General features: G+C 42.3%; 2 protein-coding genes across 2 annotated transcripts; one reads left to right on the top strand and one right to left on the bottom strand.

Annotated features, from left to right (window-relative positions):
- Positions 1 to 24,579: 24,579 nt before the first annotated feature.
- Positions 24,580 to 30,198, bottom strand: PRSS37 (serine protease 37). Its single transcript, XM_002721837.6, has 5 exons — positions 30,165 to 30,198; positions 28,479 to 28,620; positions 27,015 to 27,268; positions 25,635 to 25,771; positions 24,580 to 24,726 (listed from the first exon to the last, which is right to left on the bottom strand). Exons 1-5 carry the CDS (start codon positions 30,196 to 30,198, stop codon positions 24,580 to 24,582), a joined length of 714 nt encoding a protein of 237 aa, XP_002721883.1.
- A 4,363-nt stretch (positions 30,199 to 34,561) lies between these two features.
- LOC103345235 (serine protease 58) lies at positions 34,562 to 71,020 on the top strand. Its single transcript, XM_008248863.5, has 5 exons — positions 34,562 to 34,601; positions 50,286 to 50,427; positions 68,394 to 68,644; positions 69,369 to 69,505; positions 69,912 to 71,020. Exons 1-5 carry the CDS (start codon positions 34,562 to 34,564, stop codon positions 70,059 to 70,061), a joined length of 720 nt encoding a protein of 239 aa, XP_008247085.2. The 3' UTR covers positions 70,062 to 71,020.
- The last annotated feature ends 720 nt before the right edge of the window (positions 71,021 to 71,740 follow it).

Genomic DNA, 71,740 nt, shown 5'->3' with positions numbered 1-71,740 from the left:
AGGCTGGATGAGTGGTGACAAAGTCTTTCAATTTCTGTTGGTTATGGAAGGTCTTTATTTCACCTTCATTCATAAATGAGAGCTTTGCAAGTTACAGAATTCTGGTTTGGCAGTTTTTTTTTCTCTTAAGACTTGGAATATATCTCTCCATTCTCTCCTAGCCTGTAGAGTTTCTGATGAGAAGTCAGCTGTGCATCTAGTTGGAGATCCTCTGCAAGTAATCTGGTGTTTCTCTCGTGCATATTTTAGAATCTTCTCTTTATGTTTACTGTGGAGAATTTGACTACAGTGTCTCATGTTGAAGATCTTTTCTGGTCATGTCTATTAGGAGTTCTGTGTGCTTCCTGTACTTGGATGTCCCTTCCTTTCTCCAAATTAGGCAAGTTTTCTGTAATTAGTAATCAGTACAAAGGCCTTTTAATCCATTCTTTTAATCCATTTTAGTATTCTAATTTCTTCTTCTTCTTCTTCTTCTTCTTCTTCTTCTTCTTCTTCTTCTTCTTCTTCTTCTTCCTCCTCCTCCTCCTCCTCCTCCTCCTCATCCTCCTCCTCCTCCTCCTCCTCCTCCTCCTCCTCTTCTCCTTCTCCTCCTTCTCCTCCTTCTCCTCCTTCTCCTCCTTCTCCTCCTTCTCCTTCTTCTCCTGCTGCTGCTGCTGCTGTCTGGCTATAAAATTTCCAGAGATTTGTCTTCTAAGTCAGATATTCTTTCTTCTGCCTCATCGAGTCTGTTGTTAAGGCTTTCCACTGCTTTTTGAAAAACTTGTTCTATTGAATTCTTCTCTTCTAATATTTTATTTGATTTCTCCTTAAAAATCTCAATTTCATTGGAGAATTTTGCATTCATATCTTGTATGTATTCCTTTTTTTTTTTTTTTGACAGGCAGAGTGGATAGTGAGAGAGAGAGAGACAGAGAGAAAGGTCTTCCTTTTTGCCGTTGGTTCACCCTCCAATGGCCGCCACGGCTGGCGCGCTGCGGCTGCTGCACCACGCTGATCCAAAGGCAGGAGCCAGGTGCTTCTCCTGGTCTCCCATGGGTGCAGGGCCCAAGCACTTGGGTCATCCTCCACTGCCTTCCTGGGCCACAGCAGAGAGCTGGCCTGGAAGAGGGGCAACCGGGACAGAATCTGGCACCCCGACCAGGACTAGAACCCGGTGTGCCAGCGCCGCTAGGTGGAGGATTAGCCTATTGAGCTGCGGTGCTGGCCAATATGTATTTCTTTAATTCATTTCTTCTGGTTACTTTTAAGTAATCCTATGATCAATTTTTTGAATTCTATTTGTGGCATTTCTCCAATCTCTTCATTTTCACAATCTATTATTGAAGTGTTGTGTTCCTCTGGAGGCATCATGTTGTCTTCCTTATTCTTGTTTCTTGAATTGCTGCATTTATTTTTAGGCATTTGTGGAAATACTATCCCCCCCGCCCACCATGATGAATTTTATCATTGGACTCTGCCTCTATGGGTTAGTGGAGTCTGCTATTTCAGTGAATACCCTGAGAAATGTGCTGGGTGTGTCCAGGGAGCTCTGTTCATTGCTCTAGGGCGAGGGGAGGTCCAAGGTGACATTGGGCGTGGTAAATCTACTTTTTTTTTTTTAAGAGGGGAGATTTAATCTGCTCTGTTGGCGTGGTCTCATGCTCACTTTCTCTCCTACAAGGAGATCAATGCCTAATTACCATTCCTAGTGGGTGCAGTATTTATCTGCACTGCCACAAGAACCACACAAAGAATCCATGCAGTCTTTGGTGTGAGCATGAATCCTGCAGCAATGACCTCACCAGGGAATCAAATCCCTGAGTGTGTGGAGCTGCTCACAGGGACTGCCCAAAGACCCAGCCACACCCTGCACCCTCACACACAGCCACAGTGTTTTCACAGTCCCAACACACAGGGCTCCCATGATCACAAGACCAGACCCCTGTCAGTCATCCCCGTCAGAGTCAGACTCTGGTGTCTCTTGGCTCTTTGCTGGGTGTATAGACGCAAGATGGCGCAGCTATTGCATATGTCTAAAATGGCTCCCTCTCTCTCACTAGCTAGAGGATGCCACTGCTGGGTGGTCAGGGACAGAGAAATATGTCCCCCTTTTTCTTTCCTCTAGGTTGGCAGGTACAGTGTCCCCCACAGGGCTCCATGCTGGATGCATGCCAGACTCTTCCAGCCTCTTTATCGCCAGTGGCTTGGGCTGCTGCAGTCTGGTCTCACCTCTCTCCAAAGCTGGTGCTGAGGCCCTCAGCTGCTGGGGTCCTGAGAAATGTGCGTCTACAACCTCAGTGCAGCTCCACGGTGTCCCTCTAATTTGCATGGCGTTTCCTCTGCTATTTCCTCTCGAATCCTTCCCTGAGGTTTCACTTTCTCCACCTTTTTTTTTTAACTATCTACCCCTAGACTAGAGCGGTAAGCGCCCTCCTATTCCACCATCTTTGTCTCTCCTAGATTTTGCATTTTATCAGATCTTCTTATATATAGTCCTTTATCTCATTTGACTTTAATGGCAACTCTATGCAGCTATTAATTATATCCACATTTTATAGGAGACAAAACTCAAGCCGGAACAATGATTTATTTGCTCATGGTCTTCAGCTGGTAAGTGGATGCAGATGGAACAGTCCTGGATATTTTGAATACAAGTCTTGTGTTCTTTCCAGTAAACTGTGTACCACATTTTTCATACTTGTAAGATTTCATACTGTTGAATATACAAGTTGAATATACATACTGTTGAATATACAAATTCAAGTGTGTTTTAACACAGGTGAAATAAACAACAAATCTTTCAAATTTGATATTGTTACCGGAGAAATTGCAGGGTTCTTGTCCTTGCACAAGAAAGAATTCAGGCATGAGACAGAGTAGTGGGAGGTAAAATAGCAAGGTTTATTAGGGAAGGGACATGGTTGAGTGCAGAGAGTACACCTGGCCAGACCAGGTGGACGGCTCAGCAGAGAGGCAGAGGACTGAGCACACAGTCTTTAAGGAGATGGGTCTTGCTTCCCCACCTCTGCTCCTCTTGGAACAAAGGGCTTTTTGGATGTAAATAGGAAAACTTCTGAGTTTTCCCTTGAAGGTCTGAAACAAAGGACTTTATGGATGCAAATGTTATCAGACAGGAGGAAGGGTGGGCAGGACCCCTAGAGAATTGGGATCCTGAACAGGGTGTTTGAAATGCAGATACTGGGCTGCACCTGGGAGATTGTGGAAGATTTGTCAGGCAGAAGGGGTGGGGACCGCCCACCTGGCAGGTTATCAGGTAGAAGGGGGCAGGGCAGGATGTGAAGGCCGGGCTGCCCCTGAAACATGGTCAGGATGACTCTGAGATGCAGATGCATATGCTGGACATAGATGTCTTCTCTTTAGGCCTTTATGTCACACACACATAAGCTCATAACTGACTTCCTACCTAACAGTATTAGTGGAATACCTGGTGCTAAGATCCAAAATCACAACAGATAGACATTTTTAGGATTTGCTTTTATTAGACAAGAAAACAATAGTAAAGGTATGTAGTCAGTCTAAGTGGACATCAATGGATGAATGAGTAAAGAAAATGTTATGTGTGTGTGTGTACACGCACACACACAAACATACACAGTGGAATATTGTTCAATTTTGAAAAAGAAGGAGGCATAGGCATTGTGATACAGCTGGTTTAGCTACAGCTTGGGTTGTCTGCATCCCATATTGGAGTGCCTGGAGTTGGGTCTTACCTCCACTTCCAATCCATCTTTCTGCTAAAATGCACACCATGGGAGGCTGTGGGTGAAGGCTCAAAGACTTGGGTTTCTGTCACCCATGCTGGAACCCAGATGGAATTCCTGGCTCCTGGCTTTTTAGCCTTGACTTGCTTTTCAAATATAAATAAATAAATAAATTTTAAAAAGGGAAAACAACCCTGACATTTGGGAAAACATGAACAAACCTGTAGGATGTTATGCTAAGTGAAATAAACTGGGTACAGAAAGACAATAATATATGATCTCACTGATGTGTGCAGTTTCAAGAAGTCAGATTCACAGAAGCAAAGAGTGAAATGGCAATTTCCAGGTGCTGGAAAAATGGGAAAAATGGGAAGATGTTTAGCAAAATGTACAAAGGTTTGCACAGGTCAACATAATAAGTGAATAATATACAGCATACTGACTCTAGTTAATAATATTTATTACATGCTTGAAATTTGCTAAGAGAGTAGGCCTTAAAATGCTCAAAAATGAATAACTATGTGAGATGATAGATGTATTAACTAACTTGATTATGGTAATCATTTTATAATGTATGGATATATCAAAACACAGTATTTGTATACTGCAAATTTATGCAATTTTCATTTATCAGTTATGTCATGAGAAAGGTGGAAAATAGTCTTGTATTTTCCCATTCACTTTTTGGGTCTACTTCTTTCTTTTTCTTTACACGATTGAGCTTACGATAGATGTGAGACTGCTTTTTTTAAAAGCTTTTATTTAATGAATGCATTTTTCATAGGTACAACTTTAGGAATATAGTGGTTCTTTCCCCCATACCCACTCTCCTACCCTGACTCCCATCCCACATCCTACTCCCTCTCCAATTCCCTTCTTCATTATGATTTATTTCTAGTTTAATTTTATATGCAGAGGACCAACTCTATGTTAAATACAGATTTCAACAGTTTGTACCCCCCCAACACCATATCGAGTGCAGTTTGAGAATAAGTTATGCAGTTAATTCTCATGGTACAACTCATTAAGGATGGGGGTCCTACATGGAGAGTAAGTGCACAGTGACTTCTGTTGTTAATTTAGCAATTAACACTCTTATTTATGATTTCAGTGATCACTGAGGCTCTTGCCAGAGGCTGCCAAGGCTATGGCAGCCTTTTGTGACCATAGACTCCATCAGTACTTGGACACGGCCATAAGCAGAGTGGAAGTTTTCTCTTCCCTTCAGAGAAAAGCATATCCTTCTTTGAGGTCTCACAGAGATCCTTCATGTAGGACATTTTTTCACCACAGAGTCTTGGCTTTGCATGAGGCTGCTTTGTGTTTTAGCCAAGAACACAAATCTGGAGGCAAATATGTGCTCTTGAATGCATTCCTATGTAAACAAATCTTTTATAATTTGCATTCTTAGCAATGCAGTTTGATTCACATGCATGTTTGTGTGTGTATGTGTGTGTGTGTAATTTAATTTTTCATGAGAACAGAGATAGTGATATCACAAGGTGAGGGACTCATGAAAATGCTCATAATGTAGAGAAAGAAGGATGCTTTGTCTCTTACATGCTATGACTAAGTGAAGCAACATTGCAACATTTATAATTATCTAGGAAGTGATACGATGCCCACATAATTTTATGCTTGATACCAACTTCACAAGTAAGTGAATACATATGATGTTTGTCTTTTTAAGACTGAATTATTTTATTTAGATTCATGATCTACAGTTGTATCCATTTAGTGATAGATGTCAGGATTTCATTTTTTTATGCCTGAACGATACTCCATTTCTTTATCCAATCATCAGCTGATGGATATCTAGTTTGAGATTCACCCTAGATGTCTATAATGTATCTTTTTAAAAAGATTTACTTATTTATTTGAAAGGCAGACTTACACACAGAGAGAAGTCTTCCATCTGCTGGTTCACTCTCCAGATGGCCACACAGCTGGAGATGCACTAATCTGAAGCCAGGAGCCAGGAGCTTTTTCCTGGTCTCCCAAGTAGGTGCAGGGGCCCAAGGACTTGGCCATCTTTTACTGCTTTCCTAGGCCATAGCAGAGAGCTGGATCAGAAGTGGAGCAGCCGAGACTCGTATTGGCATCCATATGGGATGCCGGCACTGCAGGCGGTGGCTTTACCTGCTATGCCACAGGGTCAACCCCTATAATATATCTTTTTAAATATTTTAAATGTTTATTAATATAAAGATAACAGATCTCATGTATCTCATAGGTACAGTTCTAAGAAGATAAACATAGTTTCCTCTCTCCTCCTGTCCCTCCCCAAGTCCCTTCCTTCCCTCACTTTTATTCTTTTCATTAATTTTTGTAAAGAATAATTTCAATCCACTCTATAATAACAGACTTAATGAACTACTAATAATCATAATATTCAACAACTAAAAAGTAGGATGACCACAATCCCACAGGACTATAAATAAGAGCCAAAAGACAGTCATATCATAAGATGTCTGTTTCATTCCTAATTTTTTTGTATTCTATATTAATGGTCACATATTAGAGAAAACATGATATTTGTCTTTTGGAGAATGGCTTATTTCACTAAATATAATGATTCCTGTTGCATCTTTTTTGTTGCAAGTGACAGGATCTCATTCTTTTTTATGGTTGAATAGTATGCCATAGTGTATATATAGCACAGGCAGAATGCTCCCATATCTCCAGGTTTCATTCCACTGCATTCCTCACAGAGCTGTGGTGACATTTCCCGCTGACCTGTGGCACTTCTTTGTCTTTTTTAACAGTTTTTGTGTTACAGTCTATTTTGTCTGACATTAGGATGGCTACACCAGCTCTTTTTTGGTTTCTATTAGCATGGGATATCTTTTTCCATCCTTTCTCTTTTAGTCTACATCCATCTTTGTTGGTGAGGTATTTTTATTGTAGGCAGCAAATAGATGGGTTCTGTTTTTTATTCTATTCATCCAATCTGTGTCTTTTAACTGGAGAGTTGAGGCCATTTACATTCAAGGTGACTATTGATAAGTAACGGCTTTGCCCTGCCAATTTTCCATAAATATTCATGTTTGCCTTGGATTTCCTTTGTACTTTTACTAGATTTTCTGTCTTCATATTTTTCCATAATGATGGCTGTCTTTCTCTGTTTCTGTGTGTAGCACATTCTTAAGTATCATTAGTAAGCCTAAATCAGTGTTGACAAATTCTTTCAATTTCTGTTTGTTTTGGAAGGTCTTTATTTCATCTTCACTCACAAATGAGAACTTTTTTGGGTATAATATTCTGGGTTGACAGTTCTTTTCTTTTAGGACTTGGACTATATCTATCCATTCTCTCCTATCCTTTAGGGCTTCTGATGAGAAATCAGTTGTTTGTTTCATTGAAAGTAATCTGGTGTTTCCCTTGTGTATGTTTTAGAATCTTTTCTTTATGTTTTACTATTGAAAATTTGACTCTATTGTGTTTTCTTGATGATCTTTTGTGATCATTTCTATCAGGAGTCCTATGTGCTTCCTGTGCTTGGATGTCTCTTTCTCCATATCAGGGAAGCTTTTCTGCAGTCATTTCATTGAACAGGCCTTCTAATCTACTCTCTTTCTGCACCTTCAGGAACTCTTAAAACACATATGTTTAGTGGTTTTGTAATATCCCATAAATCTTGAACACTATTTTTAGTTTTTCTAATTTTTTCTTCTTTTTTGTCTGGCTGAGATATTTCCAAAGATTTGTCTTCTCTCTTGGATATTCTTTCTTCAGCCTCACCAAGTCTGCTGTTAAGGCCTTTCATTGTATTTTCTATTTGACATGTTGAATTCTTCATTTCTTACGTTTCAGCTTAATATCTCTATCTTCCAGAAAAGTTTTTCATCCGTGTCATGTACGCATTTCTTTATCTCATGTATTTGCTTCTCTGTGGTTTTGAATAATCTTATCATTCCTTTTCAGGCATTTCACCATTCTCTTCGTCTTCAGATTCTAATATTGAAGTGTTGTGTTTCTTTTGGAGAGTCATTGTTCACGTTTCTTCTAATTCTGCATTTTTTAAGGCATTTTTGGAAACGCTTGTGGGGTTTCTCCTCTGATGACTTTTATCTTTGAAATATACCTCTGGCTTTGTGGAGTGTCTGCTCCTTCATTGGATACCCAGAGCTGTGTGCTGGGTGGGGTCAGGGTGCTCTGAGTGTTCAAGGTGGGATGAGAATCCAGGGTGACCCTCAGGTTGGGCATGGTAGATCTCTTCTATTGTCAGCTGGCGTGATCATAGCCTCAGTTCCTCTCTGCCAATGTGATCAGTGAATGCAAACCCCACCCACATAGGTGCATGAACCACACTGTGGTCTTCAGAGCACAGATTCCTATGCAAGGACCCTCCCAGGCACTCAGGGAACTTTGCTCCTCTTAAGTCAGACACAGTGACTGCCCAGAGACCCAGTTATACCCCACTGCCTATCATGCAGTCACAGCATAGTGTGCAAAACACCCACAGTCACAGGGAGCAAGGGATCTGCTCTCAGCCCCTCCAAGCTTGCCCTGTCTACAGAGTGCAGAGGTGTTCCCAGATCCAGCCTTGGTACCTGTGATAGAATGGGGGGAGGGATGCACCTTGCAGTCCTAAGTGGACACTCTGCCCCCTGCATCCCTCTAAGCCAGATGCAGTCAGTGGGGATATTGGGTTTCTCTCTCTGATAAAATCTCCTAGTCACCAACATATGCATGAGCTACCACAGCCTCTACTTGCCTTATTAAGATGGTGCTTCCTCCCCGCTAGTTGCTGGGTACCTTTGTTGGGAGATGGGGAGAAAGAAATGTGCTCTCCCTTCCCTGGGTTAAGTGGACACGCTGCCCACCTCTAACACAGTCAGTGTGGTCCACAAGGTTCTCCCTCAGTGCGTTATTACCAGTGACATGGCTGCCATAGTCTCCCCTCGCCTTGCTCCAAGAAGATGCTGTCTGCTGAAGGCCCCAGAAGTGGTGTTGCTGCTTTCTGCTGTGTGCTTGGACTGTCCATGCTGCCACACAGCATCTCTCTTTCTGTGGAATCTCCACTGCAAACTTCTCTCCCGCTCTCCCCTGGGAAAGCTGTTACTCCGCTTTGCTTCCGTTATCTTCCCGTGGTCAGAATCAGTACATCTTTTCCCTATCCGCTATCTTGGATTCCCCAGTAACATTCTTTTCAGTTTTGAGTTCTGTGAAGGTGTAGCCTATAGGAGATCCGAAACATTAAAAATAATTCAAACAGTACAGACATGTAGATGACAAGCAGCAATATTTTCTTGTTCTTTTAATCCCACTGCTCAGATACAATCTTATTTTATCATTGGTTCTAGTTCTAGTGGTTATTTCCACAACTCTAATCATGTTTTGTCTCTCTTACAAGCTCATCAGTTTTGAATTGTAGATTCATTCATTGGCAGTTATCTCATTTGACCCCAAATTCATTCCGTTCTCCTTAATTAGATTAGCTTTATTTTGTTTTATTCTTCCAATCATTAATTTTATAACTTTAAGCAATATGTTTTCTTTTTTTTTTTATTTTATTTATTTATTTTTTTATTTTTTTTGACAGGCAGAGTGGACAGTGAGAGAGAGAGACAGAGAGAAAGGTCTTCCTTTGCCGTTGGTTCACCCTCCAATGGCCGCCGCGGCCAGCGCGCTGCGGCCGGCGCACCGCGCTGATCCGATGGCAGGAACCAGGAGCCAGGTGCTTTTCCTGGTCTCCCATGGGGTGCAGGGCCCAAGCACCTGGGCCATCCTCCACTGCACTCCCTGGCCACAGCAGAGGGCTGGCCTGGAAGAGGGGCAACCGGGACAGAATCCGGCGCCCCGACCGGGACTAGAACCCGGTGTGCCGGCGCCGCTAGGCGGAGGATTAGCCTAGTGAGCCGCGGCGCCGGCCAAGCAATATGTTTTCAACTCTATTTTTGTGACTGGTAACTTTTACAGTATCTACAGATGTTCTAACAATGTAGAAGGAATACATTTGCAATTTGCTTATGTGGTTGTTGTTGGGGTGCCTTTCAGGACCCTTATTGATAAAGCAATAAATGAGGATTCAGTAGCTGTGAAAATACCCATCTTCTGTTTTGAAATGGTATAGTACTACGTAAATATATATTCTGGTTTGTATCTTTAATTGATATGAAATTGATCTTTAAAAAAAAATTAATGCCCTCTAAGATATTTGATTTGAAAGGAACACAGCATCAGGTTGAAAGCTGTGAATGAATGATTCTGGGTACAAATGCTAGATATATAGATATATATCTTTCTAAAATTTTTGTTAGGATTTTTTCATTTCAGTTGTGTTTTGTTTACAAAGTTGTATAGGCTTCGAATAGTCTTCAATTAGTTTATTTTCCCTATAAATATTTTTTGAACATGATTTTGCAGAATTTTACATAATAACATCTATTGGATTATGCAGGAAGGCCTGTGAATACCACATAGGTTTGTCATGAGATGAAGTGAATTAATACATGCAAAAGTCTTAGAAGGGTGCCTGATATATAGTACTAGCTATAAATATTTAATGTTGTCATGCTATGCTTTTTGAAAAATTATTTTTTGACAAATTTAATTGTATATAATTGAGATGATGTTTACACCACATGTATACAAGTGTGAAATTATTGAATCAAGCTCCCATTTGGGGATTGAACCAGCAGATGGAAGACCTCTCTCTCTCTGCCTGTTCCTCTTTTTATGTAACTCTACCTTTCAAAGAAATAAAAATAAATGTTTAAAAAAGTAAGAAAAAATAAAATATCAAGCTGGGTATTTCTCATTTGCCAATTAAACCACCCCCCCTTTTTGGGAGGAGCTACAGGATAGCTCTCTATCCTGAAACTGTCTCTACAGACTTCATATGTTGGCTTCCGTTTCCCCATGGCTTCTGTTAGGATTCGGTCAAAAGGAACAGTGGAATGCTGTCAGATGAAATGGAGAGAAAGACGCTGGGGTGTTTAACCCTCTGTCTGTCCTGCAGGACTGGTTTGGAAGTGTGACTGCTTGCCTTCCCTAAAGCTTGTGGCTCTTGTCAGCGGTAGCTCTCACTGTGTTATTAACTGTACTTTGTCTAAACCTTCCAGGCTTCCCAAGTATCTGGGCTCTTTACTTTCCCTTGCTAGTTCCTCGCTGCTCAAATCTTTATAAATAATTTATTTATTTTTTGAATTTGATTTAAGTTATACAAGTTTCATGTATTTTATATATACAGCTTTAAGAACATGGTGATACTTCCCCCAACCCTCCCTCCTGCTCATGTTCCAACCCTTCTTCCTCCTCCCTCTCACATTCCCAATCTTAAATTTTACAAATATCTAGTTTCAGTTTACTCAATGATTATATAGTTAACCCTACACTAAGTAAAACAGTTCATCAAATAATATGAAGCAGAAAAAAAAAGCACTGTTCCTCAACGGAAGAGACAAGGGCTATAAACAATCATTGGATCTCAAAATGTCCATTTCACTCCAATACATTACCTTTCAGGTATTCTATTAGTTACCTCAGATTAGGGAAAACATATGATATTTGTCTTTTTGTGACTGGCTTATTTCACTGGTTACAGTGGTTTCCAGTTGCAACCATCTTGTTGCAAAAGACAGGATTTCATTTTTTTAATAGCTGAGTAGTACTCCATAGTTTATATATATATATATATCATAATTTCTTTATCCAGTCAACAGTTGTTGGACATCTGGGTTGATCCCATGTCTTAGCTATTGTGACTTGTGCTGTAATGAACATGAGGGTACAGGTAACTCTTTCAGATGCTGATTTCTTTTGGTGTGGGTAAATTCCCAGGAGTGGGATGGCTGGGTCATGTATATGATAGGTCTACAGTCGGATTTCTGATGTATCGCCATATTGTCTTCCTCAGTGACTGCGCCAGTTTACATTCCCACCAATAGTGGAACAGGGTGCCTTTTTTGACACATCCTTGCCAGCATTAATTATTCACTGATTTCTATATGAAAGTCATTCTAACTGGAATGAGGTGAAACCTCATTGTGGTTTTGACTTGCATCTCTGTGATGGCTTGTGATCCTGAGCATTTTTTTTCCAGTGTCTGCTGGCATTTGAATTTATACTCTTGAAAAATGCCTGTTCAAATCCTTTGCCCTTTTCTTAATTGGATTGTTTGTTTTGTTGTTATTGAATTTCTTGAACTCTTTATAGATTCTGGATGTTAACCCTTTATCAGTTGCATGGGAAGTAGGGGCGGCAGCCATCTGCCTGTGTCAGAAACAAAAGCAAAAACAAAAACAAAAAAACCAACCAAACAAAATGGCTTCTCCTGGCTGGCTGCAAGTCTCTGCTGTAGAAGGGTTGGAGGGAGGGGTGAGGGAAGGGAGAGAGCTACACCACCTCCTCCCTCCCTTCCTCTCTCTCTCTTCCTCCCTCCCTCCTTCCCTCCCTCTCTCTCTCTCTCTCTTTCCTCCCTTTCCCTCCCCCTCCCCCTCCCCTCCTCTGCCCTCCCTTCCCCCTCCATTTTCCCTCCCTTCATTCTTTCCTTCCCTTCCTTACTCTTTCTTCTTTCCCCATCCCGATTCTGCTGTCCCAAGGTGGGGTTGCAGGAACTTAAAAAGCAGTTCACCAAGTTCTGCCCCCTGCTGCTGTCCACAGCTCTGGGAGCCTGAGGAATCCCATCTCACCTGGTCTGCCAGGGCCAGTGTGCTCCTCTCCAGGTCCAATCTCTGCTGTTTTTCTTGTTTTTTTTTTGTTTTTTTTGTTTTTTTTCTTTTGATTCTTATTTGCTCTTTTGGCAGGACCTGCACTGTCTCTGTTATTCTCGCTGGGTTTCCCACTGTGAATATCCCACAGCTTTATTTTAGTCATGTGGTTTCTTCCCTTTTTAAATATTAATTTTGCACCGTGTGATTTGAACCACCCTGTCACTATTCTGCTGTATTGGAACCCCCTATTTTTGCTTTTATTGTGTGTGCTTTTGGCTGTCTTATCAAAAAAAAATTGCTGCCTATGATAATGTCTTAGAGTGTTTATGCTATGTAGGGGTCTTTTTTCAAACTTCTTCATGTGGAACTCCAATTTTTCTAACAACGTCAGTTGCAGAGACTGTCCTTTCTTCAAGGAGCAGATTTAGCATCTTTGTCAAGGATGAGCTGGTCTTTGCCATGTGGATTTATTTCTGGAGTTTCTGTTCTGTTCCATTGGTCTGTGTGTCTATTTTTATGCTTAAACTAGAGTTTTTTCAGGAGATGGCACACATTTATTGTGAGACAGACACATGTTCTGTGGTCACTTGGAGGGGTATGCTTATGAAATTCTGTCTCAGGTCCTCAAATCTAGTTAACTAAAGTGGAGTTTTTTTTTTTTTTTTTTTTCCAAAGAAACCTTTCATTTAATGAGTACAAGTTTCACAAGTGCAACTTTAGGAATATAGTGATTCTTCCCACCATACTGGCCCTACCACCCCCCTCCCACCCCACTTCGTCCTCTCTCTCCTATTCCCAGTGCCATTCTCCATTAAGATTCATTTTCAATTAACTTTATACACAGAAGCCCAACTCTATACTAAGTAAAATTTCAACAATTCACACACACACATATACACACACATACACACAAACTGTTTAAAAACAAGTTTTACAGTTAATTCTCATAATACAACTCATTGAGAACAGAGGTCCTGCATGGGAATAGTGCACAGTGACTCCTGTTGTTATTTAATTAATGCTCTTATGTATGACATCAGTGATCACCTGAGGCTCTTGACGTGAGCTGCCATGGCTATGGAAGCCTTTTGAATCTACAATCTCCATCAGTATTTAGATAAGGCCATAAGCAAAGCAGAAGTTCCCTCCTCCCTTCAGAGAAAAGTACTTCCTTCTTTGATGGCCACTTCTTTCCACTGGGGTCTCACTCACAGAGATCCTTCACGTAGGACATTTTTTTGCCACAGTGTCTTGGCTTTCCATGCCTGAAATGCTCTCATGGGCTTTTTAGCCAGACCAGAATGCCGTAAGGACATTCTTAGGACAGAGTGCTGTTTAGAGCAAATGTCATTTTATGAATCTGCTGTGTGGGCTGCTTCCCATGTTGGAACATTCTTTAATTCTATCTATTATTATTACCAGACCCTTGATCTTTTTTATATGATCCCTTAATTCTATCTATATGATCATTTTAACACTTAAGATGTCATTTTTACCACCCAGCTTAATAGGATTTGGGGTCCCATGGCAAAAGCACTTTTAAGAGAAGGGGTCAGAAAAATATCTGGAAGTGGCGATGAGGAACAATATGACTGACCTATCTTATTGGCTTATTGAATGATTTGTACTTTCTTCACTATACACTTTGTTCCATTGACTTATGAAGCAAATTCTCATACAATATAACATTGGTGCAATTATTGAACTATGATGTATTTTTCTATCAGTACTCTACTACTTTTTAATCACTAATGTTTTTGGCTATTTTTATTTTTTTAAAAGAGATTTACTTATTTATTTATTTGAGAGAGAGAGAGGGAGGGAGAGAGAAATTTTCCATCTGCTGGTTCATTCCCTAAATGGCTGCAACAGCCAGGTCTGAGCCACACTGAAGCCAGGAGACTGGAATGCCATCCTGGTCTGTGATGTGGGTATCAGTGGCCCACGTACTTGGGTCATCTTCTGCTGCCTTCCAAGGCAAATTAGGAGGAAGCTGGATCAGAAGCAGAGCAGTCGGGACTCGAACCTGAACTCCAGTATGGGATTCCGGTGTCACAGGTGGCAGCTTAAACTGTGACACTATGCCACAGTGATAGTCCCCGGGTATTCTCATCAATTTGTTTTCTAAAATTACTTTGCTGAAGAAAACTCATTGTGATTCTGCTTAGAATATCATCATATTGCTAATTTAGTCATTTGGAGATTGGTAATGTTGTGATATTCAGTTTAATCCTCTAGGAACATGGCATTTACTTATAATGGGTGATAAAGGGAAATGATTTAAGCCTTCTTATACATCTCTCAAGAAAATTTTGTGTTTTTCTTCAGGGAGGTAGCATACAATTCCTATATATTTCTGGTTTTCGTTAGTGATGTCACTAAAATGTCTTCCTTCATATTTTAAAATAGTTATTGGGGTATATCATGACATATTCATTATAAAAATATTAAATTATCAAAATTTGTTGGAATTTCTCATCAAAAGACTTGGCAATCCTGTCCTATGCACAATAATGATTGTTGTATTTCATGCTTACTTCCACCTTCATTTTTTCTTGTATTAATATTTTCTTGCTATTGTACAGCACAGAATTTTCAGGACGTGTTATTTTATAAAGGCATCTAACATTTCACAGTTGGGATGAACACCATTAGAAAGCAGTGCAGTGAAGATTTAAGCCCTGTATGAGTTGAAAGCTGGTGTTCTTTTCCTTATACAGTAACTTGCTGCTATGGAACAAAGATAATAGAAATATTTAATTAAAAAATCAAGTTCTAATCCTTTTAGATACCAATAAAACTTTACCTTTTAATTCTAGATTTTTATTTTCTTTTTGTTAATTACATAGTGAATAATTAATGGCAAATAAATTTTATGTGTAGTGTTGTGGCTCTAAGGTAAACATTACTGATTTTTCTGTTTGCAGCTTCTTTTTACTGTCGTCACTGTCCCTCTGATAATCTCCTATTTCCTCCCTATTCCGATGCTCTATATTCACTACACAGTTAGCAACCTAGAACAACATTAATCTTGCATGTTTATGTAGGCTACGTCCAGCTGCATAGCTTTTGCTTGGAGACTATTGTGCAAGTGCAGTTAGATATTGGCTCCAGTGGACCAGTGGGCTCCCCCACATATCTGGCTGTTGGCACTTACCAGGAGAGTCTACACTGGCCTCTTTATGTGGCTTGGGTTTCTCATAGTATAGCAACCACGTTAAGAAGCAGCATCTTAGGGCCGGCGCCGTGGCTCACTTGGTTAAGCCTCTGCCTGCGGCACTGGCATCCCATATGGGCCCCAGGTTCTAGTCCCGGTTGCTCCTCTTCCAGTCCAGCTCTCTGCTATGGCCTGGGAGGGCAGTGGAGGATGGGCCAAGTGTTTGGGCCCCTGCATCCGCAAGGGAGACCAGGAAGAAACACCAGGCTCCTGGCTTCTGATTGGCCCAGTTCTGGCCATTGTGGCCATTTGGGGAGTGAACCAGTGGATGGAAGACCCCTCTCTCTTTCTCTCTGCCTCTATAAAAAGAAGCTTAAACAAAGGCAATTTTACTGCCAATATTTGATGATCATAACTTACGGAGGAGAATGTGCCACTGCCGTCTAGTGGCAGAGGCCGAGTACAGCCCCTCACAGCAGTCTTCTTGTCGACAGTGCTAACTGTGCCAAGGCTGAGAGAAATTCCCCTTCCTGTTGGGGGAGTGGCAGGATCAGATTGCGTAAGGGCTCATGGGGTGGACAATATTACTGTGCTTGCGGTTGGAAAATGTATCTGTTACACTGCTCTTTCTGCATTGTATGTTTTCCGGCCTCTTCATGTTTTATTTTTACACCTTGGTTCCCCGAGTGCTGATTTGAGGTTATAGGTTCCACAAGGGGCCTTGCTGATGATGTCTGCAGATACTAGGAAATGCTTAATTGGTCGAGAAGACTAAAAATTCAAATAACATGGAATGTAATAGCCACCCGTGTCTCACTTGTTTGGTGCAGAGGTCTCCTCTTCATCCCACAGCCCTAGGCTGATGTGGATACTTTAGCCTTGTGGTTTGGGATCCCAGGCGGCCATATCTAGAGGAATATATGCCTAGCATACTTAATTGGTTGGCCTTTCCAGTTCATTGCTTGGCTTGCACCAGCTATCTCTGTGCTCTCTTGTGAGCTAAGAACGTGTCCTGGGGTTGTTTTGGCCTGGTTGTTATGCTGGTAAAGAGGCCCGTGTCCCATGTCAGAGTGCCCGTGTTCAAGTCCTGACTCTGGCTCTTGTCTCCAGCCTCCCGCCAAAGCAGACACTGGGACACAGCAGGTGGTGGTTTAAGTTGTTTGGCCTCTGCCACCCGTGTGGGAGACCTGGATTGATATCCTGGCTCTTGGCTTCTGCTCCCAGGCTGTTGTAGGCATTCGGGGAATGAAGCAGTGGATGGGCTTTCTCTCTTTCTCTCTCTCTCAAATTAACAGAAATAAATAGCTTTTAAACATGTATTCTGGTTCTGTATTATTCCTTGAGAACTCTTATCTTTCTCTGAGTCTTGCTGTGCGTGTAGCAGTGTTCCTGGAGATGAGACTCTCCCTCTGGACCTCTCCTGACCTCCGACTCCATGAATCGATCTTTATCCTTTGCCGCCATATACAAACACACCTCTGCTGGATAGGGCTCCCAGCCTTTCCACCAGGCTGTCTTGCTGTGCCTTTCCCTTTGTGTCATGGAAAGTCCTTTCCTTTCGCCGCCTACTGCTGTGTTCTGTTTACCTGAACCTCCACTGGTGTCCCGCTTCTGGAACTTTTCAGAACGGCCTGTCCTATCCCATGGATCTGCCTGGTTTCCAGGCTCATGCTCTAGTTCTTTATGCCACTCTCTGACTCTCTGGATTAATATCAGAGGGGATTTTTGTCGACCTACTACCTCCCAATATTTCTTGTTAACTTACATCTTAAGTTTAAATGCCATACTTTGAAAATTCCTGCTTTCCAGACATTCATGATGATATTTGTCTTACTCAAGAACATTTTCTTCTCTCACTGGGCTCTCACCAGTTAACACATATCTATTGTCTAATACCCGGATTCTAGACTTCCTCCCCTTAGCTCTTTTGCCTGCTTTTTTCAAAATAGAAGACACCAATGGAGATGTTCTTGCCTCTTTTTTTCTTTAATATTTATTTGAAATGCAGAGTGAAGGAGATAGGGAGAGGCAGAGAAGAAATTCTTCTACCCTGTGGTTCACTCCCCAGAGAGCTGTAAGGCCAGGACTGGGCCAGGCTGAAGCCAGGAGCCAGAATCTCCATCCTAGTCCCCACGTGGGTGGCCGGGGCCCAGGCACCTGGGCCATTGTCCTCTGCCTTCCTAGGCGCATTGGTAGGAAACTGAATCGGAAGCAGAACAACCAGCTCTGATACGGGACCCAGTGTCACAGGCAACCGCTGAGTCCACTGAGCCACACATGGCCCTGGTCTGGCCTCTTGGCTGTAATCTGCTCATTGAGAGTGAGATGTGCATGGACATTAGATTCCATACTCTCTTGGTTTGTTCCTTTCTAAGCATGATTACTTCTCCCTTCTGTTGTTTAGACATCATTTGAGTCTGTTGGATCTGAATATTTTTGTCAGTCTTAACTATGAACGCTACTTTAACACCACATAAGTTGTTTATCAAACATAACCAGAAACAAACTACACAAAATGTTTTATTGTAAATTGTTCTTTCCTGAGCATTAACCAACAATACTGTATTTTAAGCACTAAATACTGTTATCTTCTACAAAATAAACACACAAAAAAACCAAAAGCAGATGCAATTTTTTCTTTTCTGATTTTTTTCTGGGTTGTTAGTGTTCTTGAATTCGCTCCACTACAAGAGAAGCAAACAGAGAGTAACTAGATGGCTGTGGGTCCAGTCAGAGCTGCATGATTTCAGTTTTCTGAAAAAGGAGGCCTCTCCCCCCTTCCGCTTTATCTGTACTTACTTCGTTTTATTTTTGAAAGAAATCATTAGTTTTGTTCTTAGTTTTAATTGGTCACTTAACTCAGCCACATGTGTTTACATGATATTTTATGTTCTAAGCATCACATGTTGGTTATGTAAATATAAATTGTTTTAGAATTTGTGCTGATCTGCTAAATCACACACTCTTCCTGACCCTGTTTAAGTATTTTAAATGTAAAAAGTTACTAAAATAGCTCCTCACACACTTGACCACTCAGTCTTTTTCAGTAGGTGTGTACCTTAGACTAGGACCTGCTGTCACACTGCTCAGGGCAGGTCTAAGTCTGAAGAGATTGGTTCACAGTTTTAGATTTAATGTCTACATGCTCTAAAATATCATAATAAGGAGGTGTATTATAGATAGTCATTTTGAAGCACATATAATCATTTGATCATTTTAATTTCTAGATTTAGAATATTTTTTGAATACTTATATATTTGAAAGTCTGAGTTAGAGAGAAGGACAGAGGATTGATCTTCCATCCACTGGTTCACTCCCCAAGTGACTGCAACAGCCAGGGCTGGGCCAGGCTGAAGATAGGAGCCAGGAGCTTCTTTCAGTTCTTCCATGTAGGAGCAGGGGCCCAAGCACTTGGGACATCATCCACTACTTTTCCCAGGTGCATTAGCAGGAAGCTGGATCAGCTGGGATTTGAACCAGTGCCTATATGGTTTGCTGGCATTGTAGATGGCAGCTTAACCCACTGACTGTGTCACATTGTCCCCCCCCCCCCCAGAGTAAACTTTTAAAACCAAAATATGACTATGCCATATTTGTTTTATTTAATGTTATTTATTTATTTGAGAGATAGAGTTACAGACAATGAGAAGGAGAGACAGAGTGAAAGGTCTTCCTTCTGCTGGTTCACTCCCCAAATGCCTGCAATGGCCAGAGCTGAGCCGATCTGAAGCCAGGAGCCAGGAGCTTCTTCCTAGTCTCCCGTGCGGGTGCTGGGGCCCAAGGACTTGGACCATCTTCTACTTCTTTCCCAGGCCACAGCAGAGAGCCACAGGCAGAGGATTAACCTACTGTGCCTTTGGTTCTTCAATCAAGAATGTTTACCCAAATACATAACTGGAAAGATCTCGGCAATCCCCAGTGGCTATCATGATGCAGTGATTCTAGTCGTGTTTCCATTGAGCGGAAGTCTGTGACTTTCTGGGATACAGGACTAGAACACCAAGGAGTGGTTTCCAGGGAAACTTTAAATAGGAGTCCCGAAGACTCACTGTATACAGATCTCAAATACTTTTCACTAAGCTACAATCAAAAAGCATGTGAGAGACCATGAAAGTTATGCTTTCTAAGTAGGGACTTTTCACACCCCTGAGGAAAGACACAGTGGGAGTATTCAGGAGGATCTGTGTACTTAGAAATGTAGTTATGGGGGCCGCCGCTGTGGCGTAGTGGGTAAAGCCACCACCTGCAGCGCCAGCATCCCATATGGGTGCCGGTTCGAGTCCCAGCTGCCCCTCTTCCAATCCCACTCTCTGCTATGGCCTGAGAAAACAGTAGAAGATGGCCCAAGCCCTTTGGCCCCTGCACCCATGTGGGAGACCCCGAAAAAGCTCCTGGCTCCCGGCTTTGGATTGGCACAGCTCTGGCCGTTGCAGCCAAATGGATGTGAACCAGCAGATGAAAGACCACCCCCTCTCTCTTTCTCTCTCTCTCTCCCTCTCTCTCCCTCTGCCTCTGCCTCTCCTTCTCTCTGTGTGTAACTCTGACTTTCAAGGTTTGTATCCGTGTTCTGCCATTTACTAATTGTATGGCCTTGAACAAATCACTAAATATCCTTTTCTTTTGAGAAATTTTAAGAAAATCAGTACTATAACTCCCCTCTGAATAGTATGACATATGTCAGAAATGTCTCTATCAGAGTGCCTGTATATAGTAGATATTCAAAAAATGGTAGCTTACCTTCCTCTGTTTTTTCAGTTTATGCAAATGAACAAGGTAGAGTTCGTCACAGAACTCTCTGGCTGCTATGTAGCTTTCCAGGCTGCAGATGAAAGTCTGACCCTGTGGCTCTCCAGAATGAGACGAGGAGACCTTCTAGATGATGATGATGACGATGATAGACATAGATGACCCACCTGCACCCCATCTGAAGTGCATGTTTTTCTATTTTGGAGTAAACTTGCCAAGGCAATAAGCTGTCTACGGCATAATGTAATCTCCAACAGATCTTTGGAGAAGGTGAAGATTGAGACCAATACAGTCAACTGACATCTGCTGCCGGGAGAGAGCAAGGGTAGCCCCAGGTGTAGGAGCCCGGAGCAGAGCTAGTGCACCCTCACTGGGGCAGAGCAGTCTTGGTGAATTAGCCCCTGAGTCCATGCTGTGCCGGCAGGGCAGCACGCGAATGGGGCTGCAGATATGGAGGGAGAAAGCCAAGAGGGGTCCTTGGATAGCGATTAGTGTGCTTTGTCCTTGTGTACCACATAGGTGACTGGGAGAAGAGGAAAACTCTCCAGTCCCTGTAGCATTGCTGCCTGCACATTTAATGCTTGAAAATTTGACTCCAGCTCATGCAAATGTTTCTGTTTTTCTTCAAAGGATGTAATTTTGTTACGTTTGACCATGTTTCCAACTTACAGGAAGGGAGGGCTTTGGACTGTTTACGTTTTCATCTGACATTCTTTTGTCCTAAGGTTTTCATTTGACTTAGTCAGGAAGCAATGCCATGTGACGAAGGGTGAGCAGGGAGTGTCAGGAAGTCTGGATGCCAGTCTAATAATTATAATTTATTCCCAGGGCAACTGGGAGCCTCTGCGTGTCTTTTTTTTTTTTTTTTTTTTTTTTTTTTGACAGGCAGAGTTAGACAGTGAGAGAGAGAGACAGAGAGAAAGGCCTTCCTTCTGTTGGTTCACCCCACAAATGGCTGCTATGGCCGACGCACTGTGCCGATCCGAAGCCAGGAACCAGGTGCTTCCTCCTGGTCTCCCATGTGTGTGCAGGGCCCAAGCACTTGGGCCATCCTCCCATTATAAGAAGTTGTTCTTTTTAGATATGTGGATTTATGAGTTTTCTATGGTTGCTGTAACAGATTATCACAGGCAGCTTAATATGATAAACCTTAATATCTTATGGGACTGCAGGTCCGAAGTACAAGGTCTAGATTGCAGGTCAAGATTTCACTGGGCTAAAGTCAAGGTGTCAGCAGAATTGTGCTCTCTTCTGTGGAGAGCCCATTTCCTTGTCATTCAGGTTTTTGGCAGAATTCAGTGGAATTCTGTAAATTCAGTTCAGAATTCAGTAAAGTCTCCATCTCTCTGCCAGCCCTCGGCTGAAGGCCTCCTCCAGCCCCTGGAGACTGCTCACTGCTCACATTCTTCTTCTTTTTGCCCCTTACTTCATTTGCAAAGCCTGCCGTGCAGGTCAAGTCCTTTCCATGCTGTGCCTATATCCTGCCTCTTCTTCTGTTGTTGCAACTCTAACCAAACCTTTACCTTTCCTTGTCTGCATCTAAGGGTGCTGTGATTACACCGGTCACTTAGGATAATCCAGGATAATTTCTGCAAATCAAGGTCCATAGCCATGATTACATCTGATTATATTATTTTCACAGGATTAGAATGGACACCTTTGCAGGGCCACTGTTCTGACCAGTGCAAGACTCATTACAGTGTAGATTGCACTATAAACCAAGAGAATAGAAAATACTCCCTTCCCTCTATCAAAAAAAGAAATAATAGAAATAAAGGATTACCAAGGATGGTGTATGATGCTGTGTCTCGGCTCTTCACCTGCTGGGAGGTTACTATGCCAATGCTTGTCCTGCATGTCCTAGTCTCTTGGGTATAGAGAGTCCCTCTGTCACCACTACGCTTGAGACATCTAGAGAGGTGCTTGTCTCAGGCTGTTTGAGCTGCTTTAACAGTGTAGAGTGGTTTCTTATGGGCAGTTGTGGTTCTGGGAGCTGGACAATTCAAGATGAAGCCACCATCAGATGCAGTGTCTGATGAGAGCCTGCTTCCTGGTTCATAGACTGCTCTGTCCACGTCATACACACACAGGGTAGAAGGCAGCTCTCTGGGGCCTCTGTAGGCACTGATTCCATTCACCTCTCAAAGTCCACAGCTCTAAATACCTTCATCTTAAAAAAAAAAGGTTTATTTATTTGAAAGGAAGAGTTATAGAGGGGGGAGGAGGGAGAGAGTGAGGGAGAAGTATCTTCCATTTGGTTCACTCCCCAGATGGCTGCCATGGCCAGGGCTGGGCCAGGCTGAAGCCAGGAGCCTGGAGCTCCATCCAGGTCTCCCAATGGGTGGCAGGGGCCCAGGCACTTTGACCATCTTCCACTGCTTTTCCAGGGACATCAGCAGAGAGCTGGATTGGAAGTGGAACGGATACTCTAAAAGGCACTTGGGATAAGAGATGGCAGCATTACAGGTGGTGGCTTAACCTGCTGTGCCACAACCCCAGACACCAGGACTCTGGGGATTCGGATTCAGCATACAGATCTCCAGTGTACACAGCATGCGGTCTATAGCCATGCTCTACCAGCTGCTCAAGCAGGGAGCTGGCGCCTGCCTTTGTGCCTGTATTCAGTCGTGATCCGTGCCTAACCCAGCTGTGCCCTCTACCTCTTCCCCAGCCATCTCTGTGTCAGGCTGGCTGCTAACCCAGCTGTGCCCTCTACCTCTTCCCCAGCCATCTCTGTGTCAGGCTGGCTGCTAACCCAGCTGTGCCCTCTACCTCATCCCCAGCCATCTCTGTGTCAGGCTGGCTGCTAACCCAGCTGTGCCCTCTACCTCATCCCCAGCCATCTCTGTGTCAGGCTGGCTGCTAACCCAGCTGTGCCCCCTGCCTCATCCCCAGCCATCTCTGTGTCAGGCTGGCTGCTAACCCAGCTGTGCCCTCTACCTCTTCCCCAGCCATCTCTGTGTCAGGCTGGCTGCTAACCCAGCTGTGCCCCCTGCCTCATCCCCAGCCATCTCTGTGTCAGGCTGGCTGCTAACCCAGCTGTGCCATCTACCTCATCCCCAGCCATCTCTGTGTCAGGCTGGCTGCTAACCCAGCTGTGCCCTCTACCTCATCCCCAGCCATCTCTGTGTCAGGCTGGCTGCTAACCCAGCTGTGCCCCCTGCCTCATCCCCAGCCATCTCTGTGTCAGGCTGGCTGCTAACCCAGCTGTGCCCTCTACCTCTTCCCCAGCCATCTCTGTGTCAGGCTGGCTGCTAACCCAGCTGTGCCCCCTGCCTCATCCCCAGCCATCTCTGTGTCAGGCTGGCTGCTAACCCAGCTGTGCCCTCTACCTCATCCCCAGCCATCTCTGTGTCAGGCTGGCTGCTAACCCAGCTGTGCCCTCTACCTCTTCCCCAGCCATCTCTGTGTCAGGCTGGCTGCTAACCCAGCTGTGCCCTCTACCTCATCCCCAGCCATCTCTGTGTCAGGCTGGCTGCTAACCCAGCTGTGCCATCTACCTCATCCCCAGCCATCTCTGTGTCAGGCTGGCTGCTAACCCAGCTGTGCCCTCTACCTCATCCCCAGCCATCTCGGTGTCAGGCTGGCTGCTAACCCAGCTGTGCCCTCTACCTCATCCCTAGCCATCTCTGTGTCAGGCTGGCTGGTGTGGTGAGTCTTCCTTCCCTGGGTCTACGGGATGACAGGATGACATCTTCACTCGCCCTGGAGGCATTCCTCTTGGCTTTGACTTACGGTTGTTAAGCCCGTCCTGGAGTTTACTTTCCACTCCCCACTGTCCCACTGGCTCTCTACCGCATGCGCAATCAATGCAGCCCTGAACGTAGCTGAGCCTATTCTAGTACCTGAGACCTCAGCCACAGTGAGCGTCTTCAGCCCTTCGAATGGGGAGAGTAACAGGGAAGTAGGAGACAGCATCCCTCGTGAATCTTTGGACTACCCAATGGTATTCAGGTGATCGGCATGATGGAATTTAAAGTTTGATTCTTTGGGTTCCATTCCAGGCTCTTATACCCCCCAGCTATGAGTAATGTTGTCACCCTTTTTAGTCTCAATTTTCTCATTTGTAAGACAGGGATAAAAGAACTCTAAAGGTTTACTTATGAACATAACCCAGTCCAGTGTAGTCACTGCTTTTGCTTGCTTTTGGTTCTTTGTATCATCACAGGACGCGAGCAGACACAGAAACAAGAAAATCAAGGCTACTGGTCTCCTGTGCCCAGAGATTTTAATTTGGAGATTTATTTCGAGGGTAAGGAGAATATGAGCCTATTTAGTTAAAAGCAGAGCCAGCAGGTGCAGAGGGAGAAGTGCCGTCTCAGTGTTTCTTGTCCTTGGTGGTTGTCTCAATCCAGGACACGTATTTGTAAACGTTGGTGTAGATGCCGACGTCCCCTCCCATGAAGTGACCGACCTCGATTCCCTGGAGTTTGTTCTTGCAGAGGACCGTAGCGACAGCCACCTCCTACCCGAGGTCGTGCGGAGGGAGGGAGGGAGGGAAGGAGGGAGAGATCAAATCCTTTCCTCACAGGAACCTGCCCCTAGTCCCTGACCTGAGTGAGCCTCGCCTAGAAGCAGTGTGTATACTGTGAGAAGAGCAGTGACTGGGGCAGGGTGCCTGGCTTCTTCCCCTAGAGTGGCTGTCACAGCCTTGTGTGATCCTGAGAGAGTCAGAGAACAGCCTCTGTGAGATGTGTAACATCTCATTGTTTAAAATGGTTGAGGCCGGTGCCGCGGCTCACCAGGCTAATCCTCCGCCTTGCAGCGCCGGCACCCCGGGTTCTAGTCCCGGTCAGGGCGCTGGATTCTGTCCCGGTTGCCCCTCTTCCAGGCCAGCTCTCTGCTGTGGCCAGGGAGTGCAGTGGAGGATGGCGCAGGTGCTTGGGCCCTGCACCCCATGGGAGACCAGGAGAAGCACCTGGCTCCTGCCATCGGATCAGCGCGGTGCGTCGGCCGCGGCGGCCATTGGAGGGTGAACCAACGGCAAAGGAAGACCTTTCTCTCTGTCTCTCTCTCTCTCACTGTACACTCTGCCTGTCAATAAATAAATAAATAAATAAATAAAATGGTTGAGCCAGTTTCTGTTTGTGGAAAGTTTGCGTTTTTATTAACCCATGCCTGTCGTCACTGTTTAATTTGCAGCTGTGAGAATGAGCACCTAACAGAGTGTGATTAACTAGAGGCATTACATGATCCTTGTTAATGAATAAAGATACTTGGAGAGGAGAGTCAGTTCCTGAACAAGCAATGGTGGCTTTGTGGCTGCAGACTTATAAATTCACGAAAAATATTTGGAAATTAAAAATAATATTTTATGTTGAGGTTAAGTGGGCACATGCAAGTAAATGAAGGTGAATATAGAGAAATGATTACCCCAAAAATTCTGCTGAATACTTTGATAAATTTAACACACAAGGAGTTCCTGTGGTTTCTCCCTTGTTCAGTTTTTTGGCACTCTTTGTCGGACATCACCGGGGCCTCTAGGTTCTGCCGTAGGTCAGGATGTCTGCCTGAAGGAAGACGGGGATAAAAGAAAGAATCACACGTGTTATGTAACCCATCTACCCACCGCTCGCCTTCAACTGGAGTCCTTTCTTGTTTGCTTTTAAAGGATGAGAAAAGGGGGCTGGCACTGTGGCTCAGCAGGTTAAGCCACCACTTGTGACACTGGCGTCCTATATGGGCACGCTGGTTAGAATCCTGGCTGCTCTGCTTCCAGTTCAGCTCCCTTCCCATGTACCTGGGAAGGTAAAAGATGATGGCCCAAGTGCCTGGGACCTGGCCACTCCTGTGGGAGACCCAGATGGAGTTGCTGGCTCCTGGCTTTGGCCTATTGTGGCCATTTGGTGGGTGAACCAGTAGACAGAAGATCTCTTTCTCTCTCTGTCTCTGTCTCTCTCTCTCTCTACCCCATTGCTTTGCCTTTAAAATAAATATATAAGTAAATAAATATTTGTAAAAAAGGAGAAAAAGAGAAGAAATTAACTTGAGTATGGTTATGAAAATTAGTCCTCAGTTTTTTTTTAAAGATTTATTTATTTGAAAGTCAGAGTTACACAGAGAGAGAAGGAGAGACAGAAAGAGAAAGGAGAGACACAGAGAGAACTGGTATCTGATGGTTCACTCCCCAGATGGCCACAATGACTTGGGCTGGGCAAGGCTGAAGCCAGGAGCCAGGAGCTTCCTCCAGGTCTCCCACGTGGGTGCAGGGACCCAAGGACTTGGGCCATCCTCTGCTGTTTTCCCAGGACATTAGCAAGGAGCTGGAATGGAAGTGGAACAGCCGGTACTTCAACCGGTGCCCACAGGGGATGCCAGTGTTGCAGGCTGTGGCTCAACAGAGAGGACACCAGTGTGAAGTTTTTGAGCGAGTCTGTGTGTCTCTTTAAAAAGTGGAGTTTTCTGTCTGGTTCATGTCTGGTCAGGGAGGAATAAGAAGCTGAAAGGAACAAGTCCTTTGCATGTGACATGTATGGATATGGGATATGCGTGTGACTTGTGCCTGTGACACTCAGGATTGGTATGGCCTCTGTGCACTGTCAGGTGGCCTGGTGGCTCCTGAAGAAGCTTAGACAAATGGGGAGAAGAACCCCTGGACTTGTAGGCAGGTCTGTTTGTGCCAGGCCACTCCTGTAGCTCATGCCGTGGGTCTTCACTCCCTCTCCTCCCCTCTTCTGCTCACCACCCTGAGGACACGGGTCTCCTACTCACAGTGACTGACAGCCTGGGTTTACTCGGGAGAGGGACACTCACCACTGTTTTCCTGGCTCCAGTCCAAACCTGACAGCAGACAGACGGTTCCTGGCCGGATATTGCTGGTAGCAAGGGCCAGGGGCTGGACTTTGTGGTTAAGGGCGGCAGGCTTGGCCAGTTTAATGAGCATGAGGTCATCCTGTGGGGAGGTGTCATTGTAGTTCCAGTAGCGAATGATCTGGATAGGGTTGATCGTCTGCTCTGTGCCGTCTCTGACTCTGCTCTTGAAGTTTCCCAGCATTACTTTCAGATTCCTGGAGGATGGAGGGTTAGAAATAATGACATCACCATCACCATCATCTTCTTCTTCTTCATTGCTAAGATACTGAATGTTACAGTATGCCACGTACAAGTGACCAGTGCTTGATCTGGATTATCTAATTTAACTTGCAGTAAGTCCATGCAGTGGATCCTATTTTTATCCCCATTTTATAGACGAGAAAATGGGGGCACATAGGAGTAACTTACCTATGGTCATTCAGTGAGTGGTGGAGCCCGTAACCACCACATTTTTCTGTAGTGTACTCAATGGAGTGTAGAGAAAAATAATGCGTGCCTAAGAAATTTTCCATCCTCTGCAGCCTATCAAACTGGACAGTTTCCTTTTTGATGAGGACTGGGGATAGAATGACTTCAGTGTTGGATAGTTCCTGCTTGTCTCACTAAACCCATTGACAATGCCCCTCCACATTGCTGTGGACTTCAGGAAGCTGACTTTCTGTGGATTAAATCAACGGTCTCTTTTGTCCTCTGACTGCCTATTGGGTTTTGTTCAACAGAAAGCACCAGAGATAACTGAAGGGAGAAAGGTGAGGTTGGAGTATTTACCCTCTCAGCCCTGTGCTTGCAGTATTGCCACAAATTGCCTGTGTCACTTGACAAAAGTTACTGTTCCTATTATATTGTGTCTCCATGTAGGAGTCAGTTTCTCTGTTTCTCTCCATGGAAACCACTCTTTCTAGAGGTAGTCATTGAATTTTTGTGACACTGATCCTGGGAGTACAGAACTAGTCTTTGCATTTTCCCCATGACATCACCATATCTTTACAATTAGCTCTTTCAAAAACCCTCTTCAATTCACCCAGGTTGAGTCCATTATCAGTCATCTCTGGACTCTGATGAAATGTGGTCAAATTGCCAGGAAAAGAGAAAACACTTGAAAAAGTTGTAGGAGACTGAGAAGGTATAATGTGTAGCACAGAGTTCCTCAGTAGTGGCACTATTGGCATTTTGGGCTGGACAGTGTTTCTAGTAAGGGACTGTGCTGTGCAATGTGGGATGTCTGGGAGTACCCTTGCTCCAGCCTATGCCCACTCGAAGCCCGGGGCTCTGTTCTCCAGTTGTGATAACTGGAAACGTCTCTGATATTGCCCAATCTACCCTGGAAGGAGGTTGGTCCCTTGAGAATCACTGCTGTAGAAGGAACAGGAGCTGTTTCGGGGGTGGGGGATGCCCAGTACTCACGGTAAGTAGCAGTGAGCTGGGGCTAGAACCCAATCAGTTTTGATGAGGACACCCACACAAGGATTAAAGTGAGATTTGAGGTATACCAAGTAGGGAGCAGGGTCTTCTTTCTGGACAGACGAGTGAGCGAAGAAAGATGCCCCTGGGAAAATAATTGAAAAGGAGTCACCAATTTCCAAGTTGGAAAGTATGCGCAGTTTTCAAGAAGTCACCAGTTGGCCAGGAAATGTGACTATTTGACACTTTTTTCTCAGTAAGAATATAAATTAACATGATATTGTATATAACACCTATAATAATAATATTTTCTTAGTGATTAATAATCTAATAAAATAATGAGAAACACTTGAATTTACTGCTTGTAAACTGATTCAAATTTTTTGAAAAGTCATCAGGAATTGTACATTGCTTATCAACTGTGACCTCATAATTCCAACCCAAGAATATATTTTAAAGAAACTATCAAATCTAGATAAAGATTTTGAATAAGTGTGTTAGTTGAGCACTATTTATAAGAGTTGAATTAGAAACATGAATGTCTGATATGGTAAAGTTGGGCATTGAAAAACAGATGCACATGATAAGTAGAACATCATATATATTAAAATTGTACTTATAAGAAATATCAAACAGCAAAGGAGATAATAATGCTTCCTAAATTTAAAAAATAAAATGTATAGTGCAATATATTTTTCTTAGAACAACAAGCAAAAATATATCATTGAAATACAAATTAATATATTGTATGTGGTGATACATTCAAAGTATTTGCAGCATGTATTGATGGGGTGGGATTCTGAATGAAGGGTTTTTTTCCCCCTACTTAGAAAATTTTCAAATTTCTAATATGAAGATACGTCTCATAAATGAATTATTAAAAGGAAAAACTCTAGAGAATAAAGGGGAAGGAGGCCAAATCTAGTGTCAGAAATAAAGCATTGCTGTGTCTTGTCTGATTTGGGTACTTTTGTTAATACTCCCCCAAACAGAGCCTTAAATTCCCCAGAGTGTTCTCTGTGTGATACCATAATCAGAAATCCCGAGGGGAAGAGGTGGCGGTATTAATAGGGCAAGAGACCGAGCTCGATAGCCGGCATGACTCTGAGTACTTTATGTTGATTCACTGAATCTCTACAACTGTATAATATAGGTATTAAGTGCCCCATTTTGGCTGAAAACTGAAGCATGGGTGAAGTAAGTAGCTTTCCCGATCTCACACAGGTAGTATGTGGTAGAGCCTAGGCCGACAGGGGGTGATGAGCGATATCCTATCCAGAAGTTCTGCCATCAGAAGACTGTAGGGATGGAAGGAAAGGTGATCTCTTCTCTCCACCTTCTCTGGCCCCTACATTCTGAGTATCTGAAGTTTCAGTACCAGTTTCTAGCCTAGAAACCACACTAGGACTTGCCCAGAGGGTGATGAGGTACCCATTTTTAATACACTCACTGCCGAGCGCTCTCCAGGGCAAGTGTGTGCCATAACCCACCCTAGTACTTTGAACTAGAAGAAGGGACTCCACCTGTCCTGGAAGACTTTGGGTGGGATCTGAGAGGGAGAGCCCCTAATTTCGCTCATGACAGTGTTCTGTGACTCTTCTGCACCCTTCACACGTTCTACCTCCGTCTCACCCAATCCTGCATTAGCTTTTGACTTACAGGACCAAGTGGAAGGTGCCAGATACTCACCAGCAAGGATACACAGATAGAACGTAAATTTCATGGTGGTCTAGTTTCCCTGTGATATGTAGAAGAAGAGCAGCAGCAGAGTGTGGAGCCCTCAGCTCAAGTCGTCTCAAGAACGCCTCCTAGAATTGGTGGAGATGGACAGGAATGAGACACTTGGGATTGGAAAGTGGCTTTGGGCATACTCAGGGCAGGGAGATTCGTGGAGCCATCTCCGGATGGACAAATGGAGGCACCTCTGCTCCAGGGATGGTGGGGGACTCAGTTTCTACTGGGGCCTTTCATGAGAGGAAACGGCAGCTTAATTCCTTATATTCCTGGGTCTGTGCCCCTCTATCTGCCATTCTTAAAAGCCCAGGTGACTGAAGCGAGTTCAGTTCTCTGTGGGAAAAGGAGCTGTAGACCAAGAACTTATCTTGCCCACAAAGTTTCTGAGGCCAGAATTCTTCACCTTAGCTCTTGGGGACAGTGTCCTGCAGGTGTGCTCTGAACCCGACTGGTTACTTATTCTGTCCTCAGCCCCTCCCATCTTTATGACACTAGCATTACCTTTGCCTTTGATCACTGTTCCATCATCCGGTCGTCATCACCCTTGGTCCTGTCCGGAGCCAGCGGCCCTGAGGTAGAGTAGTGAGGAACTGAGACGTCTCTCCTAGAGCAGTTGTCACAGCAGTTTGCCTTCTGGATGGTTTGCGTATCTAGGATCTAATGTGTGTCTGTGAGAGTTCAGAGGGCAGCTCTTCTAAATTCTGTTTACGTGCTGCAAAGCTTTTCCACTGGTAACACACTACCTCAGCCGTGCTTGGGTGCTTGGAAGCACACTTTAACAAGAAACAGTGTGGTAGCCCTAACCACTGACATTCATTAAGCACTGTGGAATCCCAGGCACCAAGCTGACTTATCAGGGGTGATTTTATATAAGGTTAGAGATCCAAAATGACTTAATACTTCATATAAACCCTTTATACTTTGTTAAACTCATACTCTCATCCCAAGGCCACAACTGGGGCCGATATCATCTCTTTTTTATCTTTCGTGATATATGGGTAATGGAACTAAGGCAGAATTTAAGTGATTTCCCCAGTGACACATGGTAGAAGACAGGAAGTTGAACCCAGGTTTTGCCACTAGGTGCCTGCACTTGTCAGCCATATCGTCCAGGCCACAGCCCATCAGCCAGCATGGATGTTGTAGATTTGTACAAATCCCCTGCCGCGTGGATTGAATGGCACAGCACAGACTCCTGAACCTCACAGCAGGCCCAGAGGTGTGCTGGGGGTCAGGCTGGATTGTGAAATGTAGTTAAGTTTGGAAGACAGGGTGCAGTTGTGGGGACTTTTCTGTGTATCAGAGTGGGGCAGAGGAACAGTTGGAAAGACTTTTCTCTGACGTTGTTTTCCCGAGTTTTCATAGATTGTGGGTCAGAGAGGAATCTGTGACTTGGTTTTGAAGTGTGAGGTCTGAGAACAGAAAAGCAGGACCACTAGATCTCTAGAGGAGGTTAGCACTGGGGACTGCTGTCTGTCTATGAATTTCCAATGGATAAGTGCAGATCAGACCTCTGGTCGCATATGCACAGTTGCCTGCTGGAAAACAGGATATGTATAGCTCCTCCAGCCCCTGAAATGTGGCAGATTAAAATAAAACTCTTTATTCCTCTAGGCTTTTAAATTCATTCTTGGGCCTGTATTCTATATTTTTCAGGGACAACTCTCTCCTTCACTTGTTTGACTTCTGTTTTTCTTACCACTAAATCCTGAAGTCTATCACATTTCCAAGAACCTTTTGGATCTCTCCATGTCTTTTCCTTCTCATTGCGAGCAGCCTGATCCTGCCCATAGTTTTGTCTCCCTTGTACTAATAGGCGTGTAACCAGACCAAGCACATCTTTCTTTGTCCTTTCACATTCTGAGGACTACCAAGTCTGTGACTACTTAGCGTGTTTATTCACACAGATTAAATAATGCCTGCTTGTAAGTGCCTGAGACTGGCCTGAGAAAGTCAGTTAAATTTGCAGAGTAATCCAGCCCCGCCCCAGCAGTGTGAACAGAGGGTTCAGTTTGTTGTAACAGAATGTAAAGAGGATCAAATAACTAAGTACACAGTAAGCACGGGCTCATCCTGAACAATGACAACCTGGAATCCCGTAAGAAAGTACTTTGCCTCTTTCAGACCCCAGCTGTCGCTCCCCGTCTTCGTGGAGGAACGACACAGGACCCTGCGCTGTTCTTTCGTCTGCTCGGCCCTCCCCGGGTTTGCTGCTGGTTCTTCCCAGGTTGGCTACCGACCCTTCCACCTCCGTGGAAGGGCGGTTCTCCCTGCCGCATTCCCCACTTCCGCGGGGGAGCGGCACACCGCCGGCCGGCTCTCTCGGGGGCTGCTCAGGTGTTCCCCTTAGATGTTCCCGGTGCATGCCGTCTCTCTCCTCCTTTATAGTCCTCCTCCGCCAATCCTAACTCGGCTGCCCACACGCCGAGTACGCTGCTCTCCTCCAATCAGTAGCAAGTCCTACAGTTTATTAGCTGAACTGGAGGCAGCTGTGTAGAAGCTGTTTACTTCTCTCCCAGCGCCATATTGTGGGAGAGCAGATGCATAGAATAAGTCTTAATTCCAGTAACTTAGTCCAGTCCGGATTGCTCCCCACACCCAGCCAAATGGCATTTGCAGTGGTCTGGTTTTCCAGAACACCCTGCTAATCCCTCCTCATGCTGAGGTCAAACCATCAAGCCAGCTTCCCTGGGAACTACACCGATGTCTGAGACACCCTGCCATCAGACCTACTACCGGCTCCAGCACCTGACTCGCAGCCCAGCTTCCTCTGTGGTTTCTAAAAGCCCACGCCGTCCTCGCCCAGGAGGTGGTAGATCTTGAGCTTGCTGCCCCTCCTCTATTAATAGGTTATCTCCCTCCTCACTCTCAATCTTGTCCTTGTTGTTTGGATTTGACCATGAGGACAGGGACCGAGCTTTCGGTAACCTTTGTACCTCTCAGTCGTTCCTCAAGACGACATTCTGTATTTTGCTCAGGATAGTAATTTTTCTATAATGTAGAAAGATATTATTTATTTCCTGCTTAAGACTTTTCCACCGTTCTGTATTGCCTCGGGAGAAAGTCCAGTCCTCAAGCATCGGGGGGTCACTCCCTCCCCCTCCACCCCTCTGGAGCCACCCTGTGGTCCTGTCTGCTCTGTGCCCACCTCTCATCTACTCATCTACCCACCATACACAGTTGTATCTGGGCCTAGAAAGCTTTCCAAGAGCAGACTTTCTTGTTTCAATATTAATGACTTTAGCCTCTGAATGCTTCCTTTAGCTGGAATGTACCACTCCCCTCCCCCCATTTTTTTTAAGGATACTAATATTGATACAAGCATTTTACTTAAAGCTTCTCTTACAAGAACACTAGACTCCTATGGCTGGATCAGGGGTGTGTGTGTGTGTGTGTGTGTGTGCGTGTGGTGTGGTATCCAGTGTTGCCTCATATTGGCAAATGTTTTGATCTTAACGTCTTTACCTATTAGTGCTGTAGATTCCATGTACATATGCTTCTGTCTGCCCCCGGTCACATTCCACAGAGCAGCTCTGATTTCTAGAGACACTGCATCTAACATTGTATCATTTCACCATCCTCATTGATTTTTTTCCTTGGCATAACATATATACTTGATGTATTTTGCCACCAAAATTCAGTTATTTAATTTGAAAATGGCAACTACAGAGAAAGGAAGGGGGAAAGCCATGTTAGCAAGGGGAATGCAGTGACTGGTTGGAGAGATACAGCGAGAGCTACTGATACTGACATTGGCTGTGAACTCAGTTCAAAACCATGTTGTTACGACATATAACCTGTGCAAGTAAAGCTATCCTGAAGAGGAGTGGGGGTGTGACTGACATACATAAAGGGGTGGGGAGTGGGTGTCACACAGAGGGGTGGAGACCCACCTGGGCTGTGCGAGGGAAGGAGGAAGTCAGTGGGACATCTGGAGGAGGAGGATGCCAGACACACCGTGCAGGGAAGGAGCCAGAGAAAGGAAGCGAGAGGCCGGAGGGGTGGCACTTGACTCACTAACACCACAGGCGTGACTCCACAGAAGCTTCTCCTGGCTCCTGCTTTTTCCTAAACAAGGTGGAGAAAGCGCAGATTCCTAAGCCAGGTTGTCAGAACTGCTGACTGAGAGGGCGAGCAGCTGTGTGCTGTGCTGGACCCTCCATTCTACACCAAGTCAGCGTGGGAAGGACAGACCTCTAGTGGCAGATTTCTGCAGATTTTCATTTCCAGTCCTCCCACCTGCACCCTCTCACGTGTTCAGAATCCGCAAGCAGGATATAGATCTTGTCCACGTGCTGTGCCTGTTCATTCCCTCGACAGCTTTATCCTCCAGACAGGATTCAGGTGTCAAGATGAAGTTCTTCATCTTATCTACCTTGTTCCTGGTGACTGGTGAGTGACTGAGGTATCTCTTTGTCAGGCTGGTTTGTACTCTACTGGGGAGGAGGCTGTGGTACTCTGTTGGAGAGGGAGAGTTGGCGGTTTAGGCCCCCAACACTTTGGGAAATGGAAAGTATACTAATCCCTCTTTTCTGTCCAGGCTCTATCATAACCAGAACCAAAACCATTTTGTTAAGGGCTTAAAAGCAGGTCTGATGGGGCTGGCATTATGGCACAGAGGGTTATGGCTGCAACTCTGGCATCCCATATCAGAGCAGTGGTTCAAGTCCTGGCTGCTCCACTTCTGATCCAGCTCCCTGCTAATGTGCCTGGGAAGGCACTGGAAGATGGCCCAAGTGCTTGGGCCCCTGCACCCATGTGGGAGACCCAGATGAATTTCAGACTCCTGGCTTTGGCATGGTCCCATGTGGGCCATTGTGACTGGGGAGCAAACCAGTGAAAGGAAGATTCTCTCTCTCTCTCTCTCTCTCTCTCTTTCTCTTTTCCTCTCTCTCCCTCTCTCCTAGTCTCTCCCTCTCCCCCTCTCCCTCTTATATTTCAAGTGAATAAATCAATCTTTAACAACAACAACAAAAAGACCTCCTCTGAATGACTGATAAGGTTCTTGGGCTGAAAAATGCAGGCATACTAGAGGGAAGGATGGTAGTTGGAGTCTGGAAGGAGGTGTAAGAATTTATAGCATACGTAACTAGTACCCAAACAGTACTTTACACTTTGTGTTTCTGTGTGGGTGCAAACTGTTGAAATCTGTACTTATTGAAAATGAATCTTGATGTGAATAGGATGGGAGAGGGAGTGGGAGATGGGAGGGTTGCGGTGGAAGGGAAGTTATGGGGGGGGGGAAGCCACTGTAATCCAAAAGCTGTACTTTGAAACTTATATTTATTAAATAAAAGTTAAAAAAAAGAATTTATAGCATACGACAAAGCAGAATCTGTTGTAAATTTCAAAAGGACAGGGCAGATTTTGCTTTCTTGGTTTTAAAATACCATGTGCAATAATAAATATGTAATAATAATAATCACTACTACCACCACCACTACCACTACCGCCACATTACCATTATCACCATCATAGAAGCGTATTCTTTTTAAAAAATTTTATTTGTTGTACAAGTTTCAATATTTCATATATACATATTTAGAAACACAGTGGCACTACCCCCCCTCTAACCTCCCTCCCCCCTATGGTCAATTCTTCTATCCCCTCCCTCTCAAATTCCCACTCTAAATTTTTACAATGACCTATTTTCTTTTTTTTAAAAATTTTTGCCAGGCAGAGTTAGACAGTGAGAAAGAGAGAGACACAGAGAGAGAGAGTTACAGACAGTGAGAGAGAGACAGAGAGAAAGGTCTTCCTTCTGTTGGTTCACTCCTTTAATGGCTGCTACGGCAGGTGCTGCGCCAATCTGAAGCCAGGAGCTGGGTACTTCCTCCCAGTCTCCCATGTGGGTACAGGGACCCAAACACTTGGGCCATCCTCCACTGCCCTCCCGGGCCACAGCAGAGAGCTGGACTGGAAGAGGAGCAACCTGGACTAATACCCGGCGCCCCAACCAGGACTAGAACCTGGGGTGCCGACGCCGCAGGCGGAGGATTAGCCAAGTGAGCCACAGTGCTGGCCTCTATTTTCAATATACTTAAGATTTTATAGTTAACCTAACTAAGTAAGAGAGTTCAACAAATAGTGTGAAGAAACAAAACAAAACAAAACAAAACACTGTTCCTCAATGGAAGAGTCAAGGGTGATAAACAATCATTTATTCTCAAAATGTCCATTTAAATCCAATCCATTACATATCAGATACTCTATTACCTCAGATCAAGGAAAACATGTGATACTGTCTTTTTGGGACTGGCTTATTTCATCAAATATAATGGTTTTCAGTTGTGATCATCTTGCTGCAAAAGACAGTATTTCTTTCTTTTCTTTTTTTTTTCTCTTTTACAGCTGAATAGTACTCCATAGTGTATTTGTACCACAATTTCTTTAGTCAATAGTTGTTGGACATCTGGGTTGATTCCATATCTTTGCTATTGTGAATTGTGCTGCAATGAACATGGAGGGGAGGGGCAGATGACTCTTTTATATACTGATTTCTTTTGGTTTGGGTAAATTCCCAGGAGTGGGATGGCTGGAATATAAGATAGGTCTACAGTCAGATTTCTGAGGTATCACCATACTGTCTTCCACAGTGGTTGTACCAGTTCACATTCCCAAAAATGGACCAGAGTGCCTTTTTCAGCACATCCTTGCCAACATTTTTTTTTTTGTTGATTTCTGTATAGGAATCATTCTAACTGGAGTGAAATGAAACCACATTGTTGGTTTTGATTTGCATTTCCCTGATGGTGACCCTGAGAATTTTTTGTCTGCTGGCCACTTGAATTTCCTCTTTTGAAAAACGCCTGTTTAAGTCCTTTGCCCATTTATTAACTCAATCATTTGTTTTGTTGTTGTTGTTGTTGAATTTCTTGAGCTATTTGTAGTTCTGGATGTTAACCCTTTATCAGCTGCGTAGTTTGCAAATATTTTTCCCATTCTGTCAGTTGACCCTTATCTTTACTGAGTGTTTCTGTTGCAGTGCAGAAGCTCCTCAGCTTGGTGTAATCCCATGTGTCAGTTTGGCTTTGATTGCCTGTGCTTGTGGGGTCTTTTCCAAGAACTCTTTGCCTGTGCCAATGTCTTGCAGAGTTTCTCCAATGTTCTCTAATGATTTGATGGTATTGGGTTGTACATTTAGGCCTTTGATCCATTGTGAGTGGATTTTTGTGTAAAGTAGGGGTCCAGTTTCATACTTCTGCATGTAGAGATCCAGTTTCCCCAACACCATTTGTTAAAGAGACTGTCCTTGCTCCAAGGATTGATTTTAGCTCCTTTGTCAAGATAAGTTGGCTGTTGATGCATATATCATTTTATGGAGTTTCTATTCTGTTCCATCCATCTACAAGTATGTTTTCGTGCCAGTACCAGGCTGTTTTGATTATAATTTCCCAGTAGTATGTCTTGAAATGAGTTATTGTGATGCCTCCAGCTTTGTTTTTGTTGTGTAAGTTTGGTTTAGTATTCGGGGTCTCTTGTGTTTCCGTATGAATTTTAATATAATTTTTTCTAAATCTGCAAAGAATGTCGTTGGTATTTTGATTGGGATTGCATTGGATCTATAAATTGCTTTTGGTAGTGTGGACATTTTGATGATGCTGATTCTTCTCATCCATGAACATGAAAGATTTTTCCATTTTTAAATGTCTTTTTCTATTTCTTTTTTTTGTTTTTGACAGGCAGAGTGGACAGTGAGAGAGAGAGACAGAGAGGAAGGTCTTCCTTTGCCGTTGGTTCACCCTCCAATGGCCACCACAGCTGGCATGCTGTGGCCAGTGCACTGCACTGATCCAATGGCAGGAGCCAGGTACTTACCCTGGTCTCCCATAGGGTACAGGGCCCAAGCACTTGGACCATCCTCCACTGCACTCCCTGGCCATAGCAGAGAGCTGGCCTGGAAGAGGGGCAACCGGGACAGAATCCGGCGCCCCGACCGGGACTAGAACCTGGTGTGCCGGCGCCGCAAGGCGGAGGATTAGCCTAGTGAGCCGCGGCGCTGGCTTCTTTTTCTATTTCTTTCTTTAGTGTTTTGTAATTTTGATTGTAGAGATCTTTGATATCCTTGGTTAAGTTTATTCCAAGGTATCTGATTCTTTTTGGAGCTATTGTGAATGGGGCTGATCTTAAAAGTTCTTTCTCAACCATGACATTGACTGCGTATACAAAGGCTATTGATTTTTTTTGTGTTGGTTTTACAATCTTGCCCCTTTACCAAACTCTTCATGAGTTCCAGTAGTCTCTCAGTGGATATTTTTGGATTCCCTGTTTGTAGGATCATGTCATCTGCAAATAGGGATAGTTTGACTTGTTCTTTTCAAATCGTAATCTTTTGATTTGTTTTTCTTGCTTAATGGCTCTGGCTAAATCTCCAGGACCATATTAAATAGCAGTGGTGAGAGTGGGCATCCTTGTCTGGTTCTGGATCTTAGAGGGAATTCTCCCAACTTTTCTCTGTTTATTAGAATGCTGGCCATGTGTTTGTCATAAATTGCCTGATTGTGTTGAGAATTATTCCTCCTATACACAATTTGTTTAAGGTTTTCATAATGATGAAATTTTGGTAGATTGTATGTGTCTAAGAATCTACCCATTTCTTCTAGGTTTCCTGATTTCTTAGCTACACCTCTTTGTAATAATTCATGATGATTCTTTTTATTTCTGTGGTATCTGTTGTTAACATTTCCTCCTCACCTCTGATTTTATTGATTAATGTCCTCTCCCTCTTTTTTTTTTTGGTTAGTTGCTCCAGTGGTGTATCAATTTTGTGTATTTTTTCAAAAACGAGCTCTTCATTTCACTGATTTTCTGTATTTTTTGTTCCAATTTGTTTATTTATTCCTTAACTTTAATTCTTTCTTTCCTCCTACTCATTTTGGGTTTGGTTTGTTGTGTTTTTTCCAGGTCCTTGAGATGCATTGATAACTAGCTCATTTATTTGGGACCTTTCCAATTTGTTTATGTAGGCACCTATTGCTATAAAATTCTCTGTTAACACTGCTTTTGCTTTATCTCTTAAGTTTTGATATGATGTACTGTTGTCTTCATTTGTTTCCAGAAAGTTTCTGGTTATTCTTTGATTTCTTCTATGACCCTCTGTTTATTCAAGACCATGTTGTCCAGTCTCTATGTGTCCTCTCTCAGTTGGGCAGTAGGCACTGTTGTGGGTAAGTTGACGTGAGGCAAACGTGTCCCCTTCACTTCCACTGGGTCTGTGGGCAGCTGCCAGCAACCTCCAGTCCCTAGAACTTCAATCTGGACTTGAATCTGTGCCCATATGTGATGCTGGCACTGCAGGCGGCAGCTTTACCTGCTGTGCCGTGGCACCAGCCCCTCATTGTAGTTTTATTGTTCTTTTACCCATTGGTGAATAATGTTGAATATCTGTCCATGTGCTAATGCACCATGTGCATATTCTCTTCAGTGAAGTGTCTGTTCCTATCTTTTGCCCATTTTCTTATTAGGTTACTTGGTTTCTTTTTTTGTTGTTAAAAAATGTATTTTCTTTATTTTTTCATATCAGAAATTTTTAATGTAGAATTGTGGTTTAAGGCCTTGATTAGAAAGGTTAAAAATTAGCCGGCGCCGTGGCTCAATAGGCTAATCCTCCACCTTGCGGCGCCGGCACACCGGGTTCTAGTCCCGGTTGGGGCACCGGATTCTGTCCCGGTTGCCCCTCTTCCAGGCCAGCTCTCTGCTATGGCCAGGGAGTGCAGTGGAGGATGGCCCAGGTGCTTGGGCCCTGCACCCCATGGGAGACCAGGAAAAGCACCTGGCTCCTGGCTCCTGCCAGGATCAGTGCGGTGCGCCGGCTGCAGCGGCGGCCATTGGAGGGTGAACCAGCGGCAAAGGAAGACCTTTCTCTCTCTGTCTCTCTCTCACTGTCCACTCTGCCTGTCAAAAAAAAAAAAAAAAAAAAAAAAAAAAAAAAAAAAAAGGTTAAAAATTGTGACATTTTTGTTATAAATATATAAATAATCTTTCATTTTTAATATATTTTTAGGTTTCTCTTTTAATTTCTTATTTTTAGTTGGTTTTTGATAGAGTCAGTGTGCTTTGTAGACACAATTCTAAGAACATAATGATATTCTCTTCTTCTCTCCCTCCCTACCTCTCTCTTCTCCCTCCCACCCTTCTTCTTTCTCTCTTTTTTTCAGTTTTTGAGACAACATATTTTAAGTTTACGCCAGAGTAAAAAGGATTAATACTTCACCAAATAAGAAGCTTAGCCTGTAAAAAGCAAAAAGACCCTAGTTTAGTGGGAATATAGACAATGGCTATAAACAAGAATTGAATGGAAAAATGACAAATTTAACCCATATTCAGCAAGTTTTAAAGTAATCACGGATCATTAAAACTGTAGTAGTGTAATTTTTAAAGATTTATTTTTTTATTTAAAGGCAGCGTAACAGAGAAAAGAATGAGAGAGACAGGGAGTGAGACGAAGAGAAAACAAGATCTTCCATCTGCTTGCTGGTCCACTTCCCAAATGGCCACAACAGCCAAGAGCTTGGCCAATCCAAAGACAGGAGCCAGGAGCTTCTTCCAGGTCTCCCATGTGGTCGCAGGTGCCCAAGCACTTGAGCCGTCTTCTGCTGCTTTCTGAGGTGCATTAGCAGGGAGCTGGATCAGATGTGGAGCAGCCAGGACTTGAACCCGTGCACATATGGGATGTTAGCAGCTTTCCCCGCTACACCACATGCTGACCTCAGTATAAAATTCTTAACCATCGATTTGACAAAGTTTTAGAAAACTGCATTTGCAGAATATTGATACACACAGACATTTCTCCTCCTCCTCCTTCTTCTTTCTCCTTTCTTCTTCTTCCTCATCCTCTTTCTTCTTCCTTCTCCTTCTCCTTCACCTCCTCTTCCCCCTCCCCCTCCCCTTCCACTTCTCCTTCCTCTTCCTTGTCCTCTTCTTTTTCTTCCTCCTTATATAAGGGAGAACATATAGTATTTGTCTTTCTGGGCCTGGCTTATTTCACTCAACATGATGCCCTCCAGCTGTGTCCATTTTGCTGAAAATGGCAGTATTTAATTCTTTTTTATAACTGAATAATATTCCATGGTATATGTATACCATACATTTTTAATCATTCATCTGATGATGGACACCTCAGTTGATTGCAAATTTTGGCTGTTGGGAACAGTGCTGCTATAAAATTGGTGGTGCAGTTATCTCTTTGATACATGTGTTCAAGTATTTTGGGTATATACCCAATAGTGGGACTGCTGGATCACAGGGCAAGTCTATTTCTAGTTCTTTTTTAAAGAAATCTCTGCAGGGTTTTACACGGTGGCTGCACTAATTTTTATTCCCTCCAACAGTGTATAACTGCTCCACTTTGTCCATATCCTTGTCAGCATTTGTTACTCTCTGTGTTTTGGATTTTATCCATTCTGACAGAGATGAGGTGATATCTCATGGTGGTTTTGATTTGCGTTTCCCTGATGGCGAGTGATGTTGAGCATTTTTTTTCATGTATCTGTTGGCCATTTGTATTTTTCTTTTGAGAGCTGTCTACTGCAGTCCTTTGCCAATTTTTCAATGCATTCTCTGCATCTATTGAGATGGCCATCTGGTTTTTGTTCTTTATTATATTGATTTCATTTATGACATCCATTGATCTTTGCATTTCTGGGACAAATCCCATTTGATCTTGATGTCTGATCTTTTTGATGTCGTTTTGGATTTGATTTGCTAGTATTTTGTTGAGAATCTTTGCATCTATTTTCATTAAGAATATAGGTCTGTACTTTTCTTTTCATGTCGTGTCTTTGGTTTTGGTATCAAATAATGCTAGCCGGCGCTGTGGCTCACTAGGCTAATCCTCTGCCTGCGGCGCCGGCACACTGGGTTCTAGTCCCGGTTGGGGCGCCGGATTCTGTCCTGGTTGCCCCTCTTCCAGGCCAGCTCTCTGCTGTGGCCAGGGAGTGCAGTGGAGGATGGCCCAGGTGCTTGGGTCCTGCACCCCATGGGAGACCAGGAAAAGCACCTGGCTCCTGGCTCGTGCCATCAGATCAGCGTGGTGCGCCGGCCGCGGCGGCCACTGGAGGGTGAACCAACGGCAAAGGAAGACCTTTCTCTCTGTCTCTCTCTCTCACTGTCCACTCTGCCTGTCAAAAAAAAGAAAATGCTGGCCTCCTAACAAGGATTTGGCAGAGTTCCGTCCTGTTCAGTGTTTTGGAATAGTCTGAAGAGTATTGGAGTTACTTCCTCTTTGAATGTTCTGTAGAATTCAGTAGTAAAGCCATCAGGTCCCAGACTTCTCTTTGATGGAAGACCTGATTAATGCTTCAATCTCATTGCTTCTTAGGGGTCTATTTAGGGGTATGTATTTAGGGGTCTGTACCTGATTTAATGTTGGTAGATTATATGAATCCAGCAATTTATCCATTTCTTAGAGGTTTAGAGCAATTTATCCATTTCTTATTTAGGTGTCTGTATTTAGGTTGCCTGTATCTTGACTTAAAGTTGGTAGATTATATGAATCCAGCAATTTATCCATTTCTTAGAGGTTTTCCATTTTATTAACATATAGTTCTTCATAGTAGTTTTTATTATCCTTTGTATTTCAGTGGTATTGGTTTTGTTCTCTTTTCTTCTTTTTCTGCCTTGAGGTTTCTCTATTTTATTTATCTTCTCAAAAAACCAATTTTTTGTTTTGTTGATTTTTTTTAAAGAGTTATTTATTCGAAAGTCAGAGTTACACAGAAAGAGAATGAGAAGCGGGGTAGGGGGTCTTCCATCTACTGGTTCACTTCCCAACTGGCCACAATGGCTGGAGCTGAGCTGATCCGAAGCCAGGAGCTTCCTCTGGGTCTTCCCACACGGGTGCAGGGGCACAAGGACTTGGGCCATCTTCTACTGCTTTCTCGGGCCACAGCAGAGAGCTGGATTGGAAGTGAAGATGCTGGGTCTCAAACCGATGCCCATGTGGGATGCTGGCTGCAGGTGGCGGCTCAACCTGCTACGCCACAGCACCAGCCCTTTGTTGATTGTTTAGTTTCAATTTCATTTATTTATGCTATGTTCCTTATTATTTCTTGCCTCATGCTGATTTGGAGTTTGGTTTGTTCTTGTTTTTCCAAATTTTTAAGCTGCATCATTAGATCTTTAATTTTGAGACATTTCTCTCTTTTTTTTAAAATTTTTGACAGGCAGAGTTAGACAGTGAGAGAGAGAGAGACAGAGAGAAAGGTCTTCCTTTTCCATTGGTTCACCCCCCCACCAAGCGGCCGCTATGGCTGGCATGTTGCAGCCGGTGTGTTGCGCTGATCCAAAGCCAGGAGCCAGGTGCTTCCTCCTGGTCTCTCATGTGGGTGCAGGGCCCAAGGACATGGGTCATCCTCCACTGCACTCCTGGGCCACAGCAGAGAGCTGGAGAGAGAGAGAGAGAGAGAGAGAGAGAGAGAGAGAGAGAGGTCTTCCTTCTGCTGGTTCACTCCCCAGATGGCTGCAACGGCCAGAGCTGTGCTGATCTGAAGTCAGGAGCCAGGAGCCTCCTCTGGTCTCCCACATGGGAGCAGGGGCCCAAGGACTTGGGCCATCTACTACTGCTTCCCAGGGTGTTTTGAGAGCTGGATCAGAAGTGGAGCAGCCAGGTTTCAAACTGGCACCCATATGGGATGCCAGTGCTTCAGGCCAGGGCGTTAACCCACTGCACCACAAGGCCAGCCCCAAATGATCTTTCCAATGTGTTGTAGGATTTGCTTAGCTAGTATTTTGTTGAAGATTTTTGCATCTATGATCATAAGGGATATTGGTCTATAGTTCTTTCTCTGTTAAATCTTTTTCAGGTTTAGGAATTAAGGTGTTGCTGGCTTCACATAATGAATTTGAAAGGATTCCTTCTCTTTCAATTGTTTGGAAAGCTTGTGAAGAGTTGGAGTTAGTTCCTCTCTAAATGTCTGATAAAATTCAGCAGTGGAACCATCTTGTCCTGGGCTTTTCTTTGTTGGGAGGGTCTTTATTACTGATTCAGTTTCAATCTTGTTAATGGGTCTGTTTAGGTTTTCTTGTCTTCATGGCTCAGTTTAGGTAGGTTGTATATGTCCAAGAATCTATCCATTTCTTCAAGGTTTCCTGATTTGTTAGTATAACAACTCTTTGTAGTAATTTCTGATGATTCTTTTTATTTCTGTGGTACCTGTTGTTACATTTCCCTTTTCATCTCTGATCTTATTGATTTGGGTCCTCTTCCTCTTTTTTTTTTTTTTTTGGTTAGTTATGCCAATGGTGTTTCGATTGTTTATTTTTTTTTAAAACCAGTTTTTTAAATTTCACTGAATTTTTTTGTTTCAATTTTGTTTATTCTCTAATTTTAATAATTTATTTTGTCCTATTAGTTTTGACTTTGTTGAAATTCTAGGTCCTTGAGATGTATTGATAGTTCATTTATTTGTTACCTTTTCAATTTCTTTATGTAGACACTGTTTGCTATGAATATCCCTCTTTTTTTTTTTGCCAGTCAGTTAGTGAGAGAGAGAGACACAGAGAGAGTTATAGACAGTGAGAGAGAGACAGAGAGAAAGGTCTTCCTTCTGTTGGTTCACTCCCCTAATGGCTGCTAAGGCTGGTGCTGCACCGACCTGAAGCCAGGAGCCGGGTACTTCCTCCCAATCTCCCATGTGGGTGCAAGGATCCAAGAACTTGGGCCATCCTCCACTGCCCTCCCAGGCCACAGCAGAGAGCTGGACTGGAAGAGGGGCAACCGGGACTAGTACCTAGCGCCCCAACTGGGACTGGAACCCAGGGTGCCAGCGCCACAGGCTGAGGATTAGCCAAGTGAGCCGCGACGCCGGCCTGAGCTTGCCTCTTAACCCTGCTTTTGCTGTGTCCCATAGGTTTGGTATGGTGTATTATCCACCTCATTTGTTTCTGCAGATTCTTAGATTTCTCTTCTGATTTCTTCTCTGACTGATTGTTCATTCAGGAGCATGTTGTTCAGTCTCCATGTATTTACGTATGTTCTAGGCATTTTGAGTTGTTATTTCTAGCTCGATACCATTGTGGTCAGAGAAGGTGCCTGGAATGCTTTCTATTTTTTTGAATTTGCTGAGACTTGCTTTGTAGTCTAGCATATGATCCATCCTAGAAAACGTTCCATGACTGGTGAGGAGAATGTGTATTCTGCCACCGTGGACTAAAACGTTCCATATATATTCATTAGCTCCATTTGGTCTATTGTGTTGATTAATCTGTCGTTTTCTTGCTAATTTTCTGTCTTGTTGATCTGCCCATTGCTGAGAAATGGGTATTGGAGTCCTCTGTTACTATTGTATTGGAGTCTAGGTCTCCCTTTAGGTCTAGTAACAATTACTTTAAGTAGCCAGTCACCCTGAACCTGGGTGCATATACTTTTTTATTGTCATATTTTCCTGTTGGATTGATCCCTTATTCATTACATAGTGTCTGATATTAGGATGGCAATTCTAGCTCTATTTTGGTTTCTGTTAGCATTGACTATCTTTTTCCAGCCTTTCACTTTTACTCTGCATATATCTTTGTTGGTGAGATGTGTTTCTTGTAAGCAGAATATAGATGGGTCTTATTTTTCAATCTTCAGCTGATCTTTACCTTTTAATTGGAGAATTGAGGCCATTTACATTCAAGGTGACTATTGGTAAGTAACAACTTGGCTCTGCCATTTTTCTATAATTATTCCTCTTGTTTACTTTGGATTTCTTTTGTACTTCTACTGGTGGTTTTCCTGCCTTCTAATTCTTTCATATTAGTGGCTATCTTTCTGTGTTTCTGCATAGCACATCCTTACGCATCTTCTGTGGGGCTGGATGAGTGTTGACAAATTCTTTCAATTTCTGTTTGTTATGGAAGGCCTTTATTTAACTTTTATTCATAAATGCAAGCTTTGCAGGGTACAGTATTCTGGGTTGACTGATTTATTCTTTAAAGACTTGGAATATATCTTGCCATTCCCTTCTAGCCTGTAGGGTTTCTGATGAGAAGTCAGCTGTGAGCCTAATTGGTAATCCTCTGAAAGTGATGTTGCTTTTCTCTTGTGCCCATTTTAGAATATTCTCTTTATGTTTTATTATGGAGAGTTTGACTGCAATATGTCGTGGAGAAGATCTTTCTTTTCATGTCTTTAGGAGTTGTAAGTCCATCCTCTCTTTGAACGTCCCTTTCTTTCTCCAAATTGAGGAAGTTTTCTGTAATTATTTCACTAAATAAGCTTTCTATTCCGTTCTCTCCTTCCACTCCTTCAGGTACTCCTAATACCCCTATGTTTAGTCATTTGATAGGATCCCATATATCTCCAATACTGTTTTAAGTTTTCTATTCTTCTTCTTCTCCTTCTTTTTTTTTGTCTGACTGTAAGATTTCCAAGGATTTGTCTTCTAATTTGGATATTCTTTCTTTTGTCTCATCAGGTTTGCTGTTAGGATTTTCCACTGCATTTGTTATTTGATCCATTGCATTCTTCATTTCTAAGATTTCATTTTTATTTCTCTTTAGATTCTTGATTTCCTGGGAAAAATTTCATTCATGTCTTGTTAGTTTTCTTTAGTGCCTGGATTTGCTTCTGATTTTTAAAAATAATCCTGATTAATTTTCTGAATTCCCTTTCTGACATTTCGTCTGTCTCTTCGCCTTCCATTCTAATATTGAAATGTTGTGTTTATCTGGGGAATTCATGGTGACTCTCTTATTTATATTACTTAAATTTTGAATCTTATTTTTTGGCATTTTGGATTGATTTTTAATTTTTCTTTCGTTGCCTTTTTGTGTGTGTGTGTGTGGCTATGTGCCTTCGGCTTTCTGGACTGTCTCTCCTTTCAGTGACTACCAGGAAGTGTGTGGTAGATGTGGCCTGGGGGCTCTGGTCAGTGCTCTAGGGCAGAGTGAGTTTCACGGGTGATGATTCCAGCCAGTCCTGCAGCTTTCCTGTGGCCTCCAGCGCCCCCGGGGGCTCCGCACCTAAGGGTCCGCCAGATGCTGCTCCTCAAGCATCCCTTTGGTTCTGTTAGCTGCCAGCCTCTTTCTGGCTGATCTCTGAGGGCTGCTCCCTTGGTTTCTGTCTCTGCAGCACATGGCACAGACACTGGGAGATTGGTTTGAGTCAGTCACCTCTCTACTTCTACTTGGACCTCTGGTGACTGCCAGCCCCCGCCGGCTCCCCAGGTTCTCAGCCGGACCGCATGGCCCTCTTGCTGGATTGCTGCCATCAGTCCTACCTTCTCCCCCATCTCAGAAGTGCTGCTGGCACTGGAAGTTCAGGGCCCCAGGTTCTGAGCTCTCTGGGTGCAACCACAGTCGCCCTGCAGATTCAGGCGGGTCCCCCTCCTCCTGTGGGGCTTCCCCGAGCTTTCTCTCTCTATGTTGAGTGTGCACCTCAAATGCTTCTCTTGGCTGTTTCTCCATAGCCCTGTGAAAAAATGTAATGTAAAGCCAGCCTTGCATATTTGAAATAAATACTGTTTATCATGACATTTGATTCTTATACATCATTAGATCTGGTTTGTTAATATTTTATTTTGAGAATAGTTACATCAATTTTCAGGATAATTATTGGCATAATTTTCTGGTTAGGTCTTTGTTTGGTTTTGGTATTAGAGTAACACTGGTCTCATAGAATTATTTAGAAGTATTCTTTCTGAAACTGTTATCTGGAAGAGATTTCAGAGAATTAGCCTCATTTCTTTCTCAACTGTTTGGAAAGAAAAGATCAAGGTTTTTTTTTTTTCCTGTTTTGGAATATTAATTGCTGACTCTTTTGTTTTTTTCAGTAAACAGACTTAGTTAATTTATCCATTCATTCTTGTCTGAGATAGATTGTGTCTTAAAATGATTCGTCTGTTTCATATAAATTGAAAATTTGTAGGTGTAGAGTTTTTCATAATTTTTTTCATCATTTGATGTCCATGGGATCCATCATGATTCCCTTTCTTTTATTTTTGACATCAGCAATTTTGTCTTGTCTTTATTTTTACTTGGCTACCCTTGTTAGAGGTCTATAATTTTTTTTTTTCAGTCTTTTCAAAGACCGTGCTTTGGCTGTATTGATTTCTCTATTAATTTCCTATTTTTAATTTTTCATATCTACACAATTTTTTATTTCTTTTCTTCTGCTTATATTGAATTTAATAAGCTTTTCTTTTTCAAGTTTCCTGAAGTGGAAGCTGAGATTATTAATTTGATATTTTTTCTCCCTTCCATGCTTTCAGTGTTTTACATTTTATTTAAAGCAATGCTTTTATTGTACTCTACATATTTTGGTAAATTTTATTTTAGTTTCTGCTAATTTAAAATATTTAATCTTTGATTCATGTATTATTAGGAAATGTGTTGTGAAATCAGAGTATTATGGGATTCTCCAGTTGTTTTTCTGGTTTTGATTTCTAGTTTAATTCCATGATGTGAAAACACCTTCATTAGTTCTAAGTTTGTTGAGATGCATTTCAAGCTGAGGCTGTGATCTGCGTTGGTGAATGTTCTGTGTGAACTTGAAAATAATATTTTCTCTTCTGATGTTGGATGAAGTAATCTACAAATGTGGATTAAGTCATGTTGATTGATTACTATTAGTTGAACTTAATATTTTCTTCCTTTTGGATATATCAACTCTGATAGAAGAATATTAATATCTCCATGTAGAATAGTGAATTTGTCTAACTCTTTTTGCAGGTCTATCAGTTTTTGCCTCACTGTTTTGATATTTTATTGTTAGACCTACATATATTATGGATCCTTATGTAATCTAGGAAATTTGGTTCTTTTTTTTTTTCTGACAGGCAGAGTGGACAGTGAGAGAGAGAGACAGAGAGAAAGGTCTTCCTTTTGCCGTTGGTTCACCCTCCAATGGCCGCCGCGGCCAGCACGCTGCGGCCGGTGCACCACACTGATCTGAAGGCAGGAGCCAGGTACTTATCCTGGTCTCCCATGGGGTGCAGGGCCCAAGTACTTGGGTCATCCTCCACTGCACTCCTGGCCACAGCAGAGAGCTGGCCTGGAAGAGGGGCATCCGGGACAGAATCCGGCATCCCTACTGGGACTAGAACCCGGTGTGCCGGCGCCGCAAGGCGGAGGATTAGCTTAGTGAGCCGCGGCGCCAGCCAGAAATTTGGTTCTTTTATTAGTATGCAATGTTCCTCTTTATCCTTGATAATTTTCCCTTCTGAAGTTTTTTTTTGCCTAAATATCTACATATTTGTAATTTTTCTGTTTTTACTTCTGTGTTTTTTCTTCTTGTTTTCTATTTTTTCTCATTTTGAGATTTTAAGATACCATTTTCTCGGCTGGCGCTGTGGCTCAATAGGCTAATCCTCCGCCTGTGGCACCAGCACACCAGGTTCTAGTCCCAGTCAGGGCACTGGATTCTGTCCCGGTTGCTCCTTTTCCAATCCAGCTCTCTGCTGTGGCCCGGGAGTGCAGTGGAGGATGGCCCAGGTGCTTGGGTCCCTGCACCCGCATGGGAGACCAGGGGGAGGCACATGGCTCTTGGCTTCGGATCAGTGCCGTGCTCCAGCCGCAGTGGCCATTGGAGGGTGAACCAATGGAAAAGCAAGACCTTTCTCTCTCTATCTCTCTCTCTCTCACTGTCTACTCTGCCTGTCAAAAAAAAAAAAAGATACCATTTTCTCTCCTCTTAGCATTATTATTATTATCAGTGATTGTATCAGTTTCATCAATGCGTTTTTTTAGTTGTTGACAATTTTAGTTCTTTAATTTGTCTTTCTTTGTTACATCTTTATTTAGTAAATACATTGTTTCAAGAGTACTCATAGTATTTGCTTACTTAGGGTATGCTAAGCTGATCTTCTATATATTAAGATAATCGAAAATGAATCTTGGTGTGAATGGAGGGGGAGAGGGGGTGGGAGAGGGGAGGGTTGTTGGTGGGAGGGACGGTATGGGGGGGGAAGCCATTGTAACCCATGAGTCGTACTTTGGAAATTTATATTCATTAAATAAAAGATAAAAAAAAAAAAAAAGAGTACTCATAGTATTTGAAATATTTTATGATGGCTGCTATAAAATTCTGTGGGGTAATTACATCATCTTAATCATACTAGTATTGATATCTGTTGTCTTTTCTCATTCAAATTCCAGGTGCTGTTTTCTTTTTTGATGAAGACCTGCAAGAATCAGATAATCTTCTCTACTTAATGTACCTGAATTCCAGTTACCAGCCCTGTGTGGGGACTCTGATTGCTCCTAAGTGGGTATTAACAGCTGCACAATGCTTCTTACCGTAAGTAATAGGATCAGCCCACCTTTCTTCCAATGCTCCGTGTTGGCACTCAACATATATTTTGGGAATTCTACAAAACCCGTAGAGGTACTGATATGAAGGTGAAGAGGAGGTTGGTTACTTAGATATTGCGTGCCTTAGAAATGTACTACTACCAGCACCGCGGCTCACTAGGCTAATCCTCCGCCTGCGGCGCTGGCACCCCGGGTTCTAGTCCCGGTTGGGGTGCCGGATTCTGTCCCGGTTGCTCCTCTTCCAGTCCAGCTCTCTGCTGTGGCCCAGAAGGCAGTGGAGGATGGCCCAAATGCTTGGGCCCCTGCACCTGCATGGGAGACCAGGAGGAGTCACCTGGCTCCTGGCTTCGGATCGGTGCAGCACACCAGCCATAGCGGCCATTTGGGGGGTGAACCAAGGGAAGGAAGACCTTTCTCTCTGTATCTCTCTCTCACTGTCTAATTCTGCCTGTCAAAAAAAAAAAAAAAAAAAAAAGAAAGAAAGAAATGAAGAAATGTACTACTTTTATTTATTGATTTATTCATTAAAGATTTATTTTTTTATTTACTTGAAAGGCAGAATTACACTAAGAGAGAGAGAGAGACAGACAGACAGACAGACAGACAAGGAGAGGTCTTCCACCCTCTGTTTCACTCCCCAGATGGCCACAATAGTCAGAGCTGTGCCAATCCAAAGCCAGGAGTCAGGAGCTTCTTCCAGGTCTCCCACGTGGGTGCAGGGGCCCAAGCACTAGGGTCATCTTCTGCTGCTTTCAAAGACTTTAGTAGAGAGCTGGATCTGAAGTGGAGCATCCAGGACTTGAACCCATGCCCATATGGGATGCCAGCACCACAGGCGGCAGTTTTACCTGCTACACCACAATGCCAGCCCCTGAAATGTTTTACTTTTTAAAAATTCAGAAAGGAAAAATAAATGTGGCATAACACGATATCTTACATATGTTTAATATAACTCCCAAAACTTGTTTGTAATGTTTTTAAGACCCATCCAATGTGATCGGTATATAATTATATTCTATTTTCTCTGCTGTATAGCATTTTCGTGTAAACATCACACAATTTATTCATTTTTTCTTGACAGGTATTTGAGTTTTTTATAGTTGTACAATATATTGAAGATTATTCCTATAAATATATTTACATTATGAATCCTTAGAAAGTATAATTTGCATTATGAATCCTTAGAAAGTATAATATAATTATATAATATACATGTATATTATATATGTATAAATCTGCAACATATGCCTGAATTAGTACATATACATATTTATGTATATTGGTAAATGTATCTCATCATGTGTATTTCTAGAGTATATAGGTAGGGCTGAAATTGTGGATTGTAGAGGATACAGATATGTACTTTTAAACATTGTCCAGTAATTTATGAGGTCCTTCAACATTAAGTATGTCAAACTTGTTAATTTTTTATAGATTTGTCAAATACTTTATTGTGCTCTCAATTTTATCTTTATTAATAATGATGGTTAGCGTCTTTATTCCTTCTCCTACTTCTGACAATGTTTCTGTGCATGTCTTTTGAACATTTTATATACTGAATTAAAAAAATTGATTTGGGAGCTTCCAAGATGGCAGATTAGGGAGTGACGTGATGCACTAGACTAGGGATAGGCAGTGGAAGAAAGGGGTGTGGTAAGGACATTTTCAGGGGGGTGTTGGAGAGAAAACTGCACTGGGAAGCCTACAAGAGCAGGAGGAGCACCATGGACCTGTGTGGAGGTAAGGACACGTCATGAACGCGGCTGCAGCACATGACTGCAGCAGCTGAGGCCGGGGGAGGTGAGACCGGACTGCAGCCACCTGGGCAACATAATTGGAGGTAGAGCGTGGCATGAGTCCAGACTGGACTGGGGGCTAGCAGTTGCTGGCGGTTGCCCGCAGACCCAGTGGAAGTAGAGGGGGCACATTTGTCTTATTCCAACTTCCCCACAACAGTGCCTGCTGCCCAGCTGAGAAAGGGTGGGTGCCATTTTGGGTCTGGTTGGCAGCTGCACAAGCCTTTGTGTGCACACACAGCAGCTGGTTGAGACAGGCACCAGCTTCAGAGCAGTACTGGTGTAGCAACGTTCGGCCAGTGGCTCTTGTGTACATGTGTGACCCAGTGATTCTAGTGGAGGGAACAGTCCACAGTCCCCACTGACTCTGAGCCTAGCTGGGGGGTGGCTGGGCAACCACACAGCATGGCGAAGTGCTGGCAGCCTCCCAGGAGCAAGAGGCCTAGGTAGAATTGTCTCGGGAACATCTGCCTCTCTGTTCACTGGGCAGGCTGGCAGGGCAGACAGAAGCCTCTGCACCCACAGCCTCTGGCAGTGGTTCCATGAGAAGGTGCAGGGAACAGCTGGGTCACTGGGAACCACTGGCAATGGCTGCACACACCGCTCACGGTGAGGATCGTGCAGATCGTTTGTGTGGTTATTACAGTTGCATGGGATGCACTGGGGGCCAACACCCAGGCATTGAGATCTATCACTCCCAACTTGGGTGTTACCCTTGATGCTTGCAGCACCCTGGAGCACTGGCCAGAGCTCCCTGGCCACACACCACATGCCTATTGATATTCCCTGAAAATGCAGACATCCCACTAAGCCACAGAGGCATAGCTCAATGATAAAAGCATCAGAGGAAAAAAAAAAAAACAAAAAACAAAAACCAACCCCACAAATGCCTAAAAACAAACACAGAAACTCAACAAACAAGAATAAGGAAGACACCATGACCCTCCCCCCAAAGGAACACAACAGCATTTCAATATTAGAATGTGAAGAGATTGAGGGAATGTCAGAAACGGTATTCAAAAAATTAACCATAGGATTACTCAAAAGCAGTCAGAAGCAAATCAATGAACTAAAGTAAACCACACATGATATGAATGAAAAATATTCCCATGAAATTGAGATTTTAAAGATATCAAAATGAAGTATTAGAAATGAGGAATTTAATAGATCAAACAAAAAATGTGATAGAAAGCCTAAACAGCAGACTTGGAAAGGCAGAAGAAAGAATATCTGAATTAGAAGACATATCTGGAAATCTTACAAACCCCCCAAAACAAGAAGAAAATAGAAAACTTAAAAATGGTGTTGGAGATATGTGGAATATTTTCAAACTACCCAACATACAGGTCTTAGGAGTCCCTGAAGGTGTGGAAAGAGAGAATGGGTTAGAAGTGAAATGGATTATTTAGTGAAATAATTACAGAAAACTTCCCCAATTTGGAAAAAGAAAGGTATGTCTAAATAGAGGAAGCACTTAGTATTCCTAATAGACATGACCAGAAAAGACCTTCAACACAACACATTGTAATCAAATTCTCCACAATAAAACATGAAGAAAAGATTCTAAAATGTGTATGAGAGAAACACCAGATTACTTTCAGAGGATTTCCAATTAGATTCACATCTGACTTCTCATCAGAAACTCTACAGGCTGGAAGGAAATGGTGAGATATAGTACAAGTCTTAAAAAAATAAAACTGTACAATGTGAATTAATGCTATAACTAGTACTCAAACAGTACTTTACACTGTGTTTCTGTGTGGGTGCAAACTGTTGAAATCTTTACTTAATATATACTAAATTGATCTTCTGTATATAAAGATAATTGAGAATGAATCTTGATGTGAATGGAATGGGAGAGGGAGTGGGAGATGGGAGGGTTGCAGGTAGGAGGGAAGTTATGGGGTGAAAAAGCCTCTGTAATCCAAAAGCTTTACTTTGGAAATTTATATTTATTAAATAAAAGTTAAAAAAATAAAATAAAATCTGAAAAAAGAATAAAACTGTGAACCCAGAATACTGTACCTGGCAAAGCTCTCATTTATGAATGAAGGTGAAATAAAGGCCTTCCATAACAAACAGAAATTGAAAGAATTTGTCAACATTCATTCAGCCCTACAGAAGATGCTTAAGGATGTGCTACACAGAAACACAGAAAGATGGCCACCATTATGAAAGAATTAGAAGGCAGAAAAACCACCAGTAGAAGTACAAAAGAAATCCAAAGTAAACAAGAGGAATAATTATAGAAAAATGACAGAGCCAAGTCGTTACTTATCAATAGTCATCTTGAATGTAAATGGCCTCAATTCTCCTGTTAAAAGTACAGACTGTACGAATGGATTAAAAAACAAAACCCATCTAATTGCTGCCTATAAGAAACAAATATCACCAAGAAAATAAACACAGACTGAAAGTGGAAGGATACAAAAAAGATGTTCCATTCATTGGAAACACAAAAGGCAGGTGCAGCCATCCCAATATCAAACAAAATAGACTTTAACATAAAAACTGTTGAAAGAGACAAAGGTTAACTAATGAATTAGGGGTCAATTCAATAGGAAGATGTGACTATAATAAACATATATGCACCCAATTACAAAGTACCTGGTTATTTAAAAGAAATGTTAATGAATCTGAAGGGGAGATTCAGACTCAAATACAATAGTAATGGGGAACTTCAATACTCCACTTTCATCAATGGACAGATCAACCAGAGAAAAAAATCAACAAAGAAACAATAGAGCTAATTGACACTATGGAACCTAAAAGAACCTAACTTATATCTACAGAACTATTCAACCCATAGTTGCAGAATACATATTCTCATCAGTGCATGGAACTTTCTCTAGGATTGATCACATGCTAGACCATAAAGCAAGTCTCAGCAAATTCAAAAAATTTGAAATCATACCAGGTGTCTTCTCTGACCACAATGGAATGAAGCTGGAAATCAGCAACTCAAGAATCTCTAGATCACAGACCATCACATGGAGACTAAACAACATGTTCCTGAATAAACAGTGGTTCATAGAAGAAATCAAAAGAGAAATAAAAAAATTTGGAAACAAATGAAATTGACAATACATCATATCAAAACTTATGATATACAGCAAAATCAATGTTAAGAGGGAAGTTAATGGCTATTGGTGCTTACATGAGGAAATTAGAAAGGCACCAAATAAATGAGCTATCAATGCATCTCAAGGACCTAGAAAAACAAAAGCAAGCCAAACCTAAAATTAGTAGGAGGAAGAAATAACTAAAATTAGAGAAAAATAAATAAAATTGAAGCCAAAACCAATATAAAATATTAGTGAAATGAAGAGCTGGTTTTTGAAAAAATAAACAAAATTGATACACCACTGGCCAAATTAACAAAAATAGAGGGAGAAGATTTAAATCAATAAAATAAGAGATGAAAAAGGAAATGTAACAAAAGATACCACATTAATAAAATGAATCATCAGAAACTACTACAAAGAGCTGTATGGCAACAAATAGGGAAAAATGGAAGAGATGGATAGATTCCTGGATACATACAGTGTACCAAAATTAAGTCAAGAAGACATAGAAAACCTAAACAGACCCCATTACCAGGATGGAAACTGAATCAGTAATAAAGTCCCTCCTAACAAATTAAACCCAGGACCAGATGGCTTTACTACTGAAATCTACCAGACATTCTGGAAGAACTAATTCCAATTCGTCTCAAGCTATTCATAACAATTGAAAGGGAGAGAATCATCCCAAAATCCTTCTATGAAGCCAGTATCACCTTAATTACTAAACCAGAAAAAGATACAACAGAGAAATAGAACTCCAGTCTAATATCCCAGATGAACATAGATGTAAAAATCCTAAACAAAATATTAGCTAATCAAATCCAACAACACATCAGAAAGATCTGAACCAAATGGGATTTATCCCTGGTATTCAGGAATGGTTCAATATTCACAAATCAATCATGAGATACATCACATTAACAATTTGAAGAACAAAAATTGTGTGATCATCTCAATAGATGCAGAGGAAGCATTTGATAAACACAACATCCTTTCATTACGAAAACCTTAAGCGAATTGGGATAAGAAAGAACATTCCTCAAAACAAAGAAGGCGATTTATGACAAACCCATGGTCAGCATCCTATTGAATGGGGACATGTTGAAAGCATTCTACCTAAGAGGCAGAACCACTCTCACCATTGCTACTTAATATAAATCCTGGAAGTTTTAGCCAGAGCCATTGGGCAAGAAAAAGAACTCAAGGGATACAAATTGGAAAGGAGGAAATCAAACAATTCCCATTTGCAGATGGCATAATTTTATATATAGAGGATCCAAAAGACTCCACTGAGAGACTATTGGAACTAATAAAGGAGTTTGGTGAAGTGGCAGGATACAAAATCAACACACAAAATGAATAGCCTTTGTATATACAGACAATGCCTTGGCTGAGAAAGGACTTTTAAGATCAGCCCCATTCACAATAGCTCCAAAAATAATTAAATACCTTGGAGTAATTTCAACCAAGGTTGTCAAAGATCTCTCCAATGAAAATTATGAAACACACTAAAAAAGAAATAAAAGAGGACATTAAAAATGGAAAAATCTTCCTTGTGCATGGATTGGAAGAATCATCTTCACTAAAATGTCCATACAACCAAAAGGAATTTATAGATTCAATGTGATCCCAATCAAAATATCAATGACATTCTTCACAGATACATAAAAAATGATGCTAAAATTCATATGGAATCAGAAAAGACCCTGAATAGCTAAATCATATCCACCGCACCCCTTCGCCTTCCACAGAGTCTCCACTGTAGTTTTCCTCCAGCTCTCCTGTGATAATGCATTTTCTCCACTTTATTTATTTATTTTTGAAAGAATCACACAGAGAGAAGGAGAGGCAGAGAGAGAGAGAGAGAGAGAGAGAGAGAGAGAGAGAGAGGTTTTCCATCCGCTGGTTCACTCCCCAATTGGCCGCAATGGCCAGAACTGTACCAATCCAAAGCCAGGAGCCAGGAGCTTCCTCCAGGTCTCCCATGTGGGTGCAGGGGCCCAAGGACTTGGGTCATTTTCTGCTGCTTTCCCAGGCCATAGCAGAGAGCTGGATTGGAAGTGGAGCAGCTGGACTTGAACCGGCACCCATATGGGATGCTGGCACTGCAGGCTTGGCTTTACCTGCTATGCCACAGTGCTGGTCCCACTTTTTTATTTTTCCCCTATTTTCCCTTGGCCTACTGTGGACCACCCTGTCACTATCTCACCATCTTGGAATATTTTCAAAGCTAATTTTTTTAAAAAGTATTTTCCTTATTTATTTAGAAGACAGCGTTACACTGAGAGAGAGAGAGAGAGAGAGAGAGAGAGAGAGATCTTCTATCTGCTGGTTCACTCCCCAAATGGCTACAACAGCCAGAGTTGGGCAGGTTGAAAGTCAAGAGCCAAGAGCTTCTTCTGGATCTCCCATGTGGGAGCAAGGGTTCAAGTACTTGGACCATCTTTTGCTGGTTTCTCAGATACATTGGCATGGAGCTAGATTGGAAGTGGAGCTGTCAGGACGCAACCAGTGCCCATATGGGATGCCAGCCCTGCAGGCAGGGACTTTACTCACTTTGCTACAACACAAGCCCCCAGGACAAAGCTAATGTGACAAACACAGATATAAGAGAGTTAAAACCATTGGTATAAACCGCAAGTGGAGCCTAATGATTATATCATGTTGTATGATGAAAGCATCAGTACTTATTTGCCTCCCAGAAGCCTTTTATTTAAGGAATATAATGTTAAACATTTCGTAATTACATCTTTAGGAATGTGGTGATTCTTCCAACCATACCTACCCGCCCACCCACACTCCCACACCTCTTCCTCCTCCCTTTCCTATTCCCATTCTTATTTTTTACTAAGATCTATTTTTATTTAACTTTATACACATATGATTAACTCTATGTTAAGTGAAGAGTTCAAGAAATAGTATGGAAAAAATTATTCATCAACATTTGAGACAAGGGCTGTTCAAAGTTGATGCTCTGAAAGTGTCAATTTCACTCCTATAGATTGCCTTCTAGGTGCTCTATTTGATATCAAGGTCAGGGAAAATATATGGCCTTTTTTTTGGGACTGGCTTATTTCACTAAGTATGCCATTTTCTCATTTCATCTGTATTGTTGTAAATGACCAGATTTCATTTTTTTAACTGCTGTGTAGAATTCCAGGGTGTGCTATTCCATAATTTCTTTATCCAGTCTGCAGTTGATGGGCATTTGGGCTGATTCCATATCTTAGCTATTGTGAATTGAGCTGTAATAAACATGGGGGTACAGATAACTCTTTCTTATGCTGGTTTCATTTGCATTGGATAAATTCCCAGGAATGGGATGGCTATGTTGTATGGTAGGTCTATTTTCAGATTTCTGAGGTATCTGCATACTTTCTTCCATAGTGGCTATAATAGTTTACATTCAAACCAACAGTGAATTAGGGTACCTTTTTCCTCACTTTCTTGCCAAAATTTGTTGTTTATTTATTTCTGTATGTGGACTATTCTAACGGAGTTGAGGTGTAACCTCATTGTGGTTTTGATTTATATTTCCCTGATGACTAGTGATCCTGAGCATTTATTCATGTGTCTTTTGGCCATTTGGATTTCTTCTTTTGGTAAGTGTCTTTTTAAGTCCTTTGCCCATTTTTAACTGGGTTGTTTATTTGTTGTTGTTGTTGTTGAGTTTTTTGATCTCTTTATACATTCTGGTAATTAATCCTTTATCGGGTGCATAGTTTGCAAATAATTTCTTCCATTCTGTTGGTTGCCTAATCACTTTGCTGAGTGTTTCTTTTGTAGTACAGAAGCTTCTCAATTTGATGTAATCCCATTTGTCAATTTTGCATCTGGTTTCTTTTCTTTTTTTTAAAAATATTTTATTTATTTGAAAGAGTTACAGAGAGAGATAGATCCAGAGAAAGAGATAGTTCTTCCATCCACTGTTTCACTCTCCAAATGACTGCAATGGCCGAAGCTGAGCTGATCCGAAGCCAGGAGCCAGGAGCTTCCTCCAGGTCTCTCGTGCCAGTGCAGAGGCCCAAGCACTTGGGCCATCTTCTACTGTTTTCCCAGGCCATAGCAGAGAGCTGGATCAGAAGTGGAGCATCTGAGACTTGAACTGGTGCCCATATGGGATGCCGGCACTGCAGGCTGGGGTTTTAACCCTCTGCACCATAGTGCCGGCCCCCCTCTGGTTTCTTTTCCAAGAAGTCTGCCTATGCCAGCATCTTGCAGGATTTCCCCAGTGTTCTATAATAATTTGCTGGGATTGGGTTGTAGACTTAAGTCTTTAATCGATTTTGAGTGGATTTTTGTTGAGATCTAAGGTAGGGGTCTTGCTTCAAATTTCTGCATGTGGAGATCCAGTTTTCCCAGCACCATTTGTTGAAGAAACTGTCCTTGCTCCAGGAATTGATTTTAGCTCCTTGGTCAAAGATAAGTTATTTGTAGATGCACGGATTGATTTCTGACATTTCTATTCTGTTCCATTGGTCTGTCCATCTGTTTTTGTGTCAGTATCAGGCTGATTTGATTATAACTGCCGTGTGGCATGTGTTGAAATCTGGTGTTGTGGTGCATTCTGCTTTGTTTTTATTGCATAAGATTGATTTAGCTGTTTGGGGTCTCCTATGTTTCCATATGAATTTCAGCATTATTTTTTCTATATCAGAGAAGAATGTCTTTGGTATTTTGATTGGGAGCCCATTAAATCTGTAAGTTGCTTTTGATAGCATGGACATTATGATGATACTCACTCTTCCAATCCATGCACATGGAAGATTTTTCCATTTTTTGTAGCTTCTTTTATTTCTTTTGTTAACGTTTTGTAATTTTCATCATAGAGATCTTTGACACCCTTGGTTGAATTTATTCCAAGGTATTTGATTTCTTTTTGTAGCTTTCATAATGGAAGGATGTTGTATGTTATCAAATGGTTCATCTGCATCTATTGAGATAATCATAAGGTTTTTGTTCTTCAATTTGTTAATGTGATATATCTCATTGATTGCTTTGCAAATGGATAAATCCCACTTGTTCCAGGTGAATGATCTTTCTGATGTGTTGCTAGGTTCAATTGGTTAGTATTTTATTTATTTATTTATTTAATTTTATTTTAAAAAATTTATTTGACAGATAGAGTTAGACAGTGAGAGAGAGAGACAAAGATCTTCCTTCCGTTGGTTCACTCCCCAAATGACTGCTATGGCTGGAGCTACCCCGATCTGAAGCCAGGAGCCAGGCGCCTCCTCCTGGTCTCCCTTGTGGGTGCAGGGCCCAAGCACCTGGGCCATCCTCCACTGCCTTCCTAGGCCACATCAAAGAGCTAGACTGGAAGAGGAGCAACCGGGACTACAACTGGCACCCATATGGGATGCCAGTGCCTCAGGTGGTGGATTAACCAAGTGAGCCATGGCGCCGGCCCCATCAACTATTTTCTTGAAGATTGTTGTGTTCATGTTCATCAGGGAAATTGGTTTGTAGTTCTCTTTTTCTGTTGTATGTTTTTCAGTTTTAGGAATTAAGGTGACGCTGGCTTCATAGAAAGAGTTTGAGGGGCTGGTGCTGTGGAGTAGTGGGTTAAAGCTGTGACCTGCAGCACTGGAATCCCATATGGGTGCCGGTTCGAGTCCCTGTTGCTCCACTTCTGATCCAGATCTCTGCTATGGCCTGGGAAAGAAGTGGAAGATGGCCCAAGTCCTGGGCCCCTGCACCAGCTTGGGAGACACAGAAGAAGTTCCTGGCTTTGAATTGGCACTGCTCAGCTCTGGCAGTTGTGGTCATTTGGGGAGTGAACCAGTGGATGGAAGACACCCCCCCTCCCCAGATCTACCTCTCTCTGTAACTCTGTCTTTCAAATAAATAAAATAAAGTCTTTTAAAAAAGAAATAGTTTGAGAGGATTCCCTCCCTTCATTTATTTTAAATAGCTTGAGAAAAAGTGGAGTTAGTTCTTCTTTAAATGTCTGGTAGAATTCAGCAGTGAAGCCATCTGGTCCTGGGTTTTCTTTGTTTGGAGTGTCGTTAGACTGATTCAATTTCTTTTTCTTTTTCTTTTTTTTTCTTTTTGACAGGCAGAGTGGACAGGGAGAGAGAGAGAGAGAGAGAGAGAGAGAGACAAAGGTCTTCCTTTTGCCATTGGTTCACCCTCCAATGGCCGCCGTGGATAGTGTGCTGCGGCCGGCGCACAGCGCTGATCCGATGGCAGGAGCCAGGTGCTTCTCCTGGTCTCCCATGGGGTGCAGGGCCCAAGCACTTGGGCCATCCTCCACTGCACTCCCTGGCCACAGCAGAGAGCTGGCCTGGAAGAGGGGCAACCGGGACAGAATCCGGCGCCCCAACCGGGACTAGAACCCAGTGTGCCAGCGCTGCTAGGCGGAGGATTAGCCTAGTGAGCCATGGCGCTGGCTGACTGATTCAATTTCAATCTTGGTTATGGTTTGTTTAGATTTTCTATGTCTTCATGGCTCAATTTAACTAGGTTGTATATGTCCAGGAATCTATCCATTTCTTCTAGATTTTCTGATTTTTTGGCATATAACTTTTTATAGAAATCCCTGATGATTCTTTTTATTTCTGTGGTATCTGTTGTTACATTTCCTTTTTCTTTCCTAATTTTCTTGATTTGGATCTTCTCTTTTTTTTGTTAGTTATGCCAATGATATGTCAATTTTATTTTTTCAAAAACCTGGCTTTGCATTTTGCTGATATTTTGTATTTTTTGTTTCAATTTTGATGATTTTTCTCTAATTTTTATTATTTCTTTTCTCCTAATTTTAGGTTCAGTTTGCTGTTTTTTTTAGGTCCTTGAGATGCATTGATAGCTCATTTATTTAGTTCCTTTCCAATTTCTTGATGTATGCACCAATTGCTATAAGCTTTCCTCTTTTTTATTTTTTTAATTTAATAAATGTGAATTTACAAAGTGCAACTTTTGCATTGTTGTGGCTCCCCCCCACAACCTCCCTCCCTCCCGCAACCCTGCCATCTCCCACTCCCTCTCCCATCCCACTCTTCATCAAGTTTTCATTTTCAATTATCTTTATATACAGAAGATCAATTTAGTATATACTAAGATTTCAACAGACTGCAACCACATAACTACACAAGATATAGAGTACTGTTCGACTAGTAGTGTTATCGTTAACTCTCATAGTAAAGGACTCTCTTAAGGACAGAGATCCTACATGGGGAGCACAGTGACTCCCGTTGTTGATTAACAATTGACACTCTTATTTATGACGTCAGTAATCACCCAAGGCTCTTGTCATGATTTGCCAAGGCTATGGAAGCCCCTTGAGTTCACCAACTCTGAACTTGTTTAGTCAAGGCCATATCACAGTGGAGGTTCTTTCCTCCCTTCAGAGAAAGGCGCCTCCTTCTTTGATGGCCCATTCTTTCTGCGGGGATCTTGTTCACCGAGATCTTTCATTCAGGTCGTTTTTGCCATAGTGTCTTGGCTTTCCATGCCTGTGAGACTCTCATGGGCCTTTTAGCCAGATCCGAATGCCCCAAGGGTTAATTCTGAGGCCGGAGTGCTGTTTAGGGCATTTGCCATTCTATGAGTCTGCTGTGTGTCCCGCTTCCCCCGCAGGATCATTCTCTTCCTTTAATTCTATCCTTCATTATTTTCAGACACTGGTCTTATTTGTGAAACCTCTTCAACACTTACCCTATCTTTTTGATCAATTATGTACTTAAACTTATCGATGAGCTTTCCTCTTAATGTTGATTTTGTTGTATCCTGTAAGTTTTGCTGTGTTGTATTGTCATCTTCATTTTTTTCCTGAGATTTTTTGATTCCTCCTTTGATTTCGTTAATGCCCACTGTTCATTCAGGAGCATGTTGTTCAGTCTCCATGTGTTTGCATATGTTCTAGAGATTTCTGCGCTCTTGATTTTCAGCTTCATTCCATTGTGGTCAGAGAAGATTCAAGGTATAACTTCAAATTTTTAAAAAATATTTTTATTTATGTATTTGAAAGTCAGAATTACACACAGAGAGAAGGAGAGGCGGAAAGAGAGAGATCTTGCATCCACTGGCTCACTCCCCAGTTGGCCACAACAACCAGATCTGTGCCGATTGGAAGCCAGGAGCCAAGAGCCTCCTCTGGGTCTCCCATGGGGGTGCAGGGGACCGAGGACTTGGGGCATCTTCCACTGCTTTCCCAGGCCACAGCAGAGAGCAGGATCGGAAGTGGAGCAGCCAGGACTCGAACTGGTGCCCATATGGGATGCTGGCACTGTGGGTGGCGTCTCCTCCTGCTAAGCCACAGCACCAGCCCCTTGAATTTTTTTGACTGTGCTAAGACTTGCTTTATGGCCTAGCATGTCCTCGGTCCTAGAGGAATTCCATGCACTGCTGAGAAGAATGTGTGTTCTGCAGCTGTAGGATGGGAAGCTCTGTAGATAGCTGTTAGGTCCATTTGGTCTATAGTGTTGATTAACTGTTGCATCCTTGCTGGTGTTCTGTCTGGTTGGTCTGCCCACTGCTGCACGTGGAGTGTTGAAGTCCCCCGTTACTGCTGTATCAGGGTCTGTGTCTCCCTGAGATCTATTAGCATTTCTTTTCAATAGCCAGCTGCCCTGTAATTAGATGCATATACATTTATCATCGTCACATCTTCCTGCTGAAGTGATTCTTTATCATCACATAGTTCCTTCTTTGTTTTTATAGTAGTTTTTTTTTTTAGCAGTTTTTATGTGAAAATCCATTTTGTCTGATATTAGGATGGCTATACCAGTCCTTTTTTTAAGTTTCTTTTAGTCTTGAAAATTGTTTTCCATTCTTTTACTTTCAGTCCATTTCTTGGTGAAATTTGTTTCTTGTAGGCAGTAATAAATGGGTTTTGTTTTCCAATCCATTCAGCCATTCTGTATCTTTTAACTGGACGGTTGAGGCTATTTCCTTCAAGGTGACTATTGATAAGTAACAGCTTGGCCCCACCTGTTTTCCACAAATATTCCTATTGTTTACTTTGGATTTCCTTTTTACTTTTACTGGGAGATTTTCTGCCTTCACCTTCATTTTTAGTGATGACCATGGTTCTGTGTTTCTGTGTATAGCACATCCTTAAGCATTTTTTGTAGGGCTGAATGGGTGGTGACAAATTCTATCAATTTCTAATTGTTATGGGCGGTCTTTATTTTCACATTCATTCATAAATGAGAGCTTTGCAGTGTACAGTATTCTGGGTTGACAGTTTTTTTCTCTTAATACTTGGAATATATCTTGCCGTTCTCTCCTAGCCTATAGGGTTTCTGATGAGAAGTCAGCTGTGAGTCTAATTGGAGATCCTCTGAAAGTAATTTGGCATTTCTCTAATATACATTTTAGAATCTTTTCTTTATGTTTTACTGTGGAGAGTTTGACTACAATGTGTCATGGCGAAGATATTTTCTGGTCTCTACTAGTTCTATTTGCTTCCTGTACATAGACATCCCTTTCTTTATCCAAATTAGGAAATTTTTTCTGTAATTATTTCATTTAAAAGGCCTTCTAATCCATTCTCGCTTTCCATGCCTTTGGGAATTCCCAAAACTCATATGTTGGCTTATTTGAGAGTATCCCATAGATTGCCTACACGGTTTTTTTTTTTTTCCAGTTTTCTAACTTCTTCTTTTCTTTTTTGTTATGACTATACAATTTTCAGGGATTTGTCTTCTAACTCAGATATTCTTTCTTCTGCTTCACCAAGTCTGTTCTTATGGTTTTCTACCACATTTTTATTGTTGTATTGAATTCTTCATTTCTAATATTTCATTTTGATTTCTCTTTAGGATCTCAATTTAATGGTAGATATTTTCCTTCATGTCATGTCTGGATTCCATTAGTTTGTGGATTTGCTTCTGTTTAATTCTAAGTGATCGTACAGTCAAGTTTTTGAATTTCATTTCTGGCATTTCTTCAATCTCTTCATCTTCACATTCTAGTATTGAAGTATCGTCTTCTTTTGGGAGCTTCATGTTGTCTTCATTATTTTTGTTTCTTGAATTGCTGTGTTTATTATTGGGCATTTGTAAAGATACTCATTGGTTTGTCTTTTTGCTTTGTTTTGTCTTTTTCCCTGTGATGACTTTTATCTTTGGAATATGCCTTTGTGGCTTAACAGAATGTCTGGTTTTTCAGTGAACACCCAGAGGCATGTGGTGGGTGTTACTACAGAGCTATGTTTACTGCTCCAGGGTGAAGGGAGTGTCCAGGTGACACCCAGGTTGGGTATGGTAAATCTCTTTCTCTCTCTCCCTTTTTTTAATTGGAGGGGAATTTTGCTCTGCTCTGTTGGCATAGTTTCACGCCCACCTCCTTTTCTCATGGGAGACCAGTGCCGGGGTGCTAGCCCCAGTGTGTCAGTATTCATCTGCACTGCCTCAAGAACCACACAGGGGATCTGTGCAGTTCTTTTGGTGAGGGTCCTGCGGCAGTGACCCTCACCAGAGCATCATGGAGCCCCGAACATGTGGAGCCATCCACAGGGACTGCCCAAAGTCCCAGCCACACCCCACACTCTCCAACACAGCCACAGTGTTTTCACAGTGCCAGCACACAAGCCTCCCACAACCACGAGCACCCAGCCCCCTGTCAGTTCTTCCAGCCAGACTCAGATATCTCTGCGTGGCTGGTTGCTGGGTGCATGGACATGAGCTGGCATAGCTGTTAATGTCTGTCCAAAATGGTGCCCGCACTATCTTGGCTTGTTACAGGACACTGGTGCAGGGTCGTTGTGGGGGAGAGAAACGTGTCCCCTCTTACTCTCTTCTAGGTTGGCAGGCACACTGGCAGGTACACCACAGGGCTCCAAGCCAGACTTGTGCATGCTCTTCCTGCAGCTTTATCCCCGGTGGCTTGGGCTGTGGCAATCTGATCTCATTTCACTCCAAAGCTGGTGCTGAGGCTCTTGGTTGCTGGGGTCCTGAGTTGTGCACGTCCACACCCTCTATGTAGGTCCACAGTGTCCCTCTAATTTGCATGGGGTTTGCGCTGGAGTTATCTCCCTAACTCTTCCCTGAGACTGCACTCTCTGTACTTTTTTAAGACTGTCTTCCCCTAGACAAGAGCAGTAAGCTCCCTCCTATTCACCATCTTGGATCTCCCTCTTCAGTACTTATTGTAAGTTGTACGTTTCATCTGGAACCCTAAATAATTGGGACTGTAAGTGTTTTGGGTTTTAGAATTGTTTTTTCAGGTTTAGAGTATTTTCATATACTTAGTATCTCAACAATTGGGCCCAAGTCTCAAAATTAAATTTGTTTTCTTCACATGTACTTATACTTGTATCCTGAAGATAACTTTATAAAATATTTTTGTATGTCTGTGTTTTGACTATGATCATGTGGTCTGATGTGGAATTTTCTGCTAATGATATCATGTCATCACTCAAAAGTTTCAGATTTTAGACATTTTAGTAATCAGATTTTCAAATTAGGGATATTTAACCTATAATTCCCATGGTATAGAAATGGAAGAGAGGTTATTAGCGGCTTGTTTGTTTATTGACTTACAAGATTTTATAATATTTATTTATGTGCAAGGCAGAGTTACAGAGAGGCAGAGACACAGAGAGAGGACTTCGATCTTCAGATTCCCCCCTCAGTGGAAATGACAGCAGTGGCAGGCTGACGTCAGGAGCCTGGAACTATGCAGAGCTCCCCCGTGGGTGCTAGTGGCCCAAGCACTTGAGCCATCTGCTGATGCTTTCCCAGGCAGATTAGCAGGGAGCTGGATCAGAAGCACAGCAGCTGAGGCTGGACGGGTGTTCAAATGAGATACCAGTATCACAGGTGGCTACTTAACCAGCTGCACCACAGTGCCAGCCTGAAGTGACTGCTCATTTAGACAGGCAAGAGACACCTTACCATCAGTGTTTCCTCTGATGTTCCAATACAGTTCTCTAATGAATAGTTTTATTCTGGTCAAAAGTTTCTCAATATGACCATGCTGATGTCTTATTTTCCTTGGTTAGTTATACCAGGTACAAGGTACTTATATTTAAATTTAATTTGAACATGAAAAGTTCTTGTTTTTCGTCTAGTTTACCAAATAGACTGGAATGATCCTATGAGAACTGCTGTAGTCAGTACACACAACTTGGCCAACTCTAACAGGGGTCCAAGCAAAACCCTTTGCTCCAAGCTGATGACACTAAGTAGAAAAGTCTCAGGAATGCAAAAGCAAGGCCAACGACAGACATGATACTGTTCTGTGCTAGTGATCTAAGACAAAGTTTGTCTAAAGGATGACAGTTTGATGAAACCTTTGAAGTTGTTAGTGCCTGGGCGTGGCTAAATAATGGACGCATCAGGACCATTCCTATCTTCTGTCTTTAGAATTACTTTTAAAAACTCTTAGCAGTTGACAAAGAGACAAATGGTAATGTTGTCAGAAGACAAAATAAATTTAGCATTTGGGACTTTACCAAAAAGATTAGTGCTCATTGCCAGTATGGTACCTATCTGTCTGTTATGATTGGAGAGACTCTGGGTGGATGACTCAAAGAACCTCAGAGTAATGCTGTACTCTGAGTCTATAGTCTCAATACCTGTGAATGAGTAGATTTCAACTGGATCTTAGTGGAATTTCCATAATTATTGACCATTGTTTTACTAAAGGACCATGAGGAAAACCTGTTAATCTAGTAGAATTTTGAAGGAGATAAGTCAGATAATATGCATTTGCATTAAAATATTTCAACTCTCTAAACTGCTGTTCAGTTCTTTAGACTAATCTCGTGCTTCCTGTTCTTTCCATTCTCAAATGAGGCTCCTTAAGAGACTTTACCACATTCACTTCTATGTGTCTTACAGTTGTTTCTGGTTCTTGGATTGGAGCTTCTTTCTGGAATTATGTGAAGAGTGGAGTCCAAGTCACTGCCTTGTTTTACTCCCAAAGGCACCATTCATATCACAATATATGTAAATATCAACCCATGAATTACATAATGTGCTACATATCTGTCCGTATGTGGCAGCCACAGACAAGGAATCAAATGGATAGAGGTGGAAGGAGAGGCTACATGGGTGGCTGTAGAGGGGAAAGTGTGGTATGATTAGCCTTTTTCTGTATGATACTATCAGCCATGTATCTTCTTTCTCTCCTTTGCTTTCCAGAGATCTCCAGATTTTCTTTCACGGTGGTTCTAGAGTTGTTCAAGACTCTTCTGGGGAGATTCTGTCTTATGAGAAGATCATAATTCACCCAAACTTCACTGTCACTTCCCCTAAAAATGACCTTATGCTGATAAAGTTGTCAATGTCTCTCACCTTCTTCTATAACATGGAATTTCGGTTGCCTACTTTCAAGATGAGTGGAGTTAACGGCTGCTTAATTCCTACGTGGGTACAGAATAAAGAATACGATGGTGAGTGACAGTCCAAAAGAAATTTTAGTTGTGTTCTTGGGCAGATTCACAACTTCAGAATCTTTGAGGAGTTAGATTAAGGAATCTGAATTTTCAGCCCTAGTGCCAGATTTCTAAACACATGCGAAAACTAGAAAGAGAAAAAAGTATTGGCTCTCCAGAGTAGAAGGGGTGATCTTCCACAGGGCTTTGGAAATCAAATCTAATCAAGGCGTTAAATGTGTGGACAATCCTGGTGGCCACTGCAGGGGACTGGGTTTCAGGGATATGTAAGTATTGGTTCTGTACAAATTCCTTCACTTCCTTAAATCTTAATTTGCATAATTGCTGCCATTATATTTTATATTTTACTGAATAGGAGTGATATTATCAGTTATAACAACAATATTTATATTCTATTAAGTACTAATTATATATCTGGCAGTACATATCCTAAAAATACCGTGTAATCCTCACTGTATGTCATGTATATCAGTTTCTTATTATTTGTATCTTATAAATGCAGAAATTACAACTTAGGGAGACTATTGGTCAATTATAGTCAAATGTCTTCTCACTCTGATGTTTGTGTCAGATAAACTGAGTGGCAAGATGTCCTTAGTCTGTGATATAGTACACTAATTCTCCCTCTGATATCCATCCTTATTGAGGGGAAGCCTTGAAGGAGGCAGAGGAGGAGAAAACACAAACAGAAATGTAAATTTCTTCTATTTCTTATGCTTAGGAAATTCAGAGTTCGTCCAGCATACCATTAAGACTTTCATGCATTCTGATGCAAACTGTGCAAAATTGCTGGGTAGCAAATTCCTGGAAGACATGTTTTGTGTGGGCTTCGTTCCAGGAAGCAGAGAGTACTGCCAGGTAACTTTTATATCTCATTGCTCATAGAGTGGCCTCTGCTCTTTCTCTTTGATGTTGTGTCTTTGTTATCTTTCATTTTTCCTCAAGGGTCTGTATTTTACACTCAGGCTGAGAGTCTTCAGCTGAGAGTAAGGATCTGAAGAGTAATGTTCTCTCCCCCGTATGAGAGACAGAAATAAACTTTGAGAGTGTAGCACCGTCTTCCAGCTACTGCTTTGAAATTCCTGTCTAGGGGGGATAGGAAAGAAGGGTTGATGAGTTTAATGGAAAGGAGATTTTTACATTTTCTTCTTATATACTGTGACTCCATGTGGGGCAAATGTTGTGGATGTGGCTTTAAGTCACGTGTTTAGATTTCTCCGACGGAAGGGCAATCCTGATCCCCTCTACCTTTTTTCTCTGGCAGGGAATAAGAGCTGCACCAGCTGTATGTGGCAACGAATTACAAGGAATCATGTCCTGGGAAACTGGCTGTGTTCTGATGGGATACATTAGTGCCTTCACTAATATCTATAACCACCTTCCTTGGATTAACAGCATTATTAATACGAAATAAGCTGATTCACACCTCCACGGACACCCTCCCCCTCAGCTGATCTATGGAAACCACACTGGGCATCTAGTCCCAACCTTTGAGAAGATCCAGGTTTAATTAAAACTGCAATAGGGGTCATTGATAACTACTGTGTTGGCATGTCTCTGGTTTCCTTCATGGTGTCTCTGATTTTTCCAACACACATGTGCAGGTAGGTGTTGATAACATTGAAAATGTGAATGCTGGTCTCAAGAAATGGAGTTCACCCAGGCAACTTTTTGGATTCTGTCAGCCCTGATACATCTATTAAAATAATGTCTACTTTATTCTAAGAACACAAAAAATATGTAGAAATGAGGGACAAAGACCACAAGTAGTCTGTTGGGAAATATATAAACCATATAGCTAAACACTAACTTACTGACAATTGCTTAGATCATTTCACACTTCTTCAAATGACCAAGTGTTTCTTGAGTGAGTGTGTGTGTGTATGCATGGGCAATTGTAGTTAGTTTGCATTAGACACTTAAACATCTATACAATTCAGATTTTGTTTAGATTTGCTGAGGCCTCCCAAAGGTCATTGCAATTTTTGGAATAAAAAATTTTTGTATTTTCAACTGTGGCTCTGCTGCAGGTTAGGAGTATCAAGAGTTTCATAAATGGTAGGATTGTTTTTTTCCAACATATTTTCCTTCCAGTTTACTACCTTCTAATTTGTTTAAATCACATGTACTTTCTTATATAAGAACAAAGTGGGGGTTTCATGAGCGTTTTGGCTGAGAGTTTTCATACATGCCCTTAAATGCACCCTGTGTATCATGCATGTACTCGTGAGCACACAATTTCATCCATGGGCACATCCAAAAACATTTGTCATTCCAAGAGTGTATTATCCACATCTGAGTTTTCATTAATTCATGATAGATGAGGTTGTCTGCTATGTAAAACATATTTTTGTTTTATTAAAATACTGTGAAATACTGAGATTCTTATGGTTCAAGTTGCTATCCAGTTTGTACAAATTACCCACCTTTGGTTTTTATAGAACTTCGCAAAACTAGAACCATTGTTCATTTTATTAATGTCAGAGATAATATGGGGAATGCTCAGGGTAAGCACATGAAGACTTGAGGAGTTGGTAGTGGTCAGCAGTATTAACAGTTTCAACCTATTTAATCCTTTTCTGTTTGGTTAATTGTTACTCTAAGTTACTAGGTGTACTCTTTATTTTCATATATGATATGCCAAATATATTGACCTTAACCAACTGACCTAGTAGTAGCCCCAATTTTGTACTGAGAAGGTCTTCCTAATGGCCTGCTCTGAGTCCTGTGCTCATGCTATCATGTTTCCTCTGTGTTTTCTGACCTCGTACACCTCATCACCTCTATTCCTCTGTGGTGGTTACTGTAGACTTACATGCTTTATAATCGCAAACTTTGCCTTGCTGATTAGGTCACCAGTTCTTTAATTATTGGGCATGTATACTGCTTCATATCTTCTGACACTGAGTTTTCTTGGTATGAATTCCCTTCTGCATTTCACCGCGTTCCCCAATATTGAAAGGGAAAGGGCCAGTCTCTCTCTCTCTCTCTCTCTCTCTCTCTCTCACCATCATCACCTACCTATGGCTGGGAAGCTTATCAAGTACGCATTTTTAGATCGTATGAATGACTTTCAAACTACCCTGACAGTTT

This window comes from Oryctolagus cuniculus, chromosome 3 (genome assembly GCF_051225735.1).
Source record: "Oryctolagus cuniculus isolate XC-2025 breed Fujian yellow rabbit chromosome 3, ASM5122573v1, whole genome shotgun sequence".
Lineage (NCBI taxonomy): Eukaryota > Metazoa > Chordata > Mammalia > Lagomorpha > Leporidae > Oryctolagus > Oryctolagus cuniculus.
This window is presented reverse-complemented; position numbering and strand designations above follow the sequence as displayed.

Coding starts and splice junctions, on each gene's coding strand:
- PRSS37 (XM_002721837.6), bottom strand. CDS start 30,198: ATGAAATTTACGTTCTATCTGTGTATCCTTGCTG. Junction 25,772..27,014: donor CTGGAGCCAGGAAAACAGTG/GTGAGTGTCCCT, acceptor GTCTTCCTTCAG/GCAGACATCCTGACCTACGG. Junction 24,727..25,634: donor TATTCAGCAGAATTTTTGGG/GTAATCATTTCT, acceptor GACCTCGGGTAG/GAGGTGGCTGTCGCTACGGT.
- LOC103345235 (XM_008248863.5), top strand. CDS start 34,562: ATGAAGTTCTTCATCTTATCTACCTTGTTCCTGGTGACTG. Junction 34,602..50,285: donor TACCTTGTTCCTGGTGACTG/GTGAGTGACTGA, acceptor TTCAAATTCCAG/GTGCTGTTTTCTTTTTTGAT. Junction 69,506..69,911: donor GAAGCAGAGAGTACTGCCAG/GTAACTTTTATA, acceptor TTTCTCTGGCAG/GGAATAAGAGCTGCACCAGC.